This window comes from Capsicum annuum, chromosome 2, assembly GCF_002878395.1.
Source record: "Capsicum annuum cultivar UCD-10X-F1 chromosome 2, UCD10Xv1.1, whole genome shotgun sequence".
Classification (NCBI taxonomy): Eukaryota; Viridiplantae; Streptophyta; class Magnoliopsida; order Solanales; family Solanaceae; genus Capsicum; species Capsicum annuum.
Window position 1 is genome coordinate 125741253 of NC_061112.1, and position 72089 is coordinate 125813341.

Genomic DNA, 72089 nt, shown 5'->3' on the forward strand with positions numbered 1-72089 from the left:
CAGTAATACAAATCATTCACCCACTGTTTTTTGTAAATTAACATATATGAATACAGTAAATGTATTTACTACATAATCAAAACATCACATAAAACAGTATATTTTCAGAAAACTAACCTTATCATTTGAATCATTAAACAAACTTTTCATCAATGATTCATATCGTGGGAGAATGGCATTTGTCTTCCAATTTAGAAGATGTGAAATTTGAGAATCCACCTTGGAAGTAACAGTACGAGGGACAGCAAAACAATACTCATACAACCAAATCTGGATGGCAAGTGGCATTCCATGAAACATGTAAAACTTCTCTGTGGATTTAAACTTTGTATTCAAACATTTAGCTAATTCTTCATATGCAACCAATCCCCAAGGATAGTCCCGGTAACGATCACTCTCCACCAGATCAAAATGGAGGCGTGGAATAATGACAGTATCAACAGACAACAACAAAAATCCACGAATAAAATATAAATTAGCAAACTTGAACGCATCTTCCTCATTCTTGTTCCCCCATATTTTATCGGACAAAGCTGCAACTACAGAGTATACTAAAATTTTAAAAGAATTATTCCACATCGAAGGCTCTGATATCACTTGTTGGAAAAAATAGACTATTTTTCCCACCCCTTCCGAACCGTTTTCAAGCAGAAAATAACAGAAAAATTAAAGAGAATAACAACACAGAGATTTAACGTGGAAAACTCCCCAATTAGAGAAAAAACACGGGCCTCCCAGAAAAATATTCACTATATGAAAATTATTACACCATACAATATATAATATTTTTCTCACACACCCTCACTTTCTAAAATACTATTCTCAAAGAGATCTCCAAGAGAATTATCTCTAAACCTCTTTAATAGTAAACAAGGAAAAGACTATTTTTGTGTATGTTAAACAATGAAGAAAGTGGAGTTTATTTATAACTCCCAACCTCCTCCCAACCAAAGTAAATTTTCGATGTGAGATTTTCTTTTTTCAAAACAAACTTCAATAAATCTCCACCTTTTGAAGAGAAAAAATGCAATTCGTTGGCCCTTTATAGTTGTCCAGCTACCTATAACAAAATCAGTTCTCCACCTGATTCTAAACTCGACCAATCATATTTAACTGCAACTTCCACATTGTCTGCTACTGACAATCATAATACTAAATTCAAGAATTATCATATCCCCACCATAAAGAGTACATCCACTCAGATTGAAAAACCAATCCAAGAATTTTCACTTGAAATCACTTCCTAATTTCAAGAATTTCATTTTCGGCACATGTCGAAAAAACTACTAATAACTTATGGTGCAACTCTCTTGTTGATTTCTTGAGAGTTCATTAGCCATCGACATCCTTTCCACCACACACCTTGCATCATCTATCAATCAATGCCCATGTGCAAACTTGTGGACCAGCTACCAATTAAACATCCTCTTCCATGGCAATTCTAAAGGTAACATTCATGCCATGAGGATTTTCATCTTTCTTACAAAGAAATATCATCCCACTGTTCTAGGGAGACAACATTGGCAGCATTTTCTTTGGAGCTTCCAGCCGAACTAGCCCCATTATTTGGACAATTATTTTTAACATGTCCTAGTTGTTTACAATTCCAGCAGATGACCTTCTTCTTAGAGCTTTGCTTTCATTTTCCTTTAACAACAGGAGATGAATCTTTTAGAGATTTTTCATCTCCATTCTTCGATCTTTTTTCCTCAGAAATTAATTTGCTTGTCACTTCTGAGAAAATCACAGTTTCACTCCCATATATTAAAATGGGTTGCATGTGCTTGTAGGAAGATGGAAGAGACCAGATGAGTCGAAGTGTCTTGTCTTCATCATTAATTTTCACCCCAATAGATTTTAATTCAGAAACAATCCCATTCAAGACACTCAGATGATCAGAAATAGTTGTACCTTCAGCTATTTGCAATTTATGAAATTGGTCCTTCAAATATAACTTATTTGAAATACTTTTAGTTTGGTACAATTCTTCAAGTTTCTCCCACAACCTCTTTGTTGTAGACAATCCAATCACATTAGCAAAAATATTTTTAGCTAAACACAAGCGAATTTGACTTGCCGCTTTCATGTCTAGCTCTTCCCATTGTTCATCACTAATTCTGAATTTTTTTGAGTCTTTACTGCTTTTAGATTTTTCTGAATCCTTATCACCTTTTTCGCTAGTTGGTCTCTCTTTTAATGCCTTGTGTAATCCAGATTGGATTAACACATCCTTAACTTGCACTTGCCATAAGCCAAAATTAATACTCCCATCAAATTTTTATATCTCAAATTTTGTCCCCATCTTGTTTACCAGTACTAGTAAATGGACAATAGTAATGTAAAGTATCCACTAAATTATTTCTCAGGAAAGAGAGGTGGATCACAAGGGATACACTTAAGTACCAAGTCTTTCCTTAGCCAGAACTTCTTTAGATTGTACTTATTCCCACTATTACCAAATATACAAGTACCCCAAAGTAACTCCACCAAATACCAAACTCCATCGGAATCAGACTCCTCTTGCTACTTCATTGGGACGAAACTTCTGCTTGAGGACAATAATTCTAATTTAGAAATTATTTCTAATGTGGAAGATCAGACAAAACTGCAACTACAGAGCATACTAAAATTTCAAAAGAATTATTCCACACCGAAGTCTCTGATACCACTTGTTGGGAAAAATGGACTATTTTTTTGGCCCCTTCCGAACCGCTTTCAAGCAAAAAATAACTGAGAAATTAAAGAGAATAACAACACAAAGATTTAACGTGGAAAACTTTCCAATTGGAGAAAAACCACGAGCTTCTCAGAAAAATATTCATCATATGAAAATTACTACACCATACAATACACAATATTTTTCTCACACACCCTCACTTCCTAAAATACCATTCTCAAAGAGATTTCCAAGAGAATTATCTCTAAACCTCTTTAATAGTAAAAAAGGAAAAAAATATTTTTGTGTGTGTTAAACAATGAAAGAGGTGGAGTTTATTTATAACTTCCAACCTCCTCCCAACCAAAGTAAATTTCCGATGTGGGATTTTCTTTCTTCAAAATAAACTTCAACACATATGTATTTATACCATCTTCAAAGTTGGATTACAACATAAAAACAAAAAATTAGCATATGTATTATATGAATAGATCATTGCTAGAAATATAAGATAACAATCATCAAAATACATACATTGTGATCATATCCAAAAAAAAATAAAAAAATAAGTGATCATAAAATATAAATTTTATCAATAACAAAATACGGAATACACAATTATCCAGTAATAAATACATTTCATGTAATCCCTAACATACAGAATACATATATATTCGATAGATGGTCACAACAAATGAAAAATACATAAACAAATACAAATTATCTAATGAAAACATATACAAATACAAATCTTAACATTATCAAATACACATGTTACACAAGACTTAAATACAAAAAAACAAATTATCTAATCAAAACATATACAAATAAAAATCTTAACATTATCAAATACAATATGTTACAAAAGACTTAAATACAAAAATACAAATTATCTAATAAAACAATACAAATACAAATCTTAACATTATCAAATACAATATGTTACACAAGACTTAAATGCAAAAATACAAATTATCTAATACAAAAGACTTAAATACAAAAATATATATCTTAAATATCTAATACAGAATAAATACAACTCTAAAACTTATAAGTAACAAATCCCATAAATTTTCAGAATTACATATCTATAACATAATATATATATATCTTCACATTGGGAACTACAAATTTCATAACTTGACTGAAAGCTAAAATAAGCACACAACTTATTAATTGCATATATAAAATACATATATTAACATATTGTACATAAACTACAAAATTTTGCAAATGCAACAATACTTCCTCAACTTTCTCTTCTTCAGATGACGATTTATAATTAGATGAAATCGGGCTTGAATGAGATTTTTCATCTGGCTTTCTCTTTTTCACTGTTTTTTTTTTTTTTTAGATTTGGGGGACAAAGATTCCCTCGCTGCTTTTCGTTTCATTAATTCAACAGACTTTTGTGGATCGTTTCGCTTCTTCGATTTCAACTCTTGTAAGTTAAGACTTCCCTCTGGTTGATTCTTACAAGAAACCAAGTTAATGTTTTCATCTTGGGTTAAACTTAGGCTAAAAGATGGTACTTCATCAAAATTCATAGAACAATTTGCATGCTTTGACATTATATTGGTAAACAAGAAAAAAATCAACACACAAAATTAAACCCAAAAAAAAACCCCAAATTAAACACACATAATTATATGGAAAAAATAGTGACGAACAAAAAAAAGAAGAAGTCATAAGAAAAATTTAACATGCATTAACTGAAAAATCACTTACCATAAAAGGTGGAAATAAGGTTTATCAAGATTTAGGGAGAAATTTGCTGATTTTGAAAAAAAAAAAATAGCCAAAGAAGATATTGGAGGGAATTGAATCTTTGTTTGTGCGTGAAAATAGGTAAACAGAAGGTAAAGAGGCGTGAAAAGCGTATAGTGAAAAAAAGAGAGTGGATGTCACACGTCAGTTAATTAAAAATATAAACTACTGCTACTTTTGCTAATAGTTGTAATTTTGAAAAACTATTGCTATTACTTGTAATTATTATCTTAAAGTTGCTAGTTAAAACTCTAACCTATTAGACATTATTAAATGGCCTAATTTCTATCCTTCCTCCTTAATTTTGAGCCATATCCAGGCCGAAAACTGCCTGACCCGCTCCAGCCCAACCTTCTTAAATCCCTCCTTTCCTTACAACAGCCCAACGATAACAACTCAGCTGTCCAGCCCAATATAATCAATCCTGACCCGGCCCAAACTCCCCCCACCCTTTCCCTTTTACCCCCGGTTGAGCAACAGTACCAATAACAATGAACAACAACAGCAACCCAACAACAGTTCGCGCACGAAAATTTGTATCTCAAAAACTCTAGAAACCTCAACGTGGAGCCATTCAACTTGTGTGTTCAATTTTCCTTTTTGAATTTTCTTCCAAAATTGTACGATTTCGTACAACTCCAGCTCATTCAAGCTTATTCTTTACTTTGAATTCGAAATCCCTTGAGAAAATCTCGAAAACACCCCCTGAATTTTCCATCACACATGGACAGATTCCGAATTCGCAACCCCAGAATCCCCTATATAAATACTACCTCAATTCCACTGTTTAGAGAGGTTTGAAGGATTATAAGGAACCGAGAACCTCAAAGTAAGGGATTTCTCTGAGGTTCCTAAGCTAAATCCCTGTAAGATTCTTAGTAGCTTTGGATTTTGGAGGAATCCATTTTGTTTTGTGGTGATGATTCCGACGAAGCTCGAAGTTTCGCTGCCCCTAAAAGGTAAACTTCCTTTCTGGCGTGATTCTGTCTAGTAGAATTTATGATAGTTGTGTTTAATTTTCCTTCTGCTGGTGGGATTATGTGCTGTAGATGGCCTTGAAAGCCATATGCTTCTTGCGAAGAAATTGTGTGACTTTGTCTGTTTCCTTAGTTGAATCGATTTAATGATATTGGTGCTGAAGTATTCGTTTTGATAGTTGAATAGTGTGAAAAAATGAACTTTGTCTTTACCTCGTTGTAAAAGTTGTGATCACTAAAATAGTTCATGAAAATGGCTACTTCTTCAACTTTAAATACGTTTGACTTCATGAGAAAAGTATTTGGACATCTTTTCTTAGGTCAAATTAATTTACATGTCTCTAAGGCCATTAATACCATTATTTTGAATTTTTAAAATTCCCAGAAGATGTAGATAGGTGCTGCCTCGTGTGTATGCTGATGTCTCTTCTCAATCATGGCTCTTGAATAATTTTGGTTGGTTGTATCTATTAATTCTTAAAGCCTTGATATTTAACTCTCTCTCCTCTTAGCCTATTCTTTCAATATCAATAAAAATCAATGTGAATATAAAAAGAAAATTAAAAAATGAAAATTATCCTAAATAAACTTACTATATTGTTTATCACAAATTATAGCAACACTTTTCAATAATTACTAGACTAAAGAAATAATTGCAAGTTATAGCAACTTTTTAGAAAAGTATTTTTTACTAGACTATGGAAGTTGTATTTGCAAGGGAATCCAACATTCTCTGAGTTTGGCCATTCAACAAAATCCCCCCCAAAAAAAAAACTAATTTATTTTATGAATTATGGTTTTAAAAAAATGCAAAGTGCATACAAGCAGCACACATACAAATATGCACAAATTCACGCATATCAACATAAATGCAAAGTGCATACAAAGCAACACATATACAATTATGCACAAATTCACACATATCAACAATCCTCATATAAAGCATGTTCTTCAAATCTACTACGGATAACAAAAAAAAAAAATCATTTACAATTACTATCTACTGACATACACAGAAACATCAAGCAAAAAATTCAAACCCAATGAAAATACAGAAAACATAATTATTTAATCATATAATTCAAACCTAAAGAACATACAAAAAACATAATTCAAACCAAAAGTATTTCATCATCATATTATACAAAATTCAACATTTTAACAATAAAGAATTGAAGAAACACATAAAAAGATATTTTAATTATTTTATCCCTAAACTGTTTAAAATAAAATTATTTAATTCTTTTAATAAGTTTGATTGCAAAATATCAATTTGCTAAATAATTTAACATACCTGATGAATCCCATCTCCCTTCATGAGTATCATGATTGAATGCAAATTATCACAATTTATATTTGTATAACACAATAATAAATTATGAAAGCTTTTCTTTAAATAAAAATTCTCAGAAGTTGCATAAAACAACAAGAAATTATGAAAGCTGTTTACTGGAACAATATGATCTTGTAGAAAAAAGAAGAAAGTGTATGAAGATGAAAATAGAAATGGACGCTTTTAAAATGAGAAATAAAAACGGCTAGAGAGAATTAGGGGGTAGGATTGATATCAATTATTAAGTTTAACTATATTTAAGGAAGGAATATTGTACATTAGTAGTTATATTAAATCTATATTTTTTTCCGTAATTATTTTGATATGCTTTTTAAAAAAAACCAAAAAATATTTTTTTTTGTTTTTTTAAATGAAAGTTGCTATAACTTAAAAGCTAAAACAAAGTTGTTGTAACTTACAATAAACAATCTAAAAAGTTTATTTTGTTAATTTTTTCAATTAAAAGATATCATTCCAATTTAAGTTTGTACTAGAATGGTAAAATGTTCAATGATGGGTTAAGTTGGCCGGGTTGGGCTATAACCCATTGTTTAGCCTATCGAAGCTCAATTCATCTTAGCTTATCTATATTTTGGACATGTTGGGCAATGACCCATTTGTTGCTTTAACTCATTTTCACCTGCCCATTTTCGGCTTAAACCGCCCATTTGCCACCCCTACCCGTATTTAATAAACCTGACCTGGCCTGATAGAAGGTTCAAGAGACATAACAGATGCAAATCTATTCACACATCTGTTCATTCTTCCACTCTCTCACTAACACAAAAGACCCTAATTCCTCACACTCTAGAAGGTTCGATTCATGTGTCTTCTCCATCTACCATAGAGAATCAAGTAAAGATTTCGCATGTATGTTTCTTCTCTATCTACGGTTTTTTATTTAATTGTTTTCTTATTTTGGTTTGTTGTTGTTTGAATCAAAAGTTCATCAATCATTTTGGGTCTGATTGTGATACCAAACGGTATCTAAATGAGCACAAACAGTCCACAATCTTCGCAAAACAGTCCACACGACAAGACATCAAACGGAAACAACAAACACAAACTTAAACGAAAAAGAAGATAGGTAACTTGACACAAAGAGAACACATAATGTAGCAACAAGACACCAAGTTCTTACGGTGACCGCTAAGGGAATCAACTCCACCTTACAACCATCGCTTCTAAGCAAAAATCAATAATGGCTTTTCCAAGCCCTACACTAATGGCTTATCCAAGCCCTACACTAAAGGTGTTACACTCTCAAAGAGAGAAGAAGTCTTTCACATATTCATCATTAAAAAACTAATGAGAAAAGACCTAAAGAGACGATATATAGTATATTACAAAAGAAAGACGAAATGACTCCAATGCCCTTAATGAGGTGGGGTGGCCATGGAGTGTCATTTAGGCCAAAATGCCCTCAAGGCTAAGTGACCAAAATGCCCTTAATAAAGGGAACCAAAATCGTGAACCACCAATTGTGGCCCAATCCCTAGAGTCCTCAATTCTTCAAGACTCCAAACAATCCTCCACACTCAGGTTTGTTTAATGGCATGCTCAAGACGACCCTTTCAAGTATGATCTCGTGCCCTCCATGTGACCAAAGCTTGATTCTTCACGTAGTGACTTTGAATGATATCATCGAAAGTTAAGGCGGTCATTTGACTTGTATCATCCGCCCTTTCTTGAAAAGGATTCGACCTCTACTATGGCTAGGATAACCATTCACACTATGTCGATCTTGATAAGAAGTACTACAAGGTGAAGAAAATGAATTTTCACACTCCTCATGTGTACTCTCATCATAGCTCTCATAAGCTTTGCGAATGAAAGGGTTATACCTACAAATCTAGGTTCGGAGTGGGAAGTGTAAGACTTCTCACATGCCCCAACGTCATTATAAGAACCATTACGAGGTCCTACATCATCTCCAAATTCACCATAAGCACTAGGTACTTCATTCCCCACATTTTCTCTCCTAAAATTGTGTCCCTCAAATCTGCCCAAGTTTTGATCATGGCTATTTTCATAGCCTCCGCAATCTCCCTCAACTTTGTAGCCATAAAACTCCCCACTACAATCATAGTCTCCCATGTTGTAGTCACAATAATACCCGGCTATCGAAGACATGATCCCCTTATCACCTTTGTACCTACACAATGAACAAACAATTTAAGTAGTAAAAGCTTCTCACCAACACTCGTATATACTCACCTTTGTGATTCTCACAATTGGAGCGGCGAATATTGAAAGTTGCTTATACTTCGGTAGTCAATAAGATGTCAATTCTACTTGGTGGCCAGAATGGATTCTTGTTTGATCGACTCAAGACACAAAAACAAAATTTACTTATGAACTTGAAACAAAGAAGTTACTACGAGTTAAAAATGAGAAAAGCACACAAATAACGAAGACACGAAAGAAACGGATTCAACAATTAATCTACAACTAAGTGGGTGATTACTAGTTGTTAATTAATTCTAGAATCAAGACGTGAAACTAATGAAATAATAAAATGAAACTAAGAATCTAAAATTTTTTAGCTTAAGCACTTTCGGTGATGACGTGGAAGCCTCTCATTGGTTGTTGAAAATTGTCGAAAGTTTTGAGAAATTTTTTTCTTGGTTTCAATTTGTATTGATCAATGTTCAGTTGAAAGAGTGCATTTTCGGTTTTGGGAGGGAAACAACTAGACTTAGAGGTTTTTCAATGTTAAAAAAAGGGCTTGTCTTTTCTTTCACCCTTTTGGCTAAACACCTTTTGAAGCCTTTGTCCCCCTTTCCTCCTTTGTAGGTCTTGGGAAGACCCCTTTCTCTCTTTTGGTAATAAGACCTTTTGAAAGTCTTTTGGCCCCCTTTCTTTTTTTGTAATAGTCTTGCAATGTGTTTCAAGACTAACAAGACCACACCTTCTTTCTTCTTTGATTTTAGATTAAACAAACCACTTTCTCTTCAACAAGATATGAAGATGTTGAAGAACACCAAGAACACGAAGAACACAACTTTGAATCTTGGAGTTCTAAGGTTCACGTTGGACCTCCCAAACATCAACAACACATATTCAAGCTCCAATCTTCAAGAACAACATCAACAAAATGTTTTTCCAGCCACCAATCTTCAACAACAATATCAACAACCTTCCAACATTCAAGAACCACTCGGACTTAGCTCAAAATTTAGAAGTAGACTCTATTAGTGTTAGTGAAGAAGGGGCTAGAAACAACAAAACACACAAAAAACGCAAGAAAACCAAGCCTCAAATTTTGACCCAAACACAAAAGTGGGACAACTTTACTATTTTTGGGTTTTTCAGCTTTTCAACACTTTTTTATTTTTATTTTCAAGTTACTAAGCCCAAGATTGATCTCGTGGGAACGAGATCAATGATGGCTCTGATACCAAATGATACCAAAACGGTATCTAGTCCACAATCTTCACAAAACAGTCCACACAACAAGACACTAAACGGAAACAACAAACACAAACTTAAACGAAAAAAAGATAGGTAACTTGACACAAAGAGAACACATAATGTAGCAACTAAATAGTATATTAAACTCTAAAATCTCTACAAAATACGTTAACAAGTACCAAGTTCTTACGGTGACCGCTAAGGGAATCAACTCCACCTTACAACCATCGTTTCTAAGCAAAGATCAATAAATGGCTTTTCCAAGCCCTAAAAGAGACTGTATACAGTATATTACAAAAGAAAAACAAAATGACTCCAATGCCCTTAATGAGGTGGGGTGATCTAAATGGCCAAAATGCCCTCAAGGCTAAGTGACCAAAATGCTCTTAATAAAGGGAATCGAAACCGTGAACCACCAAGTGTGGCCCAAACCCGAGAGTCCAAGCAATCTTCCACACTCGGGTTTGTTTAATGGCATGCTCAAGACGACCCCTTCAAGTATGATCCCATGCCCTCCATGCGACCAAAGCTTGATTCTTCACTTAGTGACTTTGAATGATGTCATTGAAAGCTAAGGCGGTCATTTGACTTGTATCAGATTGTTGGTGGTGTTGTTGATTTTTGAGTTTGTGCGCTTATATATTGTTGATTTTTAGGACTTTTGGCATTTTTTTTTTTTAAAAAATTTTACTTTGATTTCGTTTCTGAATATTTGCTTGGGGTTTATGTGCTTTTTTGTTAAAGCATTTACTTTCAGCTAAATTCTAACCAAAAATGGCCAGTCGGCCTAACAAATTACAACAAAAATGGCAGCCGCCATTTTGATATAATTTTTAGTTTTGTTTTGCCATTTTTTTTAAAATTAAAAACTTCTTTTTGTTTTATTTTGCTGCACTATTTTTTTTTTTTTTTTCAAAAAGCCTCTCTTATTTTTATTTTTTTTTTAACTTTTTCTCGTTGCCTTTTTTTAAAAAAAAGTATTGTTATTTTTTCACTGTTGATACAATATATATACATTATATAATTATTTATATAATATTGATATATATATATATACACGTTTATATATCATTTATACAATATCGATAAACGTTTACACACCACTTATATTATATTGATACACGTTTGAGGGCAGCCCGGTGCACTAAAGTTTCCGCTATGTGCAGGTTCTGGGAAAGGGTCCCACCACAAGAGTGTATTGTACGCCGTCTTATCTTGCATTTTTGTCAGAGGTTGTTTCAATGCTTGAACTCATGACCTCTTGGTCACATGACAAGCAACTTTACCAGTTACTCCAAGTCTCCCCTTCTATTTGTACCGAATGCTGATACATTGCATAATTATAATTATTTATATAATAATGATATATTACGTATACTCTGCATAACCGTTTTTTTGTGTGCGTATATATATATATATATATAAAAGGGAAGCCTTGGAGTAACTGGTAAAGTTGCTTCCATGTGACCAGATGGTCACGGGTTCAAGTCTTGGAAACAGCCTCTGACAGAAATGCAAGGTAAGACTGCATACGATACACCCTAGTGGTGGGGCCCTTCCCCGGACACCGCACATAGCGATAGCTTTAGTGCACCGGGCTGCCCTTTTTTTTATACGTTTATATACTATTTATACGATATTGATAAATGAAAAAACAAATTGTACGAGAAAAGTTTGAAAAAAAGGTTTTTTTTTTTTAATAATAAAAAAAGCAGCCAAAAGAAAACAACAAAAAGTTTTCTTGTTGCTGAAAAAAAAAAGAAAGAAAATGGCCTAATGATCGTTTTAAATAATAATGATCATAATTTTATTTATTTTTATTATAAACTATTTATTTTTTTATATATAAATTAAATTTTTACAAAAAAATTGGTCGTGATACAGTTGTTCGCTTACTCAGCTTCCCGTCCGACGGCACGATGCAAAAAAATGGAGTGATTTGCGTCCCATTTTGAAGAAGGTATAATCTTTTTCTCTTTTCTCCACTATATAAAGTTACAATATCTCTTTCTCCTTTACAATATCTTTTTTTTTTTTTTTGGCTGTTGATTGAGTTCAGCTGAGATAAAAAGAGAAAATGGAGAAAACTCCATCTGCTTGTGCTATGCAATGGAGCATAGACCTTGAAAAATCCCTCCGTTCCAACAAGCCTGGTCAGTAATATTTCTGCGCTTTCTTACTGAGTTTGTCACTCAAATTAACTGTTTTTTTTTCTGATAAACATGGTGTTCGGGACAGCTTGTGTGCATCTGAACTACTTTTCTTTGTTCTTCTAATTTTTAGTGATGATTCCAGTTTTAATGCCGATGTATTTTAATGTTGTAATGAAGAATTATTGTATTTTATTTGGGGTGTGTACGTATAGGAAAACAAGTGGTTTCTTATTTATTTTTTGTTTTCGTTATGTAATAAAAATATTATTGAACAAAAATATTTGTGTATATATATAACACAAATCTATGAGGATGAGTAGGGGTAGGGTGTTGGGTGTGGTGGTGGGGTAGAGGTGGGAATTTTTCTTTTTTTGGGAGGCGTAATGGGTGGTTGTGAGGGTGCAGTTGTTTTTTCTATTTTTACGAAAAAGTCATTTTTCTTATTTTCATAGAGCTTGTTTTCGTATGGTAAGAAATGTTTTACCCCTTACGGAACACACCCTACCCTTTCTTATAACTACTACTCGTGTTAAAGAATGAAAAAAGTCTCACATTGGTGGTTAATGAGATTATATAACTTTTGTAATCCTCCACCCTTTAAGCTGCTTTTTGGGTCAGTTAGTCTCAAGACCTAAATTTACAACTCCCTTCGTCCATCTTTATTCTTGTTATTAAGTACTGATCATTTCTCAACATTTAGATGACTTATAATTAATAGCGGTAATATAGTAAAATTACCCTTAATTTATTATTTCTTAAAGGGTGTGCTAAGTCAAACATGGATAAGTAAAGATGGACAGAGAGAGTATTATCGTTTCTGAGTGATACTTTTGTATTATGTAGGTAAATCAACAGAAGCCATACTACGGATTGGGCCAAGACTTGAGTGGTGGAATAGAGTGTCAAATCTTCATGCTGCTGAGTACAAAATATTTGGCTTAATTCCGGGGGAGGATAAGCTTCTTGCAAATGCTATCCTTCTTAGGCTCACTGATGCATTTAAGTCAGGAGACAAACATATGAAGATTTGTATAGTGAAGATTTTCTTGTCAGAGCTCAAACAGAGAAGGCAATTGAGGAGCGAGGGGAGAAAAGATGAGGGAATCCTTTCGAAGGATAAATTAGATAGCTATAGTGAACTTTTGACTAGAATAAAGATAGTATTCGACTCCGGAGATGTTGAAGAGAGAGCATTGTCTTTAGGTCTATTTGGTTGCTGGGCTCATATTGCAAAAGATAGTGCTGATGTTAGATACCTCATCCTCTCAAGCTTGGTGTCGATAAATATTCTGGAGGTAAGACCTGTCCATCTTACTGTGTACTATATATTATTTTGACATTATTAGTGTAACATTACTGTTTGTGTTTTCGAACCAAACAACTTTAAAGTACATTAGGGGGTTTGTTTGTCTGAGAGAATTTATTCACAACAGATTATCCACTGCTTGTATGATACAGTTTAGGGAAGCCATTATTAAGGTATAGGAGTATAAAATGTTTCATTTGTTGTGGCACTCTGTTCTTGACACGTTTGGTTGGAAAATCTGCTTGCACTTTGAGCTTCCCAGTTCCCAACACACAATTATAGGGTGATCTGGAGCAAGGTGTACTGAAGAGAATTACCTGTTGGGATGGACTGCTAGTGTTGTAGTATATGAATGATTGAAATTTCATGCCATTTTACCTGAGATAGGCCTCCAAGTAATTTCCAGATTTTGGCAGCTTACTCACCAGTCATAATTAAGCTCTCCATGATTTTTTTTTCCAGCATTAAGAAAGTGCTGGTAGAGTTTACATTTCGTGCAGCATTTACGTCATGTGTTATGACCTGTTTTCACCAAAGGATAAACATATCTACTTTGGAACCTGTTGAACGCTTACCCATAATGCTATGCCAAATATTACCATATGTAGCTTCTTTCACAAAAACTGTCCGCATGAAAAAGTAAACTCTGAAAGGGAGCACCTTATCCCATATCTGGTTCAAGGTGTGGAGAGATAAAATTAAAACTTCTTCTCCATCTGTGAGGAAGAAGTCCTCTCAAATTTTCTTCTTGGAAATTGTAAAATCAAAGTTTTCCCCATGTGCCGTGGACCTTCTAATTTTCTGCTTATGATCTAATCTGCTCCCGCAAGGCTAATCTCCTATGTATGGATTTCTTATAAATGCCACTATGCATGTAACAAAAACTGGAGAATTTATGTTTATAATATTTAAGGATAATACTTACATGCTGGTCTTTTGATCTTCAGTGATCTGATAGTTGAAACTTAACTCCAAAAAGTCCACGGGACAATTTCCCGGTTATGTTACAAAAACAACGGTGAAGGGTTGAAATCAAGTACTTCCTAAATCCTTCAATCTTGTCAATTCTAACAGAAGGCTCTTAAAGACAGACAAAAGATAGGTGATGAATAGATGTTGAATTCTTAAGTCGTTTCTTCTCAATTTTTTTGTTTTTTGCCTCAAAAAGTCGTGAAAAAGCATTAGGGATCTAATCGCTTTCACTGCATTAGGGATGGATCATTTGGGCAACTGCAAGGATTTTATGTTTGAATTACTTTTATGCCCTATTGAAGGTTTGATCGCCATACCTCCCATGTTTGAATTACTTTTATGCCCTATTGAAGGTTTGATCACCATACCTCCCATGTAAAATTATGCCCCTAGGCGATTAGCTCCTAGAAATTACGCTAACCATGGAAGTTCCAACAAGATAAAAAATCTGAGGGGCAAAAGGAGTCAATCAAGTGTTCAGCAGTCTCATTCTTTGTGGACCCCCCTCTTGTGTTTTCGTTCTTCATTATTATACTCAGTTCCCTCCTCCTCATCTATGTTATATTCCTAATCAAGGTGCAAGGTGCAAGGTGAATCACTCTTATCATTTGTCGCCTTTGTCCATAGAGAACTTTCTGCCTCTTCATTTCTTGCCAATGCTTGACCATATTCTTTTCTGTCGCTACTTGTTCTGTTTTCTAGTCCAGAGATTGAGGTAACAGCAATCACATATTATTTCTGTTCGCCTCTAACTTTTGTCATGAATGATAATTGATACAACCACTTTTCGTCTATCTGTAGGCAAAGGCTTCTTTGTTTGCGGCTGGATGCTTTTCTGAATTGGCAGATGATTTTGCTTATGTATTTCTTGAGATGCTTGGAGGTCTGTTGACATCATCTGGAACATCAAAGGCGATAAGGTTAGCTGGAGGACGTGCCTTTGCTAAAATGTGGTGCTCAATTTTACTAGCAGATAGAGCTCACAAGGTTCATATTTCTCTTTAATATGAGTTTCTTCTACAAAATACATGTAGATTTTCTTCTTATTACACCAGTGACTCATTACACAGACCCTCTATCCCTCTTTCCCTTTCCGCTCTATTCTATAAAAGCTTGCTTTTTTGAGCAAGCGCTATTCAGAAACCATGTTGTAAATACTCATAGAGATGATAACATTATGCATAGTGGAATGCAATTTTTTTCTTTTTTCATGCATGAAATGCAGGTTATCATCTCTTAACTAATTGTGACTATTGCTATAGTTTTTTTGTTACAACTTAATTTCCTGAAATTAAGTTTTTAACGATACCGCACAGACCTATATTATCTAATAATTTGTTTACATGGTGAAGAAGTAAAATCAAATTTCTACTGCAGCCCTAAAGTTGTCTTTCTTTATATCGCAGACTGGTGTGAAGCTTATCCTAGAATCTTCAGAAGAAGAATTCTCTTTGGTAATGCTAGTTTCACTTTCCAAAATTGCTTCTAAGTGGACACCTTTACTTCCCAGACAGGTATATAACATACTCATTTTATTTGATTGTCATCATCTCTAATGTCAACCAGTGTAGAAAGAGAAAGTCAGGGACTTAAAAAAAATGATAAATAAGGAAAGAAATTGAAGCTAAATTTTGTCTCCATTATACAAGTAAAGAATTGCACACCAAAGGGTGTGACTTAGTGGTCAATGAAGTGGATTGAGAACCACGAGGTCTCAGGTTCAATTTCCAGTGCAAGCAATGGTGGATAGAGTTACTCGGTACCTGCACTGGTGGGAGGTAGGAGGTAGGAGGTGCCCCGTGGAATTAGTTAAGGTATGCGCAAGCTGGCCTAGACATCATATTTATCACATGAAAAGAAGAAGGTAAAGAAATACAATGATGATAAAGTTAAATAAACAAAGACGATGAAGTCAGGTTAGTTTTTTCGGAATAAAACTTAAGACCCTAAAGAGCACAACACAGTGTTTACCATATTCTGAGATCTTTATTATGCAGCAAGATGAATATGTTGGTAAATGGTGTGAATAGCTGATGCTAGGAATTTAAATTTTAATTCGAGGTTTATTTTCCCCAAAAAATTGTTTGAGGTTAATTATATATATGATAAATCTTGCAAACTGATAAAACAGGATATGAAAGGAACCAGATAAGGTTGCCTAAGTTGGTTTCACCATCTCCGGTGTGGAACCTCCAAACATATCATTGCAGGCATGGAGTTGGTTATAGAGAAGCGTCTTCCCGTGTAAGGATAGTTTGAAATATTGAGAATCTCTAGCTTTCGAGGACCTCTAATTTTCTTTACAAGAATTGTTTTTAATATTAGAATAAAATAGGCTCGATAAAGCACAATGTATATAGAAGATTCATATTAACGTACACCAACAAGTTAGTTGGTTGACTGATCTAGTAGGAAAGGCCATGCTATTTTAGTCATGGCTGAGCTGGTCTGTGCAAACAAGCTGAATCATATATTACATAATATCGAAATCAGGGATATCTATTGTACTTTAAACCTGATTTTTTGCGTATTTATCTCTTGATTTTGGTTACAGATGGATTTGCTTTCCTCATTTATGACTAAGGACAGAGGTTTGAGCCTGCAAGCTATGGCATTAAAATGTCTTCGTTTCATTTTAGCCAAAGGAATGTATCATGTCCCTGGCAATTCTAATGTGACTCTTAAGTTGTTTGGTGTCATAAATCAGTCTGATTTTCCACCAGCTTTGCGTTTTGATGCTCTGAGAGCTTTATGCAAGGTATTATCTCTTGCTCTGTCAAATTTACGATATTATAATCATGCTGGTACTGCTTATATTCTCTTACTTTGCAGATACTTCCGAGCAACCTAGATACAATTCCATGCACAGAGATCCTCACTATTTTCTCCAAGATCTTACAAATTGTTGAGTTCAAAATACAATCTCCAATAATCTCAGAGAGGCTTTTCGCTATTCATGTATTAGCTAGTATTTTCGACAAGCTTTTGGGGATACTGAAAGATGCAGCAGGTGGAATTGGCTCAACTGTTTCGTCTCATATGCTTACATTCATCATAGATCGCATCTCCCAACTAATTAAGTTAGTGGTTGTTAATCCTCATCCAGACAAAGGAGCGGAGCAGGAGGTAAAGAGTTTACTTTTCATTTTAGTTAATCTGGTTGAAAGACATCGAGATCTCTCTGGTATTGCGCTGGATAAAATCTGTATAGTTATCGAACATCTGGTCAGCATGCTTAATGAAATTACCAGTATGACGAATTCAGGATCAGAAGATTATCATGTAACAGAGCTTGACAAAGAGAACCATACATCAAGTGCATCAAGAGTCTTGATTTCTTTATCCCAGATTCTGATAACTTGCTTTGAAATGCTGGATGTCCCCACTGCTGGTGCCACCCAAGTGTTTAGCAGAATGGAGCATCTGGTTGAGCATGTGCACCAGTGCAGCTTACTTCCTGTTTACATCCGCCTAATATATGACCTTTTGTTGCACTTCCATGATGCATATCAGTGTATGTGGCTGGCGATGGGGGAAGATCTGGTTTCTAATAGAAATTTTCGTCTATCTCGTTGTAGTTCTCTCTCACATGATGTTTCCCTGTCCCAGCATGAAATTCTCATTATTGATCATGTGAAGCAAATTTTGGTTAAAAAAGATTATTGGTTGTCTTATAAGCTGGCAAAATATGCGGTATGTAATGGTGCATGGTTGGTATCTGCTTACGTGTATGGGGAACTAATACCTATGGTTCAATCTGATATCTGTCGTTTTTGGTTAAAATCTTTATCCAGTCTTTCAGAATTAGAAAGGAAAGTTCAGTTGTTCGGGCTTACTCTTTCTGGAAAAGCAGCTGGCGATATTGTGATGGCTTATCAAATTGAAAATGTTATTGGGGCTTCCAACAAGCTTTGTTCTTTAGAGGAAGCTTTTGATGCCTCTGTTTCTGGTCTTGCTTTTACTTTTCAGAGATGGTTTGTTACTTTAAGATCGAAAGTTGTTGGAACTGTTGCGGATGTACTTAGATTATTGAGCATGAATTTGTTTTCACAAGAAGCCACCAGAAGTATTGAACAAATAGAGGCGAGGATGTTGATGCAGCACTCGAATTCTTCACAAGGACTCAGCTATTGGTTGCAATTGCTTGCCCGTACTTCTTCCGAGTTCATGAGACTAGCAAAGCAATTTGATCTGTTAGCAATGTCATTCCTTGGCATGGACAGGAAAAGTATGAAGATTGTTTCTGATCTAGGATTAAGTTGTTCGTTATTAGCCTTTAGTACCGGATTATCATTACGTTTTGCCAGTTTCCATGATAAGCAAAATTGTAGTACTTATGGTCTTGAAAACTCAGATGAGCAATTTCATACTCTGCTAGTTCATGAGTTGTTAAGAAGACTTCGGTATACAGACTTAGAGACTAGCAAAAATCTGTTGCATCTTTTGGATTTCCGTCGAAGCTCTAGGTGCTCTTCCATGCAAGAATGCCAAAATGAAGTCTCTACCACTATTGTTGAAGCGAGAGATGTTGTTAAACTTTGTAAATATTCCGTTCAGAGAATTCTTGGTTTGCAAGAGATTATTGTACATGGCAATAATGGTATATCCCAAATTCCTCATGATGCGTTGCAGTTGCTGTTCAGCATTGTTATCTCATGGATACAGATCCCTTTCCGGACTCCGAAATACTTTTTTCAATTAAGGTAACTGAAGTTTCTTACATGGACTTCTGCAATCAACAAGAAGGAGCTTTTATTGAATTTATTGAGATATTCTACTGCTGTCAACATGTTTGTCTCATATTTCACATGCTAGCCAACTTATGCTTTCATGTCATTGTCCCTTCTTGATCTAAAATTGTCTCCGGTGGGAACACAAGTAACAGATCATTTGAAACAGTAGTGGCTTTTTAGACAAAAGAGATCTGTTTGATTCAAATTTGAATGATTCTAGGGCTGTACATTTTAGTTCTAATAGCATTCTAATATTGAACTGTCAAATGGCAGGCCCCCCATTTCTGCTGAGCTTTTCATAACAAATGAAGATGGGAAAAAGATGGGCAATATCTGTGTCTTGTCAGGCTTTCAGCTCCCCCTAACTCTGTGTATTCAGCTAAGAAATATATCGCCAGACCAGCTGTCTCGGATGTCGAAGTTGTACTGCATCCTTCACTCACAGACATCCTTTCAAGTATTTAGTCCAAACAGGCTTAAGAAGGTACCAGAGTCCAGTTGTCAAGCTTGGAAAAGTGATCACATGGTAGGCCTTAATGACAAGCTATTGCACTTTACAACAGGGACTACTGTGTGGGATGGATTACGTGCTGTGGGAAGTGCTGAAGGGACTTTGGCTGTGGATAAATTTGTGTATTTTGATCCTAATGAGAAAGGTCAAGGATTTGCAACCTGCTTGCTAGATGTTTCTTCATTCCCTGTGGGTTCTTACCAAATCAAATGGCACAGCTGTTGTATAGACAAAGATGGTGCTTACTGGAGCCTTCTGCCCCTGAACACTGATCAGTTCTTCACCGTACAGTAATGTTCTAATAGTGGTCCATTCATTGGAGTGCCATAGACATAGTGCAACTATTTAGTTAGAGCTAGAATGAGATTTCTATTAGCAGAACAATTTATTTGAAGCTTTTTGGTGAACTACCTAGAGTACCATGGACCAATCTGGGTTTCAACAATTGTGCCGGACCCAAACCCATGTTTACACTATGGTAATTTGGTTATCCTTTATTTATGGCCAAATCTTCTCCCACATTACTTCATCCTACTCCTTATTATTATTTGATCAATGCCGAGGATTTAATTGCAGATTTCTCAATTTTCTGTTAATTCTTTCTGTCTTTTTTCTGGTAATTCCAAATTCATGCCAAAGTGAATTAATTCTTTGGCTATTGGATTGAAATTTCTGCCAATTTTGATCTTTTCTGCTCTTAGTTAGTAGATTAATTGATTCTTGATGTGTAGCTGTATGACTTGTTTGATTTATCAAGAAAAAGAACTAGGGGGATGGGGGTGTTTACAGTGCACTTTATTTAGATTGGTGGTCGAATACTACAACTAACAACAAACCTAGTGTATTCCCACAGCGTGGGGTCTGGGGAGGGTGAGATATACGCAGTCCATATCGCTACCTCCGAAGAAGTAGAGGGGTTGTTTTTGATAGGTCCTCGGCTCAAGATAAAGAATAATAAAAAGGGGATGGATTGCATAAAAGAAATAAAGAATAAGAAATAATAAGATAAAAATTGCAGAAATATGAAATACGGGAAATAAGAGCAACACGGAATAAGAAAAATAGGAACTAAGAAATAAGAAATATGACACCCACCTAGTAGTAACATACTCACATACCAAAGACACTCATGTACACTGTCTTATGGTTACTAACTTGGTTATACAAGACCTCTCCTGACTGCTTGCTACAACCCACACGCTAGCACTAGCCTTCTACCCTTATCCTCGACCGCTACACCTTCCTATCTAGGGTCATGTCCTCAATAAGCTGAAGCTGCTTCATGTCATGTTTAATCACCTCCCTCCAGTATTTCTTCAGCCTACCTGTACTCCTCCAGAAGCTATTCAACGCTAGCTTCTCACACCTACGAATCGAGGCATCCGCGACCCTCCTCATCACATGCCCAAACCATCTCAGCTTTTCTTTCCGCATCCTTTCCTCCACCGAAGCCACTCCCACCTTCTCCTGGATAATCTCATTCCTAACTTTGTCTCCTCTAGTAAGTCCACACATCCAACGCAACATTCTCATTTTCGCCACTTTCAATTTTTGGATGTGAACGTGCTTAACTGGCCAACACTCGCTCCGTATAAGATGGCCGGACGAACTGCCACTCTATAGAATTTGCCTTTAAGCTTAAGGGGCACCTTCTTATCGCACAACACTCCCGAGGCGAGCCTCCACTTCATCCAACCTGCTCCAATACGTTTAGAAAATCCTCATCAATCTCACCATTCCCTGGATCATAGACCCAAGATACTTAAAACTATCCCTCCTACAGACATCCTGGGAATCCAGCCCCACCACCACTTCGTCCTCCTGCCTCGAATCACTAAAATTGCATTTCAAATACTCCGTCTTGGACCTACTCAACCTGAACCTCTTAGACTCAAGGGTTTGCCTCCAAACCTCCAATTTGTTATTCACTCCCCACCCCCCGCGTCTCATCAATCAACACTGCATCATCCGCAAATAACATACACCAAGGTAACTCGCCTTGAATACTCCACGTCAACACGTCCATCACCGATGCAAAAAGAAACAGACTAAGAGTTGATCCCTGATGCAACCCTGTCTCAATTGAAAAATGCTCTGAGTCTCCTCCCGTCGTCCTCACCCGGGTCTTTCCTCCCTCGTACATGTCCTTAATAGCTCTGATGTACGCCACCGGAACCCCTCTCACCTCCAAGCATCTCCAAAGGACCTCCCTCGGGAAGCTAATTAAAATACAGGATGGATAGAAATGCTAACAACAACAACAACAACAAACCCAGTGTATTCCCACATAGTAAGGTCTGGGGAGGGTAAAATGTACACAGTCCATACCTCTACCTCTAAAGAAGTAGAAAGGCTGTTTCCGATAGATCCCCGGCTTGAGACACGGAGTAATAAACAAATTCATAGTAAAGCATGGAACAAGATGGCATAACATAAATACGACACCCACAAGTAATAGTAAACAGAGAAAAATAAATAGATTCGTAATAAAGTATGAAACAAGGTATCATAACAAGAATAATACCCCCACCAAGTAATGCCCTACACTAGCGACCCAAACTGACCCTAGCCTTCTGCCCTAATTCGCGTTCTCCAGATCTTCCTATCTAGGATCATGTCCTCAGTGAGCTGTAACTGCTCCATGTCCCGCCTAATCACCTCTCCCTAGTACTTCTTCGACCTACCCCTACCCCGCCTAAAACCATCCAAAGCTAGCCTCTCACACCTACAAACCGGAGCATCCATGCCCCTCCTCATCACGTGTCCGAACCATCTCAATCGGACTTCCCGCATCTTATTCTCCACTGGAGTCACACCAACCTTCTCCTTGATAGTCTCATTTCGAACTCTATCCCCCCTAGTCAGCCCACACATCCAACGCAACATCCGCATTTCCGCCATCTGCATTTTTTGAATGTGGGAGTTTTTAACTGGCCAACACTCCGCTCCATATAACATGACCGGACGGACTGCTACCCTGTAGAATTTGCCTTTAAGCTTGGGCGACACCTTCTTATCACACAACCCCCCGAAGCGAGCTTCCACTTCATCCATCCCACCCCAATACGGTGCGAGACATCCTCGTCAATCTCACCATTACCTTGAATCACGGACCCGAGATGGATAGAAATGCTAAATGGAAATTATAGTTTTTTTTTTCTCATTTAACAATTTGATTCTATCTCAATGTATAGTGTAAAAATGATGTGACTAGTAAGTATGGCAGATATGGATCAATTATTGCTGAATCAGAGAGTCCTAGATTGTTCCTGTTCTTATGGGTTGTCGGAAATGTCTAGTTGGGTGAGGGAAAAAAATCAGGTCTGTTCTCGTGGTACAATTTTATCACTTATCCATCAAAGGATCTTATCTAAATGTTTCTTAAACGGAATGTTATTACCATTTTTAAAATAAGAAATTTACCTTTACTTACTGGGCTTGTCCTTAGTTACTAGATTATGTCCATTACAATTCCTAGTTAGGGATTTCAGTTGTTTTTATGTATTTTAAGTAGGAATATATCCTGTTTACTCACTTTTAAATTTGTAAATCTCGTAATGGAGTCTACAACAACAACATACCCAGTGTATTTCCACATAGTGGAGTCCCTAGTGTACGCAGATCATACCACTACCTCAGGTGAAGTGGAGAGGCAAATCTCGTAATGGAGTCTCTACCTGGAAATTCTGAAACTTGAGTGGAATAGGAGGTGCCTGTGGACTCAAAAACTTTTAGCTTTCGAAAAGGAGAAAACTCCAAAACTTTTGTATTAATTCAACCTTTAAGGCTGACTTATATGTTAAAATGGAATCTTATTTGTAAATTGTTGTGCTTGGGGTACCTCATGAACATCTATAATAAGGTGTGGTCAGTCATTTGTTTTTTTGGCATTTACGCAGTTTCTAGAAAATGTCTAATAACAGTCATCTTTTCATTTGAGAATTGAGACGTCTTAAAATGTTTGATGCCATTCTATTTTACATAAATTTCACTACTTCCAAAGCTCAAATTTATTAGTTATTCAAAGTTTGAGATATGTGATCTCTGTGCTCCAACTTTTTCAAAATTTTCCATCATTGATGTAATATCTACGTGTCAAACAACAACAATGCAACCAGTATAATCCCACGAAGTAGGATCTAGGGAGGGCGGAGTGTATGCAGACCTTACCTCTACCTCAGTGGTACAAAGGCAGTGGTACAAAGGCTGTTGTTTCTGATAGACCCTCGGTTCTTGAAAAATTGCCCAAAGTAGTCCAGAAAAAAGTATCAGACGTACAGGAAGTATCAGATAGTAACAAAAACAGCAGGAACAGAAACTACAACAAAAAGCAAATACCTTACCAAAGCTGAAGCCAATTATTATCTGAGCTCATTTTATTTTTTCGTGTAGGAGGATATCATAATTTGGGACATTAATATTTGTTAGGTAGAATGAGTCGCTAAGTGTTTTATTGAATCAGTTTAAACCATAATGTGGTAATGTCTCTCAAAATTTGGATAGTATGTTATTATTAGCAGCTTATCCAGAGAAAAGTGTTTAGATTACTTTGTAACCGGCTCCTGATCATACCCGTTGCATCTCATTTGTTGTTACTTCATTTAATTAGAAAAATTAGTTCATTGATAAAGTTCATTCCAGTGCTTCTTCTCTCAATTTTTTGAATTGATTGCAGAGATTTCTTGACATTATCTAGATATGGTCAAAGGAAGCTATATTTAATCAAGAGAAAGTGGATTCTTTGTTCTAGATGTTTCTTATGCGAAAAAGAGGCGGAAACAGTTGGCCGTTTATTTCTTCACGGCAACATCACTAACCAATTATGGAACATCTTCATTAATCTCAGAGGTATAGCCTGGACAATGCCTAGAAAGATTTCTAAAGCTCTCTCCTTAGCTGGGAAGCAGCTGGAATTGGAGCAGACGAACAGTAGCAATACAGTACAGAAGATCAATCAAACTTAATTGTATTCTGTTGTTTTGTTTTTGGTGCAATCAGGTCTATTCAGAAGATATTATATCTATCCTAGACACTTTAGGTTCTTGTTAGGATGGTAGGCCTGTTTTGCTTACTTTTGCTCACATGTATATATGGTTTCTGTACAACCTATGTACTGAATTGTGCTTAACACATACTACAACCGTTACCTTCACAACAAAAAAAAAAAAAGAAAAAACGTTATCTAGATATGGTCGGTTGGCGTACATCATCTATAAGAAGAGTGACAGAACTCGTCAAGGCGATCTGTGATTTACTATTCATTTGTTACTTCAATTGTCCATAAATATAGGTCTGTGAATGTTGGCATTTAGTCAAGATAAAGAAGGAAAAGGACATCCAAGTATATAATTGGGTTGGGTAAGTAATATTTACTCAAGGTTCCCAATCTAAATTTTATCCTGCCAAGTTTGGCCAGGTCTAACTGAAATTCCTGGGAATAGGTATAGGGACAATATGATCGAGAACTGAAACTTAAGGGTGTATCAGATGTAGCTTGAGCGCCATAAACTGCCTTAGCTTATTGGTGAACCGAAACCTGAACCACCTTCTTTTTGTTAAAAATAAATTATCTATCAACTTCTTTTATACAGGAACCTTCGATTTTAATGTTGCTGAAACATTAATGAAAACTTAAAAGGCATATAGACATAACCTGCATTTGAGTAGGTAATCTCTCCATCCATGATACCACGTACCTTGGCATTACATTTGCATCTTCCGTTGAAATAAAAAAGGAAACCTTGATTTTATGTTTGGTGTACTGAAGTTAGAATCTAGAAACTGTTACTAGTTTTAGACCCTTCCTTTGCATACAAGCAAAGGGAGGGCAGTCATTTCCTGGTATGGGAAATTTGATTTCTCAAAGCTATACTATTTTAAGTAGGAATTACTTTCTGTTTTTTCTAGAGATGAAATGAACTATATGATGGTGAGTTACTGCATGTGTCGGACGAAAGAACGGCCTTACTTTGAATGGAAAGAGGATTTTTTTTCTTTACTGTTAAAGCCCTGTAAAAAAGTCCAATGTAGTTGCCTATTGTCAGGCTAGGGATGAGATGCAATTGTTCTTTACATTGAGGGAGCCTGTTCAGTTCTCCTCAACTGGCCATGACTTTATAACTCATTTTTTTCTTCATTCCCTAAATGAGGAAGTGTATACTTTATGTAAAGGACAGTGGTATTCTTTAGTAAATCATGACAAAGGAATAGTTCGTGTTGTGGTCATTTTATAGCTGCATGTCTTATTATTCTTCACGTCTAAGTATGTACATTTGTCATGGCACGCATACTACTTTTGATTCTCATAGTTGGATGGATATAATACTCATAGAAGTATGTTATCATGTGAAATCATATTCTTTAGCAGGATTATAGCTATAAAACTCTGAAAAGTCATGATCTTCTGTGAGTTTTTTCTTGGTGAGTTCATGACACGACGATTTTGTTTGTATACAATTCTAAAATTTTATTGGCATCCCCCCTTGGCGATCTTTGGATGGCTCAAACATTTAGTAGATGTCGAATATTGTCCTCCAGGTTCATGTGAAGGACCTCATTACCCCCTTGAGGCAGCCAAAGAGAAGGAAGCAGCTCAAAGGGCACCAAGCACGCATAGGACGTTAGAATATCATGAAAGTATGGAAGGTAAAATAGTACTAAGGGAGCTGTTTCTGTTTGTTGCAATTAATTTCAATGCTTCTATATCTCTATAGCATACTAGAATCTTACTACTCTTTTTGAACAGAGGAGATGATGCGTGGCTTGCAACAGTTGGGGTGGAAGAAAGTTGATGTTAGTTTTCACTCGGCGTTCTGGCCCTTTTTCGCTCATAGCAATATCTATGTAAGTTTCTAGATTGTAAGTCATATGGTTGTACAGAGAGAAATTCAGCGTACATTTTAATGAAATTAAAATGCCTGCTGCTGCCTCTAAAAAGGAAGAATCTAGTGACGAGTCAAGTGATGGATCTAGTTCTGAGCATGATAACAGCTCCGCAGAGGAGGACGCTGTTGTTAAGAAAGCACCTGTCGCTGCCTATCAAAAGCAAGATTCAAGCGATGAGTCCAGTTCAGATGATGATGTAAGGGCATATGTTAAAGTAGTATATGCAAATGTTGTCCCTTCACAGCTGAGTTGATGAAATTGGTGCGATATTGATGTATATATTTTGATAACTCTTTGACAGGAACCGGTTGCTGGTCAACCAAAAACGGTGAAAAACACTAGTGATAGCTTTGAAGAAACCAACTCTGATGAAGATAATTCTGATTCTGATTCTGGTGCAGACAAGGTTTGACTACTACATATTTGTCCTCTTACCATCTCATTGAATACATCTTATTAGCTTTTTCAGTATCTTATCTGATTTGTTGCTTGCATTTCCATGTTGTCTGATTATTTTCCATCTTTAGGGAAAGGCTGTTGCTGTATCTAAAAAGAAGGTTGAGTCTAGTGGCGACAACTGTGGTGAAGAGGTAGGCTGGAAAAGTATCCAACTCCTACTTCGATTTTTATGAACTTTGACAAGTCTCCATCTTTTGTTTTTTAATTGTATTTCATTATGTTTATATTGGCAATAAAATTTTCTTACTATGATCAGCATTTATTAAAAAACTTGATGAATATCAACCTTTTCGTTTCATTTTAAAATGTAGTGTTCGCAATCTATAGTTGATTGCAAATGTATATTTGTCCCAACACTGCTGGTTTACTTGGTTATAGTGCTGATTTCAACAGTAGTGAAGCCAGTTTTTTCCCAAAGCATATTCAAGATATAGGTATATATCAATATGATTTTCGGCCAAGGGTGTTAAACTGACCACCTTTCACTGGCTTGTTGCTCCGTCACCAGTTTCAATAAGAAGACTGTTGAAGTTGATGTTAGCTTTGTACCCTGTATAATATTAGTTGCTATATATCTATGTGAGTTTGCTCTTTTGCCATCTTCGAAAGAAAAAGTAAGCTGAAGAACAGTATTAACAACATGAAGAAAAAACTATATATGCACACTTTGAGATACAGATAATGCTAACAGAACAACACAAGTAGCAGATTTTGATTCCATTGTAATCCATAGTTTGCAAATCAAACATGTACTTGAAAAAAAAAAAAATAGAAACAAAGACAGCAACTAGAGCATTGCAATCCCCCTATTGAGAATATTGAATCAGCTGAAATCACATAATAGAACAGCCAGTGACATTATCATCACTAAACATGTGCCTGGTTTGTTCATCGAAAATAGCATTGTAAGGTAGCTCTGCGTAGGAACTGTGAGCATGGCCGTTGTAGCCATGCACGCGGTAGTTGTAGGAAGAAGGCGGGGCAAAGTAAGTGCCCGGCCTGCTGTAGAATGTGTCGTAATAATAATGGTTCATATAGTTATGGTATTCAGGATTATATGGATATGGCCATAGTTCAGCTCTCTTTCCAGTTTTTCTCACTGTTTTGAGGACCTTTTTCTGATCTGCCCAACCTGTTACTGTCACCTTTTGCATGTTCATGTCTATGTCAATGTTGTCCACTCCTATGAATGCCAAAAATGAAACAAAGTAAATCCAAAGGTTTGTTACATCACCAAGGGACTAAAGAAGACGATGTAAACATGCATTCTCACAGCCTGTTTGGTTAAGTTTTTGGAAAATTGAAAGTATTTTTTTTTTTTTGCTGAAGTGCTTATTCTAGAGAGCTGAAGTTTTACCAAGTTTTTATGAAAAAAGCTAATTATTTTTAAGTCATATTAGAAGTTGTTTGTCAAAATAAAGTTTTAGAAAAAATAGTTATTCCTTGAAACATCTTTGGAATCTTGGCGAAACACAAATAGTTGTAATATCCATAACAGTGTTCTTTAAATTGATTTGTCAAACATAAACGGCTTCTCTCCAAAATTTTTCAAAATCGCTTATTAATTTTGAAAGCCTGATCAGATTGGCTATTACTAATACATATATTAACTTATAAAAACTCAGAATATCAGAGACTTTTATCACTTAGTTATCAAAGCTTCCTTGGCAAATTAACATAGATGCATTGTTTTAATACGTTCTGCTATACATAATGGCCAACTGAACGTACGTACTACTCTTACACTTGAGAAAATAAATTAATAGAATAAGGATTTAAAAAATATCAATTCTTCAAATCATATTAATGGGTTTAGGATCCCAAGACTAATTGGATAATGAAGAAAATCCATTCTATATTTCTATATAAAAGCATGGAGACACAAAAAAATCCTCACCAGCTGTGTGAATGACGACTTTGGTCATATGTCTATTTGGTGGATGATAATTTAAACGTTGGCTCCAACTAAAGCTTGCAAGAAAATTATTTTATAGGAAAAATCATTGTATAAAATATGCTTTATATTTATTACAGTTCAATTACAAAGCTCGGCAGGGTTGTCTTATCAAAAAAATCAAATACAAAAGGGGAGGAGCAAAGGATAGTCGGTACGTGGGATAAGGATACTAATATTTGAAAAGAATTGAGATTTTATCGCATGTTTGGTGTGAGATGATAGCCAATTTGGGATTATTGTATTTCATAATTTGTAATAACATGATGAGATTATTATCCCATATTAAAAGATTAAAATAAAATAATCTCATGAAATATTTCTGTTTATTCATCCCGCCTATCAAACTACCACTGAGGTTTATTGTGAGAAGAGATACGAACCATGAAGCTTCTTGAGAGCCTTCCTTACTTTGCTTTCGCATCCTTGACAGTCCATGTGCACTCTCATTTCCACGATCTAAAATCAATAATGTATAACTAATTTAGAATTTTATGTATTACAAGTTCGTAATATAAAAAATATTTATACAATTAAATCACTTGTAATGAATTACAAAGAATTTTTATGATAAACATGGATTGACGTCTGATAAAATTGATAACTAACTTGCTACTATCATATATTGAAAAATTCACCAGCTTTAACACTTTTCCTATTTTAAGCATTTATTTGTTAATAATCTCTCTCATACAACGGCTACGGCGCAATATGCGTAAGTCATGATGAAAACAAATTAAAGTGGATTGTTCCACACTTATTTTTAACAAGGCTAAATTTTTTAGCATAACACAATCTTATATTCAAGTAGAGAAATTGGAGTGGAAGAGCCACTTCGTACATATTTTTTTTTTGTGTGTGTGTGTGGGGGGGGGGGGCATCCACTAGTTTAACTTTTATTTTATTTTTTCATGCAATTCTTCTTGACCTCGACAGAAAAAAGATAGCAACAATTAACTTTTTGCATATTGTTACTTAAAAAGTGTTCATTGCTACTACTTTATATATTATTTATCTTCATTTGACTAGAAGATATATGTAGATAATATTATAGATAGGCGGATATATGTTATTCATATACTTGTCCAAGGAGAGTGAATTTACCATTCTTTGTCCGGAAATTACACTGCATAAATAGGTTGAATTAATATATATATATATATATATATATATATATATAGGATCGCCCAGTTCCTATAGAACGTATCACTAAAATATCCCTAGAGGAGTATGTGTATGTATATATATACACACGTGTACTACTATGTTAAATCTCCTTGATACTGTGTATATAGATATATAACTTTTTTATATTTTGACTCTTCTTAATAAACATCTTAGTTCTGCTACTAACACTAGTTATAACAAGTTATTAATTCCTGAATATTAGGTTATCAAATTTAGATTACTATGCGCAAATAATACACATATATAGGTAACGACTTTAACCAAACAGTAAAAAGAAATATGGTCACTAGCTAGGTGTACATATTAAGCTCTTTAATACACTAGCATCAAAAAATTGAGATAAATTAGCTAGGCAACTCTTTCTCATTTATCTATGGTCTTCAAAGCATTCATATATTCAAACATATATACCGAAGAAGAACAAAATTTGGGAAAAATATCACTTTAAAGAAAGACAAAATTTTATTTGGAAAGCATGTCTAAGAGCTTGAAGTATAGAAGTGAAATGATAACATAATAAGAAGAGAATGAACCCACACAATGGTCAAATTTATCTCCTACTAACAATAATCCAACGAAAATAAACCCAAAGGAGATGAAAATAACATGAGAAGACATAACTAAAAGTGCAAAGAGTTAGAAACCAACTTCTTTCTCCATTTTCATATATACACACTGTGATATAGTATATGCATGTATCTCTCTACGATATAAACATGCAGAATCTAAATTAATTAATGTGCGTTACGTTTTTAAGGTGAAACATTGGAAAACACACACACACACACATTTTTGTCCTAATAATTAAACGCTATATCTATGTTAGGAAATTACTAAAGATGTACAGATTTTAAATTAAGAACCCAGTTATTAGCATTTGAAGTTATTATATATATACAAAACTCATAAAGTTCAATTAATCCTGACTCCAAAGTCTCAAAACATATAAACGCACACGCTCATTATCGATAACAAAGATTATGATACCATATATATTATTCTTTATTTTCTCCTTTTGTTAGGAGGGTTGCGAATGGCAATTAACTTAACATAAAAAAAAAAAAAAAAAAGAAGACATGATTTAAGAAGCAGACCGTCATATTCTGGGGCTTTGAGAAGATGGAGGAGCTAGCAACACAAATGTAGACTTCCTTTAGATGAAATAATGTCTTAAGTTTAGTTTGTCTGCCTTTGTGTGTGTGTATGTGTGTTTTTATATACACACAAACTTGACCGGGACAGGCATGTCTATCTATTAATTGGAGCGTATACACATAAGAAAGATAAGGAAAAATAACATAAAATCGTTTTTTTTTTAAAATGTGGTCTGACCCACAATCGTATTATCTTTTCCTCTTCTCACATTTTTATTTGACCATAGGTTGTTAATAAACAATTTTATGAGACAAATCTTGTGGTGTGAGGGCCACAAAAATTTCAAGAAAATAATAAAGATTTGTTGGGCCATTTAGAAAGCACAATGAAGTTGCTGCTTTGATAGCTAGCTAGCTATAGCCTATAGTCTATTAATCTATTCGATCAACTCCTTGTTTTGAGGGAAAGGTATATAGCTGCTATATGATAGAAAATAGTATATTCTTCCTTCGCTTTTATTTGTAGATCATGTTAAAAACAGATAGAAACTTATTCCTTCCCTCTTTATAATTTATAATAAACAAAGGCTATTTTATTATTATCATCTCACTTATTTTCTTTTTTACTATTTTTCTTTATATCGTAGTTTTTGTATACTACGAATAACAGAGCTTGTTGAATTCTGTTTACAATAAATTTTAATTGATGGAAAATAAATAATTACAGATAAAATATGAAGAAATATAATTTTATTGATAAGCAATTTTGATACGATTTTGTTCCTTCCTTAATTCTTCTTTCTTGATTACATCCATTATTATTCGCGGACCGTCAGTAGTGTATTTCTCGAACGTAGAAAAATTTGGATTTGATCTCCATGATAGGAGAATTTGTAGATATTCTTGATGTATTTGATTATCAAGAAGAGAGAGAGTTGATCTCTATGTAATATTACACATGAGTTTATGAAATTTTCGAGATGTTTCTTCAAGGGAATATGATACCCTTTAAATAGGAGTAATTTAGGATTTATATAGAGTATCCTCCAAGAAATCTAATAGGATTGGACTCATCTTATAAAGTTGTGCAAATTTTCGATGTCTACACCATCAAATTGGAATTGATATAATGAAGATTAATCTATAAGAAAATCATTGAAATTGTAGGGTATTTTACTAAATTTGTCAATAGCCTTAAATATCAGACTAGCAGCGTACATAAGTCATAACGCTGTGCACTTGATTGAGTACGATAAAAGTTTTTACCATATTTCAAAGGCTAGCAGTTGCTTCGCAGTTTACATGATATTGACACCCAACTAGCTCTTATTGATATCTTTTCTTGGTTCTATAATTTGTTCTCACAATTATAGTAAAATAAAGGAAATATGATTTTTCCAAGAATATTTAAGACAAGTTGTTTTCGGAATGTTGCCTGTTGTTGGTAAATAAAGCACAATGGAAAGGATTGGTTAGCATATACTCCCTCAGGCAACATTCAGGTGTATAATAGTTCTACTTTTTACTCCCTCCAACTGGTAATGTTTTACTTTTAGAGAGTCAAATTATGTGGATTTCGATAACATTTTAAGATATATTTTTTATATTTATAGAAAAGATTGCAACTTATTATAGTATCTTTTGTATAATTTTTGAACATCTAAATTTAAAATTTAAAATGTTGCATTAGTCTAATACAATTTAGCTCCGAAGATTAGTCAAATTGACTCTCAAAAGGTGAAATATGGCAAGTGAAGGGAGGGAGTACAAGTTAGGATGTCCATAAAGAATATGCGTGTTAGAGATCTTTTTAGTCATTGGAAGGAGAGTATCCATATTTATCCGTACTAAAGCTACCTTTTTATGTATATCATGTACTAGTTCTTATATTATGAAACTGAATTTTCAAATGGAACATATAACAGGTTTCTTTAATCTAATCCAATCCAAGCCCATTGCCTTGGATTAGCCTCTAGATGCCGCAGAATTGTCATCTTATTCTTGGAATAGAGCGGCACCAATCAAGAAAAGAACGGCAAAAAATAAACAATATTGCATGCATTTGATAAAACTTAGGACCAGCAACAGGTGAAAACCACAGCTTTCATTGGTTTGTACATCAAATATTTTTGTCTCTTCTTATAGTAGTGCACAATAAATACAGTTTCTCTCAAGCAGAAAAGCAAAGAAAAGTCATCAAGAAGAAGCAATTATTTGAGAACATAAGGTGTTGAGGATTCAAAGCAAGCAAACGATGGCAGAGAAGGAAGGAGCAATTATCAAGAAGGGGCATGAAGAAGGTTTGAAAATGGCGGGTTCCCTACTCGAAGAATTCGGACTCCCAATGGGGCTCCTCCCTCTTGCTGATGTGATCGAAGTAGGATTCGTGAAGAACACAGGCTACATGTGGATCCAGCAAACTAAAAAAATTGAGCACAAGTTCAATATGATCAGCAAACAGGTAAGTTATGACACTGAAATAAATGGTTACATTGACAAGAAGAGAATCAAGAAGCTCAAGGGCGTGAAAGCTAAGGAGTTGATGATATGGCCTCCAGTTAATGAGATTACAGTGGATGATCCTCCCACTGGCAAGATTCATTTCAAGAGTCTTGCTGGCATAACCAAAACTTTTCCAGTTGAAGCTTTTGCTGCTGGCCAGTAAGGGGAATCATCCATGCATATTTTCTCACTAATGGCACTTGTGTTTTCTGTACTCTTGCTTTCTTTCTCAACTTTTAGATGATCAGCTCCACTCCGAGCTAAATAAGAATATTTCAATGTTGAGACATATTTTGTATTAAAAGAGTGAGGGAAAAGTACAATTCTATTTTGGTTGTCATCAAAATTCACTGGAGTTGCAACAAATAACATGGAACAAATATGAGTTTAAAAATCGGAAACCAAAGATGATTTCGTTTGAGCTAAAGGATTAACTTTTACTCCTTCATAGGAGTTATACTTGTATCAATAGGTAATAAGCAAAATGACTAATCCATTGTTATTTGTGTTTTAATAGTGTTCAAGCATTGCAGTTTCTGTTTGGCATCAAAATAAAATGTTTAAGAGCTTTCTGATAACTGTTCTGTTCTTTCGGGATAAACATATGTTACCGTTTTGTTTCTGAAAGAGAAAAAAACATTCTGACACATGATATAGAACAGTGAGCACATTAGGCAGAAAAACATATTAAAGAGAGAACGATACTGTTAGCAGCTTCATTAAAGCTATAATTGCTTGTTATTGACTTTACATCAAATACTCCATCAGTTAAAAAAACGCCTGCTTGCTTCCAACTATCATGTAGCGCTCTATACCCCTAATAATACATAGGAAGACTAGAAGTTCTTAACTGATTTACATAACTACTAACCACGCCTCAACAGAAAACTCAGGCAATTATTTAAAGCTGACACTCATCTAGTCGACTCTTGTGCAGCTGAAATGCAGGGTTAATCCATGCTCCACAGTTGCACTGCATGCCTGCCCAATTGAAGTAACCGAGCCGAGCTTTGCAACCCAGGCACTGAAGCTTGTCTTGGACACAACCTTCTTCCACTGTTAGATGAGAATGAGTTGACATTAGTAATTTGAAAGGACAGAAAGCAATTCTGTATAGGTATAAAAGAACAGTTAGGAATGAGACCAACCAACTTGCATCCACTTCATGGGCTCAACAAAAATAGAGGAACATTGAGGTGACTCCTTATACGGGTTGTCGCTTCTCTTTTTCCACTTGAAACATATTTGGCCTTCGCCAGGTTCATGTGGAACAACTTGCTCTTCTGATGCAACAATCCTTCGACATTTTTTGCATCGGTATATAACTTGAGGTTTTGGATCAATACTATCGTCAGAGCTTTTTTGAGAACTATCAATACTAACGTCAGAGCTTTTTTGAGAACCATCAATAATAACGTCAGGGCTTTTTTGAGAACTATCAATACTAACATCAGAGTGATTAGGTGCTTCCATGGTACTAGGTCACTTTATCTGTTTACAGTCAATGGAAATCACAGTGTAAGAGAAGAATATTGCAGAGCTACCAAACATATTCATAACAAGGAGAAACTATCTAATAGTATCTTGCATGTGTAAGAATAACCATGATTTACTAAATCGACTCATGAAAGTGTGATAAGACATGTAGACCATTTTGTGAAACACATAAAACGCCTGTATAACGAGTTAGTAATCAAACATCTTTAAAAACCATGGAAGATGTAGTTCAACATATTGATGTCTTGTATAATTCTACATGGTTGAAGCTAGCTTTACTCCATTATCAGAAATTGATATGGGTCAGCAACTTCAAATGGCATAAAAGCAATTACAGGTTTATATAGCATGTGAACATGAACTTATAACCAAAGATCCATCTTGCCACTTTGCTGTCGTTATTTTTTCCTTTCTAGCTTGTCTTGATTTCTCGTTTTAGTTGCTTTGCATCTTGCTAGTGTACTGTCATATTTTTCTTGCAAATATGATTCATGTTCCCTTCTTTTGAGCTGAAGGTCTATCACAAACTGCCTCTCTACCCCACAAAGGTAGGAGTATGGTTTGCATACATCCTATCCTCCCCAAATTCCACTCGTGGGATCATACTAGGTATGTTGTTGTTGATGATGAGAATTATGTATACAATATAATTAGTTTGAAGGGGTGGCCATGGATTCCTGTGAACCAAAGTTCACCCTTAAGATCCATCAACTTCCCCTGATTGCAGAACTATAAAACAGAATGAAACTAGATAGGACTTGGAATCAATTAACTACCTCAAATCTCAATCCCAAAGGACCCAAATAGTTAAGAGTCAGCTATATGAATCTCCTATATATATTCCACACTATTCTGAGTTTTTCCATTGCAATACTGCACAATTCGTAACGTTTCAATATTCGACCTAGTCCTCTAGGTAATTAACTAAGCCTCAACCAAGTGCACCACTTAACCTTCTTATAGCATGGTGCCAGCCGATAATACTACACCAATTTTAGAAAATATATACATAAAATACCTAGTTTTACCGAGAGACCAGTACAGGTTCACGTAACAAAATACTAGACCAGTATCCTATAGACCCAAAAAACCAAAAGGCTTGCATGTCATGTCACACAAACTGTGCATGTGCACGCCTTGGCAGTATTCTAAATCAGGTCAAAATTGAATATCACAATGTCCTAAATAACTAGACTTCAATCACTTCACATTAACAAATGTATAAATAATTGTGTATAAATGACAGTAACATTGAATCATGTTCATGGCTTGATAACAAAACCGCAAAAAAAAACCTTACAGAGAAACAGATTACAAATAGGACAGTCCAATTCTTAAATAAACAAACTTTTCTCAACTCAGAGAAACACCTGATTTGGATATATGAAATTAACAATAATCATATAAAATCAGAAACATACATATAGTGATTCAGGAAATTCGTAAAAAGAAATACTACAACTTACCGTGATGATTTTTTCTGTGTGTGTGTGTTGGGTTGGGGGGGGGGGGGGTGGAGAGAAAGAGAAGTGCGTTAATTTCGCAGGAGAACAAGAACGAGTTTGCAGGCAAGAAGGAGGATTGCTTTATTTGAAGTGTATTTGGGTGTTTTTTTAGTCCAAGTCCCAAATCAACTGGGTTTAGGGTCTCTACTTCGAATGGGTTTCGGTTTGGGTTTGGTCTTGGGCTTACAAGTAGTCCATGTCCAATCTTGCCACCCCGATTCCCAACGGCTCAAGTCCACAAATAGTCGATTTTAGGATGGATCCCTATTTAACTCAGGAAAAAGAACATAAACATATACTTTAACTTACTATATTTACATCCGTATAAAGTAATTATAAAAAATTTAAATAGTTATGTATCTTCGTTGGATATATCGGGAACTAATTATGTATCTCGACAGACCAAAATAAAAAAAATTTATATGGAAATCTAATTATGTATCTTTACAAAAAAAAAAGCAAATGGAAAAAATGTATCATCATTGGATGTATGGGGAGCTAATTATGTATTTCGACAGACCCGAAATCAAAATTTCAGTATTATGCAAAATGTCTGAATTTTCTATACTTAAAACAAAATGTACCAGATTTTTAGCACGTACAACCATCAAACCAGAGACCAAAGCAAGGCTCAACAAAACGGAAAGTATCATAGTACGCCGTCCTTTCCTGAAATGGAACTTTCATATTGGAGCAAGAACTAGCATGAAAGTCGATCAATTACAATCGGTACGGTTGTTCCTATTTCATTTTCTTCTTCCAAGCCCTTCTTAGAAAGCACTCACTGAGTTACTTACGGAATCTCAAATCTCTAATAAAAAGGAAAGAAGAGAAAAAACTGGGAGTTAGTGCCTGCTTGCTTACCAAGTGATCCTGGCTTTCCATTCCTCTCCCGTTCGATTCATTCCACTCGTCCGTCTAAGTATAGAAAAAAAAAAAAGCAAATATAGCATCTTCAGGCACATATAACAAACATTTCTTACGTCACTTCGACGACCAGATCTCGTATCTATTTACCCAAATGGAATATTGAAATAGACGGAGTTTATTTCATATTTTAACGTGTAAAAGTTGATTCAAAAAGTGGAGTTCTCTCTAGTCTTTCACTAGTGGGATTCCGCCCTCTTGGTCAAGTTCAACGTGTTTCTCATTAAAGGGTTGGAATCAGCATTTAATGTCAAGGCAGGATGATCAGTAAAAAGTCGCTGAAATTGACCATAGCAAGAGTATCTCAGCTCTCGAATCTGGAGATCCCTGTTCTCGAACTCGAGCAATCGGTTATATTCCCGTTGAGAGGGACAATTGTGTTGGGTTCGAAATCGAGAGGGCGTCATGCGGAAACTTAAAGTTTGCAAACCAAGACGGTGATAATTCAGATGACAAATAAAAATATACTAAAAACATATTATTGAATATAGTTTGGCCAATTGACCTACATATTATAAACTAATATTATTAAAAACATGAAAACAATGGGGTAGTCTCCCTGAACAAGACTCTTTTTAAGGACTACATTGTGGATGCTATTGTGTTATGGTATGAGAAGGGGGTCTTCTATTTATAGATGTCCAAAGCCTTTTCTCCAAGAAAGAGGTTGGCCAAATATGAATTTTTTTTATATTTTCCTTACAAGAAAAAGTAAAACTTAAATTTGGTAAGAAAATCGGGACAAAAATCTTAACAAATTGCAGAGTTCCTTCTTTACTTATGCCCAATACTCCCCTCTCTTTAGAGAGCAGAAAAGGGCTCTTTTCATTTTCCAGTGTAAAAATTCAATTTTGGAGCGAAGATTCATAGCTTAAATTGTGAATCATGACCTGAATTTATGTTGTTTTTTTCCCTTTAACTAATTAGGACCAAAGTTTATAAATTTCTTGCAAGTCTAATTAGTTTATATTCAGTCACACAAAATTGAAATTGTAAACATGTGTCTAAAATTATAAATTTCGTTTAAAGGTTTGGAGGTCATATACATAACACTACTGGAGTTTATGCATATATTGTTAAAATTTATTTTGCTTCTATTTTGTGTTACATATATAATGGTAGAAAAATATTTTAGTTATAATCTAGAAATATTTTTGGATATCCATTTTTGCTTCTAAGATTAAAATCTGCATTAATTGCAGAAGTTTCCCAAGGGTATTAATCTTCAAAAAGAATTAGGCTCCAACCTTTTATTCTTCCTTGAAAACATGAAGGGTAGAAAAATATTGTAGTAGTAGTATTTATGCTCATGGCCATAATGATATCCCGTGAATTTTACACTTTGATCTTCCAAAAAAAAAATATTTCCTCAATATATGTTATTATAGAAAAGATCTTTGTTTTGATGATAGACAAATCTAGTGGGAGCCTTAACATTGTCAATCTCTTTAAGGGACCAAGTTCACCTCCTATCAATTTACGGCAGTCAACTTCCCAGCTGTACGTTGTATTTGCGTGCTGAAAGTTGGTGGATACAGAATAAGCAGAGGCTTTGCAGTATTTTTACCACGAACAATGAGAATGGTTCTAGATTTTTCATGTCTCATATATATTCAAAAGGATGAGAAATTAAAGCTAGGTCGAGCTTTACACTTTCAAAAAGGGAATCTTTCATCCTTACTCGCAACAACGGCCTGCTTGACTAAAACTCTTCTGTTCTTAGTCATTATTGTATTTGAATCTTAGTATTTTGCTCTTAATATGAAACCCTACTCTTTTTAGCAAACTTGTACATTTATTTGTAGTTTCATTCACTCCTTTTTGAAGACAATGTTAGCTGGAGCTATAAGTCATTTGGTTGGGAAATAGTTATCCCCGAGATAATTAATTTCGGAATTAGTATCACTATGGTGTAAATAGTGGGATAAATTAACACGGTATTAACTAATACCTCCAACCAAACTTGGGATAAAATAATCCATCATTTTATCCCGAGACTACTTATCTCTTATACCTCACACCAAACGAAGGTTAGAGTTAGTCTGTACTTGAATTGACTAGAGTCAGGGGCAGATCTATGGTAGCGAGTGTGGGTTCCCGGAGACTCGCACCCGCTACCATAAGGCTTATAATTACATAAGAAAAATTGCCAAAACGTTTAAATATTAACAGGTGGAATCCCATAAACAATTCAAGGAATGAAAAAGTAGTAGGGAAGGAACCCCTTAGCTCTAAGTGTGTTTCTTGGGTAGTTGAACGTGGGTTTGATTCCCTATGGAGGTTCTTATTTTTGTCCATTTAATTCTTTTCAGCTCCTGCTTTTTATTGGAATCCATAAGTTTGAAATGTTGGATCTACCTCTGGCAAGAGTTAGTCGTTCCAGACTGTGGCAATAGAGTTATATTCTCATGTGTGTCTTGTGATAGAGTTGTTGCAAGAAGTCTAGGATACACTGCTTGAATACAGTGAAGTGGTTGAAAAATCTCACGATATAGGTCATGGTTTTACCCCTTGAGGAAGCTTTACCATTTTGTGCTTGTTCCTAGTTTCTTGATCACTGTTTGAGTGCTTAGGGACCTGGTTCCTATCAGATAATGGATTCACTCAAAGTCTCAAACCATCAACTATTAAGTTCATACGATGAGAATAATTCTAACCTTGTATAGAATAATAGTAATTAATCAACCTATCATCAAAGGTTTAAACACTGATAGTGCAATTAACATTTGCAATTTGCATTATCCATCCAATACCTTCTTGTATGTTCTCTCTTTCTTTTTCCTACCCTTTCTAATAAATCTGTAAATGGATACAGACACATGCTTTTGTTAATCGATTGCTTATAATTAAGAAAGTCTTTAGACGCTAATTGACAGGTGAAATAACATTTGAATCACTTTTAACCATCTATTTACTATAATAATGAGGTACAAGGAAGTCATTATGAGAACAAATTAGATTAGGTATTAGTCTTTCCTTTATTATGCGTCATTTGAAAACGAAATGGCCGCAATTTTCTGATGACATAAGACGACTTGAGAGTCACACATCCATTGTTATATATTTCATCTAGTTCAGATAGTACGTCAATATGTCTCCTGATCAAGACATTATCTTTTATTCCTCTGTTTCAATTTGTTTGTTTAATTCTTTTATCAAAATTGAAATAAAGAGAGCAGTTTTGTTTTTATTTAAATGGAGATTATCTTTTCTTAATCCTCAGTCCACTTCTTCATGTATGTAAATTTTCTTTTATTTATTTATGAGATAAGGCACTATTACACTCACCCACCCTGAACTATAGTCAAAGTTGCTATGACACTTTTTAATTTTACTGGGTTCTATTACCTTCTAAACTCAATTTTACATTATTATTGTCCATCTTTTGTGCTTACGTGACACCTTTTGTGCGCACGTGTCATCTTTTGTGCTCACGTGCCACCTTTACGACACATCTTAATCAGTGAAGGAGCCAGAATTTTCACTGAGGGGGTTCAGAAGTAAATATACGGACTAGTCGAAGGGAGTTCAACATCTACTATATATAGATAAAAATATTTTTGACCATGTAAAAATGGTACACCCTCCGTCCCATTTTATGTGTCGTCATTTGATCGGGCACGGAGTTTAAGAAATAAGGGAAGACTTGGTAAAGTTTACCAAATTATCCTTTATAAAAAAATGTGCCAATATCATTTTTTTTTTTAATTAAGTGGGACCAATAAGGGTAAAAGGGTAATTGTGCCTTTAAAAGGTTGCCAAATAAGGAAAGGCGACACTTATTTTGGGACGGATTAAAAAGAAAATGATGACACATATGTAGATCCGCCACTGATCTTAATTGCAAGTTTTTTTAGGGCACAAAAGTAGTGGACAATATATAATACAGTAAAATTGAGTTTAAAGGGTAATAGAATCCCCTGTAAAATTAAGATGTGTCGTATCAACTCTGACTATAATTCGAAAGATAATAGTGTTTTATCTCTTTATTTATTTTATAAAGAGTGTTATATTTGTTATATATAGCTAGTCTCTCATTTCATAGTTTTTAATTTTAGTTCACATTAATGATTGATATATCTACAAAATTATCTTTTTAGTATGTTATATTCACCTGCGCATAGCGATAACTTTAGTGCACCGAGCTACCTTTTTTTTTTTTAATATGTTATATTCACCTGTTCGTAAATAATCAAACTAAGACTCTAATGTGGCGAAGGTAGTATAATTTAAAACTTGAATCGTAAAAAGAAGATAAAATTTAAAAGATCCCAATCAAATCATCACTCATATATGATTATCACTTTTCTATTAATGGACTAGGGTAAATCATGACTTGTGGCTAATATCACAATAGAGTAAGACATTAGACACCATGCTTTTCACTTTAGGAGACACGTACAAAAGAGCCACCATGCATATATATAACAAATCAAGGATCCCACAAACACCAAAACTTTAATTTCTTTCATGCATAAAATAGAACCAATCGATAGCTTCCAAATATTCCAAACTTTTGGGGTCTACACTTTTCGTAGAGATGTTTGCTTCTATCAAATAGATTCCTTTTACTTCTAAAGAGGACCACCCTTACACGGATTCCATGAAAAAGTGTTTTCCAATTTTGCTGACCAGAAGATTCTTATAAGAACTATTTGATTCCATCTAGAAGCTGAATGAAATGATTTGTATTTTGTCGTTTATGTTCATGGATATATACAATCCACAATTGTGTCACTCAAATTTCGAAACTCAATCAAGAGAAAAAGAAATTAAATGTACGTACTACGTACTAAATATACAGGATTTAGCGAAGGACAAATTTTATAGCTAAACAGTAAAAGCCATCATTAATCTAGCGACAAATTAGCACAAGGTTTCCATAGCAACAAGCAAAATAGCGACGGGTTAGCGACGAAGTTCATAGCCGGTTCCAGTGCCGGCGCGGTTACCCATTTTGCTGACCAAAAGATTAGCAATACTAATTAATTGATTTCAAGAGAATCATACATGAATAATGTTTTGTATTTGTTGTGTGTTCATGGATATATTCAAGTGTTCACAATTGTCACTCAAGACTAAATGAAGAGCACCTCATGTGAAACCTCCCTGAATAGTCCAATTTACAATTACAAGCCAAGAAGCAACGAACTAGCTCGTTGTTATCTTTGGGCCCAAATATTTTCTTAAACTAATTACGACTTTTAAAAACAAACTACTTCAGGTAATAATTTATGAAATGATCTAATATAATTGGAAAAAATAGGTGGAACAATCCGTTTTAGTAGGCAATCAAAGTTTAGCCACCGTTTGAAATGAAATTAAAAAGTAGCATTTTTTTTAATGCCAAAAATAATTAACAATGGAGTGAAATAGATGAATATGAACTCATCATACCTCTTTGAACTCAATTGACAATGCCATGGAAGTTGAAACTCCATAGCTAATGAGAGTGGAAGTAACTTCTAATTAAGAAGTTCTTCATGGTTTAATATGATAAACTCATTGCTAAATTATTCTCAACATGAAGTTATCTTTACGTGTCAAACATCCCTACCTGGTTAACATTTTCCAAGCTACATATGCATGAAATGTGACACACATGCAGTAATATATGTCGCTTGTTTAACCTTTTAAGCATTTCTCTAGCCAGCAATTTAATCAATCATTCAAGTCAAAACTCTTCCACTAATAATGTGTTCTAACTTCTATGGTGGATGGCTTCCTATATTATTCTCCAACATGTCCAATTTACAGGATGAGATCATCAGCAGGTCGTAACAGTACACTGGGTTCCACATGGATAGAAATCATTAAGATTTTCCGTCTTGATATAATTTCCCAAATTCATAATTTTTGAACTAGCAATAGTGAGATGGGAATTGATAGCAGTGAATGTGACTATATGAAAAAAAGAAGATAATGATTAATGTTTTTCTAATTAATTACTTAGTATGCAATAATTTCATGCTAAGCACGATAACTGATTTAACTGATCTTTGTTCCTTACAAAAGTGTCTGAATCAGAAAATTGTGCAAGGAACAAAGAATTAAGTACATGTCTTTATCTACGCATGCAACACAAACAGGAGAATCAACTAATTGAAGGGATTTCTTGTCTATAAATACCTCTGTTATGCATGCTTTAATATTCATCCAAGAAAATATTACTACATTTTTATTTATTTCATAATACTATATAGTTGTTCTATAATGGCCTTTGCAAACCTATGCTTAGCTTTGTTCTTTATAAGTTTGGGACTTTGGAGCTCTCAAGTAGCTTCATCACGTCCAATTCACTATGACGCAACAAGCATGCGAGCTAGGCATGAGCAATGGATTGCTCATCATGAAAAAGTTTATAACAATTTGAATGAGAAAGAAATGCGTTCTAAGATATTTAAAGAAAACGTGGAACGTATAGAAACTTTTAATGCAGGGGAAGATAAAGGTTACAAACTTGGCGTTAATAAATTTGCTGATCTAACGAACGAGGAGTTTCGTGTGTTACATTTGGGTTACAAGAGGTCATCACACCCTAAGGTTATGTCCTCCTCAAAGCCAAATACACATTTTAGGTATGCTAATGTGACAGACATACCGCCAACTATGGATTGGAGAAAGAAAGGTGCAGTTACTCCAATCAAGGACCAAAAGGATTGTGGTAATTAAGTACATGAATTTCCTATTGTAATCTCTATTTAGTAGACTAACCATGTTCCATAAGAAAGCAACTAATTAACTGTCCCATATACGTATTAGAGTTGAACTTTTTCCTATTGGACAAAATCCCAAAATTGACTTGGACTTTAATTTGTTTTCTTGAACTTTGAAGCAGGTGATCATAACAATAAGTAAAGCACTACATGTTGCTCAAAACTTTTCCTACACTTTTAAACATTCTAGTACCACCCTATACATTCCAAGATTTTTCATTTACTTCTGAAACTTCGTTACAAAACAACTATATATGGAACATAATTTTTTGAAATTTTTTAAGATGAACTTCTAAGTTCAAAAAATTTTGATCATTTTTTCAAGTAAAAAACTTTCACTCGCAAAATTTCAATCTTTTTTCAAGCTCAACGAGCGTCTTTGTGACTTGACTATAAACTTCATGGAGTGTCAAAAAAGGGGACAATAACTTTCCATTTCTTTGTGACAGTGTCACATAATTTAAGAAAATTTCCAAAAGGGCAGCTTGCATCTTTCAAAGAAACTCACTTTTTTTCAATTTGTAGCAATATATAACTTCTTGCTGCTATACAAACACACAGGATGTTGTTGGGCATTTTCTGCAGTAGCAGCTATGGAAAGCCTACACCAACTGAAAACAGGAAAGCTGAACCCTTTATCAGAGCAAGAGCTTGTAGACTGTGATGTCGAAGGCGAAGACGTAGGTTGCAGCGGAGGACTCTTGGACACTGCATTTAAATTCATCATGAAAAACAAGGGCCTCACTACAGAAGCAAACTATCCATACGAGGGAGCAGATGGTGTCTGCAACAAGAAAAAATCAGCTGTTTCCGCAGCCAAGATTACAGGTGTGGATGCTACATTTAGCCCCTAAAACAAACAAAATAACATTGTTAGCCACTATCAGAAAATTGTTAGTAATTTTCAGCAACTGTTTTTAATAAAAGTCGTTCAGTTGACCCCCTTGTACCCCTCTAGCTCCGCCCCTGATCCAACATGTTTAAGCTGTCCAAATATAGTTCATCAACCCATCCATTTAGCACTTATCACTAATTATTACAGGATATGAAGATGTCCCAGCCAACAACGAAAAGGCCCTTTTGCAGGCAGTGGCAAATCAACCAGTGTCAGTGGCAATCGATGGGAGTAGCTTCGATTTCCAGTTCTATTCAAGTGGTGTATTCAGTGGATCATGCAGCACTTGGCTTAACCATGCTGTTACAGCAGTGGGATATGGTGCTACAAGTGATGGTACAAAATATTGGATTATAAAGAATTCCTGGGGCAGTAAATGGGGTGAAAACGGATATATACACATGAAAAGGGATATTGATGACAGAGAAGGCCTTTGTGGACTTGCCATGGAGGCTTCTTATCCCACTGCCTAAAAGAAAATTTATCCTTAATTAGTATTTTTAGTACTTGTTGACCTTAATTGTTTATATATGTGAATACGTTGTGGATTTGAAGTAGACTTGGATTAGACTGTACATAGTTATTATAGCACAAAAATGGTGCCAGCTTCTAAATTGTGTATTTTTATGATCATCATGTGAAATATAAATATATTGTTGCTTAAGGGTCTGTTTAGAAAAACTCAATCAGACCCCCTCTGACCTAAAATTACTTAGAAATTGCAATTGCTAGAACTATCTCTTCGTTAGTGCCTATAAAGGTTTTGCTCATTCCTTGAGAGCTATAAAGTACATATTGTTAATAGAACTTTATTGAAAGAAAGAAAGGCTAAGGTTTACAATATAATCTAAAAAGCATGAAACTAACTAAAACAAAAGTAGGCTATATATATACATAGCCAATAACCTAAAGGTCCATAAACTAAAGGCCCAATAACATATGGGCTAACACATATTTCACACGTATGTTTGAAGGAAAGAAAAGGAAGGTAGAAGTAGCCAATAGGGCAGCCCGGTCTACTAAAGCTCTCTCTATGCGCGATTTTAGGAAGGGTCGAACCACACCCTGCATATCTGCCGAAGGCTATTTCAACTACTTGAATCTATGACCTCCTGATACCAAGGCAACAATTTTATCGGTTACTCCAAGGCTCCCCTTCAAACTGGTCACTTTACTGATTTGTAATTCTGTATTTGATACTAATAATTTTATGGGTTATTCCAAGACTCCCTTCAAACTGGTCACTTTACTGATTTATAATTCTGCATTTGACTCTAATAATTATTGTCATAAAATTTCAAATTCCACGTATATTAAAATTATTTCATGACAATGTCCTGAAACTTGAATCTTCATCATAATAACTTTTTTCCTTAATAAGATGACAAAGTAAGTGATTATACGTGAATCTTATTCGGAAACTAAGTCGAAATATTACAAGCCTACAATGGATGCTTGTGCACTAAAAGCTCTTGCTATTCGGAGGAGGCTGGAGAGTATGAGGAAGGGTCGGACCACAAAGATCAATTGTACGCAGTCTTGCCATGTATTTTTGCAAGAGGCTATTTTTGCAGCTTGAACCCGTGACCTCATAATCACATAGTAACAGTTAAGAGCCTACAACAAAGCAAAAAATATGTGGACTATAACGAGATATTCAATCCAACATCTAGTCTTCATCTTAAGGTACTTTAATTTTCTTTATAACTTAAGAGTGATTGGACTGTTGGGTCATGGGTCTTTGTCCTTTTTTATGTGGATAAATTTTCACGATCCAAATCGGGGCCCTGACTGCGATGGGCATCCCGAACCATGAAGGCCCGAGAGCCCTTCTAACTGGAAATCATATGCATAATTCATAAACTATAAAGATGCGGAAATACAAAACGGAATTATGGCCATTTGATTTCAACAAAACCATACAGTTATAATTTTCACAAGACCCAAATCCATCTAACACCTATCTGCGAAATCTCTACTAACTGAAAGGAAACAACATCTGTTGGAAGATCGGGACAAGGCCCCGGTCGGAGCATGAACTAAAAACAATGAAATCATAAGATAAGGCCTTCCGAAATAAGGGAGGTTCACCAACTCCAATCGTCTGACAATGGTCTACAGTTTAGCGGGTCCTCGAGACTGATCCTCAGATCCTGAAATATAGGGGGTCAATACAAATGTACTGGTACGCAGAGCAATCCAAAATAATATACTTTTATACAACATAAGTGAGAGCAATTTATAAAACACTTTATATAAAATATATGAAAACACATGTGCATACTTAAAAGACTTGAAACATTTCTTTGAAACCACAACTCACTTTTTACCTTACTTCTGAGCTTGGTGGTACACCCTACATATCTGAAAGTACCCCACGGGCTATATAGAATCCGTCCTTGACTCGGCGGCCAAGCCCCCAACCAGTGGCGGATCTACATATAGATCAGGGGTTTCATCCGAACCCCCTTCGTCGGAAAATTATACTATTTTTACATGGTCAAAAATATTTTTATGTATATATAGTAGATGTTGAACCCCCTTCGACTAGTCCGTATATTTACTTCTGAACCTCCTTAGTGAAAATTCTGGCTCCGCCACTGCCCCCAACCCAAGTTTGCCGCAAGCGTTGGAGTATCTGAATCTGATATTCCACAGGGCACTAGGTCAGCGTATAATCCTTCTATGGGGAATAATAAACTCGTATCAACAAAACACGATTTCGAACAATGTATCATATGTATCGTGCTTACTTCGGGTAACCACCTAACTCTCTTAGAGCCCACTTTTAACCTTTTCTAAACATGCATCTTTCTGAATTCAAATTTAGAAAATCTAAAATGAAATTTGTATTCTGTTCTGAGTTTATTATGGCTGTAGACACCTAATTTTGTCCCACCCGAAGTCTAATTTTATTCATTTTTAGTTCACCTTACCATGTGTCCTACCCCATGTAATTATATCCCACAAAAATATAAAAATAAGCAAAAACAATATCTCTAACTAATTTATCTTATCCTAACAACCTACCCAATCAAAATAAACCACCTCTCCACCCACTCACATTTTTATCCTCACAATAACAAACTAAAAAAAGGGGGACCCACGGGTACACCTAACAAAAGGACCCATTTTGTCATCATCCTAGGAGAAGAGGATCAAAATTGAATAGAGTGGGGGCCATGGGAAAAGGTCTAAGAAAAGGACCTCACTTTTCTTTTTTGGGTTTTGATACATCTATAGACATAGAGGACAAACCAGAAAAAAAAGGCTGGGAGCAATATTCACGAGGGAATTCTCCATTTTCCTCTTCTTCACACAATCACACACTCCTCACAACCTACAACTACATACACCAATGATTTTGGGGGAATGGGTTGACAGATTCATGAAAAACACACTGTACACATACTAATCTCAGAATACACACACTCCAGTCTTTCTTTTCAATTCAAAAAAAATACACACACAGAGAGCTTTGAGTTGGGGAGAAACATAGTGAGAGGTCGAGGGAGGAGAAAAGAAACCATCCCTATCGCGCTGCTATTTCGACGACCTTCGTCGTCGCCGAAAAATAGCGTAAACCCACCGAAAAGTCCCAACAGATTGGCGTCCCATTTTTACCATCGAACCCAAGTCCACAGTCTCGAGTTGAGTTTTGTTTCGACTATCCAATTAGTTGTTCGGTACTTGAGTTTCAAATTTGGAAAACAGAGTACGAGATCGAGATTTGGGACTCGTTTTGTGGTTTCTCCGCTGGTTTAGGATTTTAATCGAGTCGGATATGAGAAGTTCGTGCAAGGTTCGATTTTTGCCTGTTCGAGGTTCCGAATCCGTGAAGCTCCACCGTTTGATTGAATAAAAGCGACATTAAGGTCCAATTCTTTCTTCTCCTCCTTTTTAATTCTATATGATTGTGAGTGTTCTTCGATATCATTGTTCTATTATGATTGATTTGTTGATGTTTGATTTTGTTTGCGTCTGAATAATTGATCCAATGGTATAAATGTGATGACAATATGAATTTGGGTTTGTATTACAAATGAAACGGGTTGGGAATTGACAAATTATTGGTGAATGTAGATTATTGTTGTTAATTGTTGAACACGATAGTTTCATGTGTTAGGCCATTAAATAATTAGGCAAATAATAGGTTTTTGGGTAGGCAAAGTTTAGGACTCGTGGTTTTGTGGAATGTTTGAAATTTCGTTGAACAGTTTGATTTTCTCGCACTGGAAAAAATGTATTCATTTAGCCGGGGAATGCCCTGAGTTAATTTGTGTTTCTTCACCGGGGAATGTCCCGCAGTATCTTGTACTCGGAGGACGTCCGTGATGAAGGCCCGAGGCATCGGGTAAAGCCAGGAAGCGTAGTTAGTATTAGTGTAGGTTAGATAGGATTTATTTTTGCATTTATCTATTTTGGACTGTATAATTGGACTGGACACTATATTTTGGATTTGTTTTGTGTGTTTGATTGATTATTTTTTTGTGTTTTGTGTGGTTATACATTAGTAATGCCAAAATAGCCGATACACTCCACCAAGCGACCGTGGTCCAACCACGGGATCGAGGGGTGCCTAACACCTTCCCCTCGATCAACAGAATTTCTTAGTCGGAATCTTTATTCGTGGATCAATTTTACAAAGTCAAAATCATTTTGAAAAGGATTTTTCAAAAGTGACTTGGCACACCGGATTATGCCAAGTGGTGACTCTGAGTTTTGAATAAAATGAATCTTTTTCGAAATAAATTTTCATCTTTTGTCACTTAATAAATAAAAACCCTTTCGAATCTTAAAATCATAATCTTCTTTCGAGTACGAAAAAAGGGGTGTGACAGCTCTGGCGACTCTGCTAGGGACTTGTTCAGAATTTGAGCTTATTTTGGAGTCGTATCGGCTTTGTTTGGAACTATAGGTGTATAAACATTTTGTTTGTGTTATTTTGTGTTATTGTTTTATTATTGTGGAATGTTTTCGTGCTTTTTGTGTACAGTATTTATCCTATGTGTTACCGCTTTTATATCTGGCATCATGTGTCTTACCCCAGGCCTTCTTTCTGCAACAAGTTCATAGTATACGTGTTGTACACGACCTCTAGTTGAGTCACCCTTATTTTAGGGGGGAGCCGTCGGTGTTATCGAGTAGGTGGAAAGAAAAGCAGCCACTATTGACCATACGCTCCCCCGAACAGCCTTGTAAGCGAACCCCAACGTAGGTCAACCTTTAGGTCATGCTTATGTGCATCATATTGAGACCTAGCAGGTCTCACGTGGTCCTTTGTAGGAGACTCACCTCTAAAGCATCCCTACGTGCTAAATGTTGCATCTTTGAGGGTAGCATGGTCATTTGACGGACTGATTTGGGAAAAACATGTAGTAAGGTGCGTAGGCAAGAAATGTTGAAAAAAATAGAAAAAGAAGTGAGTCGAAAAGAAAGAAAAAAAGAGTGTTTCATAAGTTTTTAAAGCTCTTTATGGCTTTTGATTTTTTTCCAATCAAAATATTCAAAAAGATTTTATTTTACCCTTCGCACTCATTTTCTCAAAAACATCAAAAAGATTTTCCTTTTATTCCTTTACCATGCATTCATAATTCAAAAAAAAAAAATCATAGTTGTTGGTATCATTTTTGTATGAAGTGTCAAATTAAAAACCCAAAAAGATTTTATTTTCATCATGTACTCGTGTCTCTCAAGTCAAGGTTTTGTTTGTTCTATAATCCTTAATTGTTCAATCTGGACGAACTACGCACCCCTGATTCTCCTATTTCGGGATGTGAAACACGTAGGCAACCTATTGTTGGTTCGGGGATCTTATTTTTAAAAAACCAAAAATATTTTTCTTCACTCTTCATTTATTGTAGGTGTCATATGCATCAATAAAAGAAAACTACAAAAGATTTTCCTTTAATAGGTTCAAGTTTCATTTTCGTATGAAATGCAAAATTGAAAACCCAAAAAGATTTTCTTTGGTAATCATAGGTTTCGTTTTATATAGGGAGTTTAAACCTGAAAAATGCAAAAAGATTTTCGTCAATTCCTTTGACAATTTGTTATTTTTGAAGTTTCAAGAAAAATAAAAAGAAAGGAAAAGAGTTTAATTGGTCATTTTGGCAAGACTTCACGAACTACGTACACCTGATTCTCCTCTCTCAGGGGTGAGATACGTAGACGCCTTTCTCGGGTTCGGTGACCTTTTCAAAAAGAAAAAAAGAAGAAGTTTTTGAAAAAATACTGAATTTTAACACATTGGTTATCTCTTGTTCAGTTAGTTTAAGGTGGTTGGTTTGTGGCATTTTGGCTGATCCTCCATATTGCACAAAGTCACAGAGAAGGTTATGGCCAACAAGGATACCGAGTTTGTTGTAACTAATCAGATTGGGAGTTCGGGAAATGAGAATTTAGGAGCTAATGAAGAGATTCGAAAATTAAGGCAACAAATGATAGAAATGCATCGAGCTTGGGCTAAGGGGTTGCCGCCTCCTCCAGTTCCCACCAATAATCTGGAATATCCTTCTAGCTTGCCTCTCGTGTCACATGCACAATTTTCCATTTTTGCTAACATGCCACAACACGCATCAGGATCGACTCTGGGGCAACAGTATCCAACCACTTCCAATGTTCATTTCCTCACTCCCAATTCCAAGACTACCACATACTTCACTTCCCCTGATGTTCATGCTTTTACAGCCCCACCCCCACCTGAAGCTCTTACTTTTGATGTTCATCCAAAAGTTGTGCCTTCCTACTCAACAAGAAAGCCTGCATTGGATATTACTGGTGATCAGCGTTACACTTCCGAGCCTACATTCAAGTTGACTGGTCTTTACGGTGACACTCACCCACCTGAATTTTCTCCTAACATTAAGAATCCTAATACTGAGAAGCCTGTTATGACAGAAGAACAAAAAAAAATGACCAAAAAATTGAAAAGTTTGGAACTGGCTATGAAGAAGTTTGGAACTGACTATGAAGAACTTGCAAGGACTTGGGGGTTACAAAAGTGTCTCATATAAAGACTTATGCATGTTTCCAGGTGTCAACCTTCCTCATGGATTTAAAATGCCAAAGTTTGAGAAGTATGACGGACATGGGGACCAGTGGCACATTTGAGGCGCTATTGTAACCAACTAAGGGGCGCTGAAGGGAAGGAAGAACTGCTCATGGCTTATTTCGGGGAGAGTTTTTCAGGCCTAGCTTCAGAATGGTTTGTTGACCAAGACATTGACAAATGGATTAGTTGGGATGACCTAGCTAAAGAATTTGTGCAACAATTTCAATACAATGTGGAGTTGATCCCTGATGAAAAATCCCTAACTAGTATAAAAAAGGAATATTGAGAGTTTCAGGGAGTATGTGATCAGACGACGCGAACAAGCTGCTAGAGTAAAACCGCCAATAAAAGAAAGTAAAATAGTGGAGGTGTTTATTCAAGCGCAGGACGAAACATATTATCAACACTTGTTACCTGCATTAGGCAAGCCATTCATTGAGGTCCTTAAAATAGGGGAGATGATAGAAGAGGGAATTAAGACTGGTCGCATTATGAGTTTTGCAACATTGAAAGCGACTACTCAAGCAGTTCAAAAGGTTCAGGAAGTGTTGGGGAGAAAAAGAATGAGGAAGATGCATCTACAATTATAGTTGGACAGCAAGAAAGGTCAAGAAGACTACTTCGTCGTCGATCTCAGGCTCAAGCTCAAGTTTATGCCCAGGCTCTACATAATCACTCCCAAAATCCATTATACTCTGTTTCTCCACATCCATATCCAGTGTATAATCCACAACCATATTCAACCCTCATCTTACCTACAATAGCATACCCCAATGCCCCAGAGTCATCCTTTAACTCCACAAACATACCAAAACCCTTCTAAGCCAGATTTTCTATCCAAGCCAAACAATGAAATGAGGCAGAAGTCGAGATATAGCTTCACACCAATTGGAGAGTCATATGCCAGTTTATTTCAGAGATTGGTACAGGAAACAATGATCACTCCTCTCCTTGGGCACACCCTTAATCGGCGTTCAAGAAATTTTAATCCTAACGCACGATGTGCGTATCATTCTGAGGCTCAGGGTCATAGTATTGAAGATTGTTGAGATTTGAAAAGAGAAATTGAAAAGATGATTCGTGATGGATCAATTATGGTGCAGAACATTGACAGTGAGGGAAGCTCTAGTCATGCTGATATACAAACCAGTGGCTAAATTTTCAGGCTGAGCAATTGGGAATTCACCCATCTCCCTACTAGGAAGAGGTCTGATAGTTTGTTTTGTCTTCTTTTCTGTTTTTCAAATTATTTCAGGGTTGTAGTTCGGGATCTATCTTGTTTTGTCCCTTTGTCGTTTATGTTCAAACCCTTCTATCTTTCATTTTTATTAAATGGAGTGTCCCATTTTTCTTTATATTTTAAATTTGTGTTGTTTGTTTGTTTTCTTTACACAGTACATTTTATGTTGATTCTAGTGATATGACATGCTAGCGAAATTTTCAGCCAGATCTTAAAACCCATTTGATCAGGAAGCATTGGATCAGAGAGTTAAAATTAGGAAAATAAAGTATCTGAGAAAATAGATAGAGTGCTGAGGCATTTGGTGATAAGTTGAAGCCTTTCCTAAAAATTAAGGCACTTATTTTTAGAATCACAAGAATAACTTGGTTATCAATTGAAAGACATGTCTCAATTAGATCAAATAGTGGCCGCGTGAACAGAAAGAAAATCAGCTCCACAAAATCATGAGTCATTCAATGTGAGGAATATGCAACAAAAGTGGAGTTGTATGCTATATAAACGCAGAAGAAATAGTGATGCACAGACTCAGTCAAAGTGAATGTTGTAAAAGATGTCAAAAAGATCTTCATCTTTCACTTTAATATTGCATGATATGTACTTGCATTTTTCAAAGATTGATATGACGAAGGCATTTCATTCTGCTATCCAAACATCGTGTCATTCTTTGTTTACCCTATTTGAGCTTTAGTATTATTTTCTTTCATATACCTCTTTTGGAATGAATATAGTCAACAAATCTTGAAAGAAAAGTGTCGAGCAAAACAATAGTCAGAAAAGTTCAAAAAAACGTTCAAAAAAACAAAAAGAAGAGAAGAGAGAAAAAATGTGTCCAAAAAAGAAAAAAAAGAGTGTAAAGAAAAATAGTCGAAAAAATCCCCAAAAGAAAAGAGTCAATAAAAGAAAAGAAAAGAAATCAGAATCAAGCAAAAGAACAAGTTGCCAGAACTATGCATGACCTGATTCTCCTCTCTCGAGGGTGAGATACGTAGGCTGCCCTACTCAGGACTCGATCCAACCAAATAAACAGTTTATAATTGCCAAGGCCAAAGAAACTGGGGCATGAGTTAATCCTCATTGTTTGAGTCGATTCCAAAAGTTGTAAGTCCTACCTAATTTTAAGTAATGTTTGGGCCCCAGGCCATCCTTTCTTGCCAACCCTATTCAAAAGTCAAGTTACAATCAAAGAAAGACCTTCAGATCGATCTTTGAGAATGTTATGGCTAAGCATGCAATAGATATGATGACACATTTTGGGAACTAATTGTCTTCCTCAGCATAAGAAATCAGGAGAGAAATTAAAATGAGAGTCTTATTGGTGAAACCCCTCACGAGCATAATAAAATGATGGTAAGTTGAGAGAGATAAAAATGAGAGATTTTTATCGGTGAAAACTCTTATAAGCACCGTAAGACGACTGTGAGTTGAGAGAAACAAAGACAAAAGAGTCTCATTAGTGAAAAACCCTCACGGACGCCATAGAAAGATGGCGAGCTAGAAAAAAAATGAGAGAGGCTTATTTTCAAAAATCCATGAAGGTGTCACTAGCTGAATGAAGTCTACGAATGCACTGGGCCCAAGGAAGTAACTCCGTTTCAGGGCCATTAACTCAACAACAATTTGTGAGAGTTTTAGATGGAAAGATAAGGCAGTTTAATCCGATATGCATGTCATAATCATTAGAGTTGACTGTCATTTTCAGATAAAATTTTCTTTCATCTTTTTCAATGGGGACATTCATTGTCTTTTCTTTCTTTTTTTATTTTTATTTTCTTGAGTTAGTTATCCGAATAAAATTATTGTCATTTTCTCTTGTCTTTGAGTCAAGTCTATGTCAAAACAAGTGAGAAAAGATTTCAAAACTGGCTATCAGCTTCATTAATTGTACAAAGCAAGGCAGAAAGTCCAACGCATGAAAGAGACATGATTATGAGCCAAAATAAGGCAAACAGAAAGTTTTGTCAACAAATAAGTCTAGGAACTCATAAAATACCAAGGTTCCAAGGGGTTTATCTGAGAAGCATGCCAAAGCAGAGATGTTGTGCTTGTCTCAGTCGCTCTTAATAATCTGAGTTTGGTCAATGAAGCAGCAAGTTTGCCACAGGCTAATGGTTGGAAGGAAAATTAAATGTGATGACGGCAAGAGCGTTTGCCACGAAAGCCAAAGCCACAAACCAGCCACCATGTTTTTAAACTCACAACTTTTCTTTGCATAAAACAGAAAACATATTACCTTCAAAGTAAAGGCTTCAGAGCATAAACATCAAGGGTTGCAATGCCTCACTTTTACAAATGAAAGAAGCAATGTTGCTGCACAGATTTGATAATAAAATCATGGTAAAAATTAATCATCCTATATCCTTCGGAGACACACTTGTCTAGGGATTTCAGTTTTCATTTGCTAGGTAATACACTACTTAAATTGAACCTTGATTCCTGTAAGACGTACCGTGTAGTCGAGTCATTCCCTTTGATTCCTATAAGATGTACCTTTTAGTCGAGTTATTCCCTTGACCCCTATAAGACGTACCTTTTAGTCGAGTCATTTCCTCTGGCCCCTAGAAAACGTACCTTTTAGTCGAGTCATTCTCTTTGATTCCTATAAGAAGTACCTTTTAGTTGAGTCATCTCCTTTGATTCCTATAAGACGTACCTTTTAGTCGAGTCAACTCCCTTGATTCCTATAAGACGTACCTTTTAGTCGAGTCATCTCCCTTGATTTCTATAAGACGTACCTTTTAGTCGAGTCATCTCCCTTGATTCCTATAAGACGTACCTTTTAGTTGAGTCATTCCCCTTGACCCCTAGAAGACATACCTTTTAGTCGAGTCAATTCCTTTGATCCATATTAGATGTACCTTATAGTCGAGTCATTCTCCTTGATTCCTATAATGATGTGACTTTCACAAAAGTCCTTTGATGATAAACTGGGGCAAAATTTAATTCTTGTTTTTTGGAACTTTACTTTTCTGGCAAACGAAATTTCTCTTTATAATAAATTTTGTTTGGGATAATCTTCTTTCCAGTTTTGATGTGATTTCAGGAGCCTGCCCAAAGCACGGGCCGAATAAATGGAAAACCAAGCAACAAGATGAAGAAATTAAAATTTAAACAGATTGAAAAATAGCAAGTCAGGATCCTGCCTACAGAACAGGGTGAAGAAATTAAAAGCATAGCAACAAGTTATTAAATAGCAAGTCAGGAACCTGCCTGGAAAATAAGGTATAGAAATTGAAAGGCAAGTAACAAGTTGATGAAATTGCAAGTCAGGAGCCCGCCTGAAGAACAGGGTGATGAAATGGCAAGTCAGGAGTCCGCCTGAAGCACAAGGCAAATAAATAAAATATAAGCAACAAGGTGAAACAATTGATAATCAGGCAATAAGTGATGAAATTGTAAGTCAGGAGCCCGCCTGAAGAATAGAGTGATGAAACATAAGTCAAGAGTCCAACAGAAGCCGTATAGATAGGATTTTGTAATTTCATTTATGTTTTAACTTCTAATTTTCATTTTAATGTAATGACAGAGCCGCGGACCGGAACCTCAATGGAACCTCACTCGACTCTCTAACTCGGTATAGTCCACCTCCTTCCAGTCTTTTAAGATACATGTCACTTAATTCTCTCATAACTTGGGTAGGTAGGATGTCTTAAGTCAAGACCTGGTTGTCCTTCTTCCTTCTGTTTCTTTCTTTGAATAATGGTCGGGTCAAAATTTGGTCTCGCTGTTTACTTCTTGGTTTGAAAACACTTCGTGTTTACATTCAAAGGGGGCATGATGTAGACACCTAATTTTGTCCCTCCCGAAGTCTAATTTTATTTATTTTTAGTTCACCTTACCATGTATCCTACCCCATGTAATTATATCCCACAAAAATACAAAAATAAACAAAAACAATACCTATAACTAATTTATCTTATCCTAACAACCTACCCAATCAAAATAAACTACCTCCCTACCCACTCACATTTTTATCCTCACAATAATAAATTAAAAGAAGGGGGACCCACGGGTACACCTAACAAAAGGACCCATTTTGTCATCGTCCTAGGAGAAGAGGATCAAAATTAATAGAGTGGGGCCCATGGGAAAAGGTCCAAGAAAAGGACCTCACTTTTCTTTTGTGGGTTTTGATACATCTATAGACATAGAGGACAAACCAGAAAAAGAGGGGCAGGGAGCAATATTCACGAGGAAATTCTCCATTTTCCTCTTCTTCACACAATCACACACTCCTCACAACCTACAGCTACATACACCAATGATTTTGGGGGAATGGATTGACGGATTCACTAAAAACACATTGTACACATACTGATTTCAGAATACACACACTCCGATCTTTCTTTTCAATTCAAAAAAAATACACACACAGAGAGCTCAGAGTAGGGGAAAAACATAGTGAGAGGTCGAGGGAGGAGAAAAGAAACCGTCCCTGTCGCTCTGCTGTTTCGACGACCTTCGTCGTTGCTGAAAAATGGCATAAACCCACCAGAAAGTCCCAACAGATTGGCATCCCATTTTTATCATCGAACCCAAGTCCACAGTCTTGAGTTGGGTTTTGTTTCGACTATCAAATTAGTTTTTCGGTACTTGAGTTTCAAATTTGGAAAACAGAGTACGAGATCGAGATTTGGGACTCGTTTTGTGGTTTCTTTGCTGGTTTAGGATTTTAATCGAGTCGGATATAAGAAGTTCGTGCAAGGTTCGATTTGTACCTGTTCGAGGTTCTGAATCTGTGAAGCTCCACCGTTTGATTGAATAAAAGCAGCATTAAGGTCCAATTCTTTCTTCTCCTCCTTTTTAATTCTATGTGGTTGTGAGTGTGCTTCGATATCATTGTTCTATTGTGATTGATTTGTTGGCGTTTGATTTTGTTTACGTCTGAATAATTGATCCAATGATATAAATGTGATGACAATATGAATTTGGGTTTGTATTACAAATGAAATGGGTTGGGAATTGACAAATTGTTGGTGAATGTAGATTATTGTTGTTAATTGTTGAACACAATAGTTTCATGTGTTAGGCTATTAAATAATTAGGCAAATCATAGGTTTTTGGGTAGGCAAAGTTTAGGACTCGTGGTTTTGTTGAATGTTTGAAATTTTGTTGAACGATTTGATTTTCTCGCACTGGAAAAAATGTATTCATTTAGCCGGGGAATGCCCCGAGTTCATTTGTGTTTCTTCACCGGGGAATGTCCCGCAGTATCTTGTACTCGGAGGACGTCCGTGATGAAGGCCCGAGGCATCGGGTAAAGCCAGGAAGCGTAGTTAGTATTAGTGTAGGTTAGATAGGATTTATTTTTGCATTTATCTATTTTGGACTGTATAATTGGACTGGACACTATATTTTGGATTTGTTTTATTTTGTGTGTTTGATTGATTGTTTTTATGTGTTTTTGTGTGGTTTATACATTTTTAATGCCAAAATAGCCGATACACTCCACCAAGTGACCGTGGTCAAACCACGGGATCGAGGGGTGCCTAACATCTTCCGCTCGGATAACAGAATTCCTTAGTCGGAATCTATGTTCACGGATCAGTTTTACAGAGTCAATCGTTTTGAAAAGGATTTTCCAAAGGTGACTTAGCACACCGAATTATGCCAAGTGGCAACTTTGAGTTTTGAATAAAATGAATCCTTTTCGAAACAAATTTTCATCTTTTGTCACTTAATAAATAAAAAACCTTTCGAACCTTAAAATCACAATCTTCTTTGGAGTACGAAAAAAGGGGGGTGACAATGGCCTTTTCTGTTTTGGTATCGTCATACAAAGACTTACAAGTCGTATCTAGTCCATTCAATATCATATTACCGTATTCTCTTTCAAAACATTATTTTCAGACCACCAAACTAGTCAAACAATATATGAGGATGCATATAGTGAAATTCATGAAAGCTCGGGCAAAGATCTCAATTTCAATTCACAAACACGTGGTGGTCATGTCTCTTGTAACAAACCATGCAATCTATTTAAATCATCACTTTCATTTATGTAATTAAGAAAACGCCCTCTCTTCAAGTTATCATCAAAACCAAGTCAACAATAATTGTCACACCCTTTTTTCGTACTCCGAAAAGATTGTATTGTAAGTTTCGAAAGGGCTTTTATTAAAGTGACAAAAAGTAAAAATTTATTTCGAAAAAGGATACATTATATTCCAAAACTCAGAGTCACCACTTGGCATAATTCGGGTGTGCCAACGCACCCATGGATATCCTTTTTCAAAATGGTTTTGACTCTGTAACACTGATCCGCAAATAGAGATTCCGGTTAAGGAATTCTGTTGACCGAAGGGAAGGTGTTAGGCACCCCTCAATCCCGTGGTTCGACCACGGTCGCTTGGTGGAGCATATCAGCTAATTTGACACTGCAAATGTATAAATCATACAAACACGCAAAACAATCAATCAAGCAAACAAAATAAAACAATTCAAAATTTAGCGTCCAGTCCAATTTACTACAAACCGAAATAAAAATACTGAAATGACCTACTCTAGTCTTAAACTATGCTTTACCCGATGCCTCGGGCCTTGATCACGAACATCCTTTGTGTACAAAATTCTTCGGGGCATCCCCCGGTGAGTAAATACAAATGACTTCGGGGCATTCCCCAGCTAAATGAATACACTTTTCAAATGCAATAAACAAAACGTTCAACAAATATTCCAAGCATTCCCACAATCCAACAATTTTAAATTTGCCTACCCAAACCTACATTTGCCTATTCATTTCAACATACCATGATTCTATCGTGTTCCGACAATATTCATGCGTATTCCGAATTCAACAATAATAAACCAAAAATTAATTTAGATTCATCCATTTTATTAATTTCTCAATTCCAACCCCACCTAGCTTCGTTTCTATCAATTACACCAAACATTACTCCAATTCATTTCACGTATCACCGAAATCACACCGTCAAACACATAAAACATCACAACATCGATAAAATTCACCAACCATGATCACACCACACATAATCACAACAATTCAACCAATCAAGGCAAAGAAAAGAGAACGAGTTAAGAGAATGGACCTCAATGCTTTTTTATTGAAATTACTCCTTCCGACTAGAACCGCGTCCGAATTTCGGACCGAACCTCAACTAACGAACAAACCAACTCGAATAGCCTTCTTTTTTTTAATTTTTTCATCGACCCAGATTGGCAAATCGTACAACGAAGACAAACCCGTACCAATTTCGCACCCCCAGCTACTATTTCAACAGATTTACGGTGGATTTTGACAGTGTTTAAACGGAGTTTGGTTGGAGTGGATGGCTGTTGTCGTTTAGGCCCTGAACTGTAGCGATTTCCGGTGGGTTATCACCGAAATCGATGAAGAACGATTGCGTTCAGTCGGTTTTTGCTAGTTTCGGTCAGGGGTGATACCTCCGATGGCGTGATGGTGTATTCCGGATGTGGGTGGCTAATTCCGGCGAGAAATTCGCTGAAAAAACTCAAAGCGCCGACTGACCTCCCTCCGTTCAACGGGTCTCTCTCTCGATTTCACTCTCTTTCGTGTGGGTGTATAAGAGTGTTGATGGATGGTGTCTAGAAGAAGAAGCTGTGAGGTTTTTCTGTGTATGAATAATTTTTGTGTGTATGTCGTCAATCCTCTCCGGAAGAAGGGAATGAATATGTCAATATATATTGTGCAAAGTTTTTTTTTCATGTATGAATTGGTGGACACCTTTTGTTGTTACTCAATAGGAAAAATCCCAAAAGTATTCAATGTAGGCCCCTCTACTTTTGTTTCTTTTGTCAATTGGTTTTAAATTGAATAAAAACGTGGGGTAGGGGAATTGGTGTGTGACGTGTCTTAATTTCATAGGAGAGGGTTGTTAATTAGTTATCACAAGAATATTTTGGATTAGGTTGGTTGGGAATTTGTTATTTTTGTATTTTTATGGAGGGAGAATTACATGGTTGAGGGTACACAATAGGATAAGGTATAAAAGGTGAAAACTAATTTTTCGGAGGGACAAAATTACGTGTCTACAATAATAGTAAAGACATTTATATCATGCTTCTCAATGTGCAATCGAATAATTCATAACGAGAGAGGGAGTATAAATCTCCACGCTTTCAATTCAAGTTTCAAAACTCAAACCACACGCATACATATATAGGAATGAAAATTGAATTTAAGGGGAGACCTCAAGACCAAAGCATTATCATCAAGAAGGGTTCACAAAGCATATTTATCATTGTAAATTCAAAATCCCTTGAAAATATATGGTTTCATAACTTTAAAACCTTACTCAAAACATTTTCAATAAGCCCATGTAGTTTGGGAAAACCCTACGTACCTTAATTGGCGATGAATTCATAAAAAAGTTGATCCCTTGAGCTGGAATGTTTAACCCTAAGTTATGTTTCTCCTATTGTGTTTTTGAAAGAAGAACTAGGGATTTGAGAGAGGAAATAACGTACATAGGGTTGAAATTCGTCTATAGGTGTTTATGGACTATTATGGACCGTGAAAGGACCGTATTGCCCTTAAATAACACTAAAACGAAGCTTTTACACCATTTTCCCAAGGTGGGCAACGCACAGCCCGTGGCATATCCTTAAGTGGGCGTCGCATGCCCCATCCCATAGTTTGGAGAGTGTCTCATTCAAACACTCATAACTTTTGACTCCGGACCCGAATTGCCGAACGGTCGGTGGCGTTGGAAAGAAGATTCAAAGGGATTTAATTTGATATATAGTAGGCCCTCTAACTTGTCATATTATAGGAGTAGTAGTAGATGAAAGTTGACCCAAGTTGAAACGTCCACTAAAACTTAATCGATAGAAATGTTTTCAACTCGTCTTAGAGTTAGGGGATTTTCGTAACCTCAATTCATATTCAAAGGTATTCCCACACAAAAGGGTTGATCACCACACATATATTAACATGAAATCATTTAGTTCGGGTCTATAAGCGTAGGAACAACGTTTTAAATTCTAGCCCAAAGGTGCGGAGTGTTACATAAATAAAGCCCAATTTGGACTAACCCACTTTTGCCCATAGACTCACTACTATGGGGCATATATAGTGATCTTTTCAGGTCTTATATCACCTTCCACAAAAGAGAATTTTAGCAGCCATAGAGAGAAACAAGTGCAGATTTTCGTCCAAAAATTTCAGCCACAGCTGTCAACTTAAAATTGCGATTCCCGCTTCGTTTCTTTTACGATTGAGCTGATTTTTGGACTGTTTGTTCCTCTCATCTCAATCTTTGATTAGGAACTAACGAATCTTGATTTGGTGGCCTGTAGCTCCTGTTTTTCATTCCCAAATAGTAGATGCATTTTTTAGTATTTGCGCTCCTTTTTATTCTCTAGTTTTGGTGCTATCTTATTGTATTGGTGCTCATTGTTTGACACTTGTTTTGTGCCCATTTTGAAGAACAATATTGTAACTCTTTGGTGATTATAGTGGAAGTTTTGGTCCCATGGTTTTTCACTCTTCATATTGAAGGATTTTCCACGTAAACTTGGTGTCTTGTTATTCTTGCCCTTATCGTATTTGTATGGTGATTTATTTGCTGCCATATTACTTTATTTTGCTTGGATTTACTTGTCTCCTCTTGGTTCAAATTGAAAGGGGAAAGTTTAGATTTTGGTATTCTTCCGCTACCCTGTCGGACACTTTTGACTGTGCCTTGCCTTTCCCAACATGGACAGTATTGTAATATACTGCTAACTTCTAAATAAATATTGCTGACCATCACCTCTCTGTTTCGTCATGATAATTAACTAGCTTATAAAGGATTATAATTTTCTAATTGATAAATTGAGTGGACTTAATTTAATTCTGACTTGGTTAATTTCTAATCCTTTTTTCTTTATTGTTACTTTCTAATTATCAAATGCCATCAGAAAACGTTTACACCAGCCATTTGTCAGCAGCCTAATTTGAGTACAATTATTTTGACCACCTCATCATTTCATGGCTAATTAATTATTTATATTAGTTATATGGATGTATTAACTGCTGCTAATTTTTTTTTTAAAATTCAATCAATCAATGGAGTTTGAGATTCTAAAACGAGAATATTTCAAATTTGACTCTCTATCGTTCGACAAGAAGAGATTTTACTTTTATTAAAGAATAAGAAACTATCTTAAGTTTGACAATCCTTTTTCTTATTTATCAAAATTTCAAAGATACATATGTTAAGAGCTGAAAGGTTCACAAAGTCAAATACTTTTAAATGCATGAATAATGTTTGTTTTTTAATTTATGATGAGCTAATGTTTCTTTATTTAATTTCATGATTTTCTCTTCTTTAAATCTTCTTGTTTTAATTTTTGCCTTTAGCAATCAAATTTATGCATAGCAGAGTACAAGTTCTTTAAGGTGCGAGACAATAGATAATGAAATATTATGATGTAAAAATATATACTTAACGTCACCAAAAAAATATATTTAAAAAACAAAAATTAAAGACCTAACACTAAAAATGGACGAAAGGTTTCCGGTTTGGGACCTATTCCGAATAATGTTAAATACTAGCCACTTGGGGAAGGTAATGAAATAATATTGCAATAATTCGAACCCTATTATTGCAACTCACAACTACTCTATTGTTTGGTCCATTGCTAGCTAATCGTATGAAACTGAAATGCTATATATAATAATGATATAGTGTGACAATTTCTAATTTGTCATTTATAAAAATGACACTTAAAATATATTTAAAGAGTTGATCCTCGAAAACAATACGTAAATAACACCCTTTTGGAATAGGGGTTATATTAGAATTTAGAATCAATCAATGCACGTTAATTATAACCTTTCGTTGCATAGAAACACTGCACAAGTAATTTATAAATAGGGACCTTATATGTGTGTGTATTTTCTTCTTTTAAAAGTAAAATGAAAAGTGCAACATTTAAAATCATACATATGTTCAACAATCATAGATTTATCCAATATGTTATACTCACTCGCTTTGTCTCAATTTGTTTTTCTTATTTTACCTTTTAGTCAGTTTCAAAGAAATGTTTCTTTTCTTTTTTTTGACATTTCTTTAATTTAATTCCCATGACAATTGATATGCTTAAGATACAAGATTAAAGGACATTGTAGTATGTATTAATTATCTTTACTTTAAGATAATAAAATTTAAAACTCGTAAGATCTTGTCAAATCAAAACTCAACAAACTAATTAAAACAAGCGGGATATATTTCATTTTGTAGTCAACTTATTTGAATTTCACCACATACCATTTGAGTTCATTTTATAATTCCCGTATACATAGTTGTCTTTTATTTACAAAAAAAATACATTATTGTTTAATCTTCTTTGCTCGAATTGGCAAATTGTCAATTATCTATTTATAGCGCATCATCAACTCCTACACTGAACATACACCATAAGCCATAGCAATTTTTTGCATCCTTTGTATCTTCAAACAAAGAAGATCAAAAAAAGTCTTGTGTCCACTTTGTCCTTTACAACAAAACACAAAATCTTTGTTTGTTTATTTCTGGGTTTTCGAGTAGTTTACTCTACATATATATATTCATCGTTTTGCTCAACAAGGTCAACTTCATATTCATCGAGATGCTGAAATTCAAGACCATTAGAAAGAAAATGTGGATGTTTTCTTGCTAATTTTTTTATCTTCCCCATAATTTATTTATAGTTCATATATATTTTTTTATCTTTTAGTTTACCTCTTCTATGGCAGTTATGTCCACAACTATCACTACCACCACTCTCTCCGCTGTCAAGATTGTCCCTCGAATGATCTCTTATTTGTTTGCTCCTACAACTCGTCCTCCGGGAGCTGAACCTTAGATTGTTCTTCCATTATTCTCATGGCTAAAAATTAAATCATTGTTTTAATAACTTAATGGTTTGTTGAGTCTTGTTTGAAATGTGAAATATAGTTAGATATATACCAATAATATACAAGAAAGGACATAAAGGGATACTGTACGCGTGTGCGTTGATTTGTTAGAATGAACTTTCAGATTTCAGGGAGTTCAGGTGAGTTTTGTGAGAATGAGGCAAAAGGGTCGAAAGGGGTTCCACAAAGTTTGGTGTTGGATATTGAGAAAAGTGAATTGGTGAAGGCTAGTGGAAGAGTGGAGAAAAAAGTTGGAAAATCAGAAGGGAAAACAATTGCAGCATTGAAGAGCCATAGCGAGGCAGAAAGGCGAAGAAGGCAGAGGATCAATGCTCATTTGTCCACACTGAGGAATCTTGTGCCATCTTCTGACAAAGTAAGTTAAGTTCTCCCTTTCTATTGATACTGGAGATTAAAGGATGATGGTAATTGAGTTTTTAGATTGCATGTCTGGTGCACTTTTGTGTATATTTTACGTGAAAATTGGTTTATAAGCCGTGAAAACAGCCTCTCGCAGAAATGTAGGTAAGGCTGCATACAATAAATCGTTGTGGTTAGGCACATCCTCGGACCCCGCGCATATCGGGAGCTTTAATGCACCAGGCTACTCTTTTGGGTTTTGTGTTGTTCCTGTTATGATCATGGTGTTGAATCTCATTAAAGATGTAGAAATGTATGTAGTATTGCAACTTGAACCATGTGTCAAATAACCTTATCTGGTCTTGAGCTATTTGATCTAGTTCATTTCTTAGGTCAGTTTTGTGTCACACTAAAAAGAAAAAAAAAAAACTTTTCACCAAGTTCTAATTGTAATATCCCTAATTGTATTACCTAACTTTCACCGAGTCTCTCACTCATTTTGAGTACACAAAACTTGAAGGCTGAAACCCATATTACTCTCTTTTTTCGGCTGCTAGATTGATGAAGAATCTCTCTAAATCTCGTCTTTGATCAGTGATTCACCGGCCACTAGATCCAATTGTGTATAATGTGTTCCTAGTTAGGTGGAACGGATTTTTGCCGGAAAATCACACCATAGATAGTTAAATTCTTTTTATATATATATAATAGATGTCGAACCTCACGGTGAAAATAATCTTATCTACGCCAATATTTTAGTAATTAATATATGAACCGGCTAACTGTCTCTCTTTGATCTGAGAAAAGAAAATTTAGGGAGGCTATACTGCTATGCAAAATTCAACATGTATTAGTTTGATGTGTCCTCCCATAATTAGAAATTTCTAGTTTCTGGAGTAACCTGTATTGATGGAAACGTTATTGATTTTAAATGTGTACTATAAGTTCATAACCAAAGTATACTCTTTGGCGGTTTTTGTCGGCTGACTTAAATTTTCATTTGATAAGAGGCTAATCTGTAGAGTGCAATGTCAGCTGGTGACATATCTATGTCTTTATCTATGCCAACACGTTTTGATTTGTTCAATTAATTGGTTATATTATTAGTAAAGTAGTTAGGACTGTGTCTCTTCATCACTTTTTTTGACTTTACTCACCAATTAATTAGTTATATTATTGTGGTTAGCAGTTTGGTCCATAACCTGACAAGATGACCTTAACAACTATGAGTTAACCATTTGACTTAAACACTTGTTTTCTATTAAGATAGTCACTTTCATGTCATCTACCATGACCTAATGTTCTAGAAAGGCGTAGCCTCTATGACTATTTGGCAGAATACACATCGACAATTCCTTAAATAAATTTGTGTCACTCAAATTACGGCATGTTATAATTGAATATCTGAACACATGATAAAATATTTCTATTAGACACTTTCGACTTAGATTTTAAAGTAGTTTTTGCATGTGTTCACAAGTGCCCACTAGGTAAATAAGTTAACTCCATAACATATGTCACATCCTTTTAAGCATACATGTCGGTCTCATATTGAAATAGACATACGATTTTACGGATGTATTCGGATAGTCATTTATATCTCATCATGTCAATGATTTTTACTTTCACTGAGCTCGCTTTAACCGAAGGTTAATAACATTTTACTTCAGATGGATAAAGCAGCATTGCTAGCTCAAGTAGTATGCCAAGTGAAACAATTGAAGGAAACAGCAACTCATGTTAGTGAAAGTTTCCTCATACCATTGGACTCAGATGAAATAAGAGTTGAAACAATTGCTGAAAATGCAGCAATAGATGGGACATGTCTTTACAAGGCATCCATCTGTTGTGAATACAGGCCTGATCTTTTGTCAGATTTAAGAAGAGTTTTGACCACCCTTCATGTGAATTTGGTGAAGTCAGAAATATCAACGTTAGGAAGTCGAGTGAAGAATGTGTTCGTCTTCACGAATAATGTGATCGATGGAGGATATTGTGCCAATATTGAAGCTCAGGAAGTTTTCTTATCCACTGTTCGACAGGCATTTAGTTCTGTCCTGGATAAAGTTTCTGCATTTCCAGAATATTCAGCCTATCCAAACAAGAGGCAACGTGTTTCTTGCTTCGATTCTTCGACCTTATTCTGATCACAATTATCGATGGTCAATTTAATATATCGTTCAACAGTTTGTAATTGCCTAGTATGGTGTTTGTTTCGTATTATTTGCTGTCGAATAATGGTTGTTAATCTGGATTGGAATTTCACAAGCTACCCCTCAGTGTCCTGATGACTATATGTAAATAGTTTGTTGTGTAATATATATATTACTATTACACTGAGCGTCTTTGTGCATGCATAAAAACGAGTTTCTTTTATAAGAATTAACCCAAATAGCAACCCACCGAGCGCTTAAACTCAAGATAGTGATATAATGTTATGTAAAATTAATGTATAATATGTACAAATTGAAGCCGATGGGATATTTGTGTAAAGATCCCTTTCATTGTGTTGTGTGAATGATGAATGAGGTATTATAATGCATGTAGTGTAATTGATTTAGGAAAATGTAGATTTTATGCATGAAGATCATTTTAATTATTACCAGATAACAAGAAAGTTTATGAAATATTGGAAAGAAGTGAATGAAGCTCCTACGTTTAGGAATTTTGTTAATTATGGAATTTTGTTAGTTATGGATCCTAGGTTTCTTCACTTTCTTGGGCTTGAAAGAAGCCGCCTTGTAAAAGTAATTACGCTCTCTTCCACCTTTTTAATTACTTTATTCTCTTTTTCTATTAATATACATAATATAGCCGATATATACCTAGCATTTTGTGTATATATGAGATTTTTTGTAATATTGAAAACATAAGTTGTGTATTTGTGTAATTTTTACTTTCTTATAATAGTGATAATTGCTTCCAAAAAATTATTAAAAAAATAATAAGAAAAAAATTACACACCATAAATAAAATAATTTCTTAATTAGATGATATAGTTAAGGTTTTAAAAAAAATTATCCTATATAGTTATTTGTTAGTTATAAAACTGTTTTGTTGGTGGGCCCCTGTATACAAATATAATATGCAATGTATATAACAAATAATGTTTTCTCACTCATGTAAGTAATTTTTCATAATACCTCTCTTAGCTAATTGGCTAATTTTACTGCATTAACTCATGCACGCTTCTTGAACATATCTCAAAGAAATTTTTTTTCCCAAATCAGTCGATTTTTTGTCTCCCCCTAAATATCTGTTATTGGTTTGCATTTAGGGATGACAATGGTGCGGTGCGGTGCTGGTGCGGTGCGGATTTTTACTAAACCCGCAAGTTTTAAAACCGTACCGCATCACATTTAAACCCGTATAAACCCGCCGCACATTCATACCCGCGGATAACCGCACCGCCCCATGTTTTTATTTTTTTCCTTTTTTTTTGAAAAATTTGTAACTCCATTGAAAATCATAATATTTTTAAATCTACAACTAGAAAATAATAACTAATTTCTATTATATCACTTTTCACTAAAAAATTGTCAAAAAGTATAACGTGTACAAGTAATGATCAAATATCATATTTTTATTCAAATGAATAGTGATGTTAAAAAAGCTACTATAAAATTATTTATTTGCAGTGTTATGCATGTAGTTTTAAGTATCATAAAATTTAAGTAAAGAACACATATAATTTTAGGTATATTCACGAGAACAATACTAATTTTTAGTTTTTTTGTTAATTCAAACCCGTATATACCCACAACCCGCACCGCACCGCACCATTTTAAAAAAAATTACTTTAACCCGCACCACACCGCATAGCGTAAAATCCGCACCGCACCGCACCCGCACCGCCCCATTGCCATCCCTATTTGCATTGAAACTTTTTTGGAGTAATTTCTCATCCCTAAACATCTGTAGGGATATGTATTGAAGATTTTGTGGTAATCTTTAATTTTTTTGGGGTATATAAATTTGTTTTCTTTTGATCTTTTTAGATACTAGTTTAGGTGCACGCGCCTTGCGCGTGTACCTCATTTTAATGAGTTCAAACATTACATTAAATAGAATATTTATTTAAATAATAAAGATGAATATAATAATAAAATTTAATATCTTTGGAGTATGTAAAGATGGAGAATTTATTTATTAAACTTAATCTTTACCAAAAATATTTTCAAAGTCAATCGACATTCATCTACCATCTGTAAATTGCAACAAAACAATACAATAATAGAGACATCAAAATAATATAATTAAATCTAATCTTTACACAAAAATTTTCTCAAAGTCGTCTGACACTCATCAATAACAAAATAATACGATAATAGAGATATCAAAATAATACAACTAAACCTAACCTTTACATAAAAAAAAATCTTCAAAGCCAACCAATATTTATCTATCACCTATAAACTGCAACAAAATAATACGATAAAAGTGATATCAAAATAGTATAATTGAACTTAAATTTTACACACAAAAATTTCTCAAAGTCGATCGAGATTCATCTACGAATTGTAAACTACCACAAAATAACAAACTAATAGAGATATTACGATAATAAAATTAAACCTAACATTTACCTAAAAATAATTTTCAAAGCCGACCCACATTCATCTAGCATATGTAAATTAAAATAAAATAATAAGATAATAAAGATATCAAAACAATACAATTAAACCTAACCTTTACACAAGAAATTCTTCAAAGCCAACCAACATTCATCTACGACCTGTAAACTATAAAAAAAATATATAATAGTGATCACAAAACTTCGATTTTGATCCAACTAATTCTTATCTGAGCAAAAAATTTGATCCTAAAGAATGATTTTGAATGAAAACAAAGAAGATATATATATACACACATGTTGAATTTTATTATACTGACAAAAACAGTGAAGAAGTTAAGAGTTAGAAAATCAAGCATCCACCATCTAGACATGCAATCGAATCAAGTTAGATGAGAATCAATCATATTCTCCCAATAGGCAAACCAGTTTGTTCTCTAGTTTAACGTACATCTCAATATTTATAGAAGTGTTAGTCCTATTTTAGGAGTATTTTTCTAATTGAATAGTAGAAGGGAAAATATTAATTAATTCTCCTACCATATATTTTAGGAGTCCCATATATTTTAGGAAGTGAAGTAGAAAGAAAAATATTAATTGATTCTTCTACCATATATTTTAGGAGTCTCATATATTTTAGGAAGTCTAGTTAATATAATAAAAAATAATTAAATAATAAATTAAAAAAATAGTGAAAAGATAGTTTTGTCTAAGAAAAGTCTTTTAATGAAGGGTAAAAAGTTCAAATCACTTTTCTAACGGTCTTCACACTTTTAATATATTATAGATTCTCCAAATGAGCCTCTAAGTTTCTTCAAATTTCATCTACTTTCATAGAGTAGAATGTATAAATTGAAAATCGAATTGTATATTAGTGTCAATTTCACAAAATAAATTTTGATCAATTATTTTCATAGTTGGGTATTTGATCCAAGTTTAATGAATTTGATAATTGTATATAGGTGAGGATATTTATATGTGGGTATGCATTGTATATTTTTTTCATTTGTATATTTTCATTTATATATGAATGTATTGGATGTATGTTTTTGATGTACATATGTAGATTTTTGTATAACTACATATGTATACAAGTTTGTTCTGTGTTGGTACACATATACATATGTATATGCATATATATGTGTTGGTTCATATATACATTATGAATATTTGTAATACATATGTTCTATATATATATATATATATATATATATATATATATATATATATATATGCATATCTATATATATGTACGCAGATATGCATATAAATATAGTTGTTTCTATATACATGTGTTGATTTTTATATATTGTGTATCACATATTAGAATGAGTATAGTATCAGCGCATTAGGATCCTAATATACAAATTTTTAATTATTTAATTATTTACGTATAATATTATACATTTATACAGTATACCATTGATATACATATGTATATGTTTATTCAATACATAGTACAAATGTGTTTGTCTCATATGTATATGTTTATTTGTTTAATTGTATATGTATAATATTATACGTTTATACAATATATTGTTGATATGTATATGTA

General features: G+C 35.0%; 7 protein-coding genes across 11 annotated transcripts; 5 read left to right on the top strand and 2 right to left on the bottom strand.

Moving 5' to 3' along the window:
* Positions 1-4764: 4764 nt before the first annotated feature.
* Positions 4765-20407, top strand: LOC107859285. Of its 2 annotated transcripts, none has more exons than XM_016704249.2 (9): positions 4765-5382; positions 12032-12107; positions 12207-12300; positions 13144-13595; positions 15380-15565; positions 15985-16092; positions 17133-17336; positions 17411-19281; positions 19585-20407. In XM_016704249.2, exons 3-9 carry the CDS (start codon positions 12225-12227, stop codon positions 20114-20116), a joined length of 3429 nt encoding a protein of 1142 aa, XP_016559735.2. In that variant the 5' UTR covers positions 4765-5382; positions 12032-12107; positions 12207-12224; the 3' UTR covers positions 20117-20407. The 2 variants fall into 2 exon arrangements, with proteins under 2 accessions (XP_016559735.2, XP_016559738.2); XM_016704252.2 differs by having other exon boundaries at positions 12048-12107.
* A 4277-nt stretch (positions 20408-24684) lies between these two features.
* On the top strand, positions 24685-27600 carry LOC124896263. Its single transcript, XM_047407802.1, has 7 exons — positions 24685-24751; positions 26360-26467; positions 26568-26665; positions 26760-26903; positions 27009-27113; positions 27235-27297; positions 27478-27600. The coding sequence occupies exons 1-7, from the start codon at positions 24685-24687 to the stop codon at positions 27598-27600; spliced, it is 708 nt and encodes a 235-aa protein (XP_047263758.1).
* Positions 27601-27830: 230 nt separating this feature from the next.
* On the bottom strand, positions 27831-31534 carry LOC107861181 (heavy metal-associated isoprenylated plant protein 28-like). The gene is made up of 3 exons (XM_016706545.2): positions 31403-31534; positions 29504-29579; positions 27831-28349 (listed from the first exon to the last, which is right to left on the bottom strand). Exons 1-3 carry the CDS (start codon positions 31406-31408, stop codon positions 28000-28002), a joined length of 432 nt encoding a protein of 143 aa, XP_016562031.1. The 5' UTR covers positions 31409-31534; the 3' UTR covers positions 27831-27999.
* Positions 31535-32847: 1313 nt separating this feature from the next.
* Positions 32848-34443, top strand: LOC107861182. Of its 3 annotated transcripts, none has more exons than XM_016706546.2 (2): positions 32848-32904; positions 33328-34443. In XM_016706546.2, exon 2 carries the CDS (start codon positions 33657-33659, stop codon positions 34065-34067), a length of 411 nt encoding a protein of 136 aa, XP_016562032.1. In that variant the 5' UTR covers positions 32848-32904; positions 33328-33656; the 3' UTR covers positions 34068-34443. The 3 variants fall into 3 exon arrangements, with proteins under 3 accessions (XP_016562032.1, XP_047262838.1, XP_047262839.1); XM_047406882.1 differs by lacking the exon at positions 32848-32904 and having other exon boundaries at positions 33188-33490; positions 33567-34443; XM_047406883.1 differs by lacking the exon at positions 32848-32904 and having other exon boundaries at positions 33188-33490; positions 33581-34443.
* Positions 34444-34591: 148 nt separating this feature from the next.
* Positions 34592-37026, bottom strand: LOC107861183 (probable inactive dual specificity protein phosphatase-like At4g18593). Its single transcript, XM_016706548.2, has 3 exons — positions 36868-37026; positions 35053-35395; positions 34592-34960 (listed from the first exon to the last, which is right to left on the bottom strand). Exons 2-3 carry the CDS (start codon positions 35375-35377, stop codon positions 34806-34808), a joined length of 480 nt encoding a protein of 159 aa, XP_016562034.1. The 5' UTR covers positions 35378-35395; positions 36868-37026; the 3' UTR covers positions 34592-34805.
* Positions 37027-43987: 6961 nt separating this feature from the next.
* LOC107859287 (senescence-specific cysteine protease SAG39-like) lies at positions 43988-46105 on the top strand. Its single transcript, NM_001324762.1, is given in 3 exon segments — positions 43988-44497; positions 45111-45377; positions 45592-46105. Coding segments are annotated over 3 exon segments (1044 nt in total). The 5' UTR covers positions 43988-44046; the 3' UTR covers positions 45918-46105.
* Positions 46106-57701: 11596 nt separating this feature from the next.
* LOC107859289 (transcription factor bHLH30) lies at positions 57702-68295 on the top strand. Of its 2 annotated transcripts, XM_016704256.2 has the most exons (3): positions 57702-58516; positions 65440-65977; positions 67632-68295. In XM_016704256.2, the coding sequence occupies exons 2-3, from the start codon at positions 65714-65716 to the stop codon at positions 68106-68108; spliced, it is 741 nt and encodes a 246-aa protein (XP_016559742.1). In that variant the 5' UTR covers positions 57702-58516; positions 65440-65713; the 3' UTR covers positions 68109-68295. The 2 variants fall into 2 exon arrangements, with proteins under 2 accessions (XP_016559742.1, XP_016559741.1); XM_016704255.2 differs by lacking the exon at positions 57702-58516 and having other exon boundaries at positions 60009-65977.
* The last annotated feature ends 3794 nt before the right edge of the window (positions 68296-72089 follow it).

Bases quoted from the DNA above. Each gene is read 5' to 3' on its own strand.
- LOC107859285 (XM_016704249.2), top strand. From the start codon at position 12,225: ATGGAGAAAACTCCATCTGCTTGTGCTATGCAATGGAGCATAGACCTT. The intron at 15,566-15,984 runs GTTCATATTTCT...TTTATATCGCAG, and splicing joins TAGCAGATAGAGCTCACAAG to ACTGGTGTGAAGCTTATCCT. The intron at 17,337-17,410 runs GTATTATCTCTT...CTTACTTTGCAG, and splicing joins CTCTGAGAGCTTTATGCAAG to ATACTTCCGAGCAACCTAGA.
- LOC124896263 (XM_047407802.1), top strand. From the start codon at position 24,685: ATGCCTAGAAAGATTTCTAAAGCTCTCTCCTTAGCTGGGAAGCAGCTG. The intron at 26,904-27,008 runs GTAAGGGCATAT...ACTCTTTGACAG, and splicing joins AGTCCAGTTCAGATGATGAT to GAACCGGTTGCTGGTCAACC. The intron at 27,114-27,234 runs GTTTGACTACTA...TTCCATCTTTAG, and splicing joins CTGATTCTGGTGCAGACAAG to GGAAAGGCTGTTGCTGTATC.
- LOC107861181 (XM_016706545.2), bottom strand. The intron at 28,350-29,503 runs GTTCGTATCTCT...TGGCATTCATAG, and splicing joins GGCTCTCAAGAAGCTTCATG to GAGTGGACAACATTGACATA.
- LOC107861182 (XM_016706546.2), top strand. From the start codon at position 33,657: ATGGCAGAGAAGGAAGGAGCAATTATCAAGAAGGGGCATGAAGAAGGT.
- LOC107861183 (XM_016706548.2), bottom strand. From the start codon at position 35,377: ATGGAAGCACCTAATCACTCTGATGTTAGTATTGATAGTTCTCAAAAA. The intron at 34,961-35,052 runs GTTGGTCTCATT...CTCATCTAACAG, and splicing joins CATGAAGTGGATGCAAGTTG to TGGAAGAAGGTTGTGTCCAA.
- LOC107859289 (XM_016704256.2), top strand. From the start codon at position 65,714: ATGAACTTTCAGATTTCAGGGAGTTCAGGTGAGTTTTGTGAGAATGAG. The intron at 65,978-67,631 runs GTAAGTTAAGTT...ATTTTACTTCAG, and splicing joins TTGTGCCATCTTCTGACAAA to ATGGATAAAGCAGCATTGCT.